At 43.7% G+C, this 69,738-nt stretch overlaps 6 protein-coding genes and 1 long non-coding RNA gene across 12 annotated transcripts; 3 read left to right on the forward strand and 4 right to left on the reverse strand.

Moving 5' to 3' along the window:
* Nucleotides 1–9,509: 9,509 nt before the first annotated feature.
* LOC116934221 (FAD-linked sulfhydryl oxidase ALR) lies at nt 9,510–10,532 on the forward strand. Its single transcript, XM_032941803.2, has 3 exons — nt 9,510–9,753; nt 9,987–10,231; nt 10,296–10,532. Exons 1-3 carry the CDS (start codon nt 9,655–9,657, stop codon nt 10,456–10,458), a joined length of 507 nt encoding a protein of 168 aa, XP_032797694.1. The 5' UTR covers nt 9,510–9,654; the 3' UTR covers nt 10,459–10,532.
* Nucleotides 10,533–15,962: 5,430 nt separating this feature from the next.
* On the reverse strand, nt 15,963–24,538 carry LOC116934228 (MICAL-like protein 1). Of its 6 annotated transcripts, none has more exons than XM_032941807.2 (10): nt 24,386–24,538; nt 23,270–23,436; nt 23,005–23,118; nt 22,810–22,895; nt 22,646–22,750; nt 21,036–21,160; nt 19,664–19,705; nt 17,139–18,839; nt 16,653–17,074; nt 15,963–16,575 (listed from the first exon to the last, which is right to left on the reverse strand). In XM_032941807.2, the coding sequence occupies exons 2-10, from the start codon at nt 23,305–23,307 to the stop codon at nt 16,176–16,178; spliced, it is 3,033 nt and encodes a 1,010-aa protein (XP_032797698.2). In that variant the 5' UTR covers nt 23,308–23,436; nt 24,386–24,538; the 3' UTR covers nt 15,963–16,175. The 6 variants fall into 6 exon arrangements, with proteins under 6 accessions (XP_032797698.2, XP_032797699.2, XP_032797701.2 ...); XM_032941808.2 differs by lacking the exon at nt 24,386–24,538 and adding an exon at nt 23,501–23,659; XM_032941810.2 differs by lacking the exon at nt 19,664–19,705.
* LOC123471589 lies at nt 21,302–22,513 on the forward strand. Its single transcript, XR_006646395.1, has 2 exons — nt 21,302–22,011; nt 22,108–22,513. It is a non-coding gene; the product is annotated as an uncharacterized LOC123471589 (long non-coding RNA).
* Nucleotides 24,539–25,882: 1,344 nt separating the features above from the next.
* On the reverse strand, nt 25,883–28,845 carry LOC116934229 (mediator of RNA polymerase II transcription subunit 12). Its single transcript, XM_032941814.2, has 3 exons — nt 28,676–28,845; nt 26,857–28,581; nt 25,883–26,588 (listed from the first exon to the last, which is right to left on the reverse strand). The coding sequence occupies exons 1-3, from the start codon at nt 28,713–28,715 to the stop codon at nt 26,083–26,085; spliced, it is 2,271 nt and encodes a 756-aa protein (XP_032797705.2). The 5' UTR covers nt 28,716–28,845; the 3' UTR covers nt 25,883–26,082.
* Nucleotides 28,846–33,233: 4,388 nt separating this feature from the next.
* Nucleotides 33,234–34,362, reverse strand: LOC123471098. Its single transcript, XM_045171997.1, has 4 exons — nt 34,291–34,362; nt 33,803–34,106; nt 33,401–33,718; nt 33,234–33,250 (listed from the first exon to the last, which is right to left on the reverse strand). The coding sequence occupies exons 1-4, from the start codon at nt 34,360–34,362 to the stop codon at nt 33,234–33,236; spliced, it is 711 nt and encodes a 236-aa protein (XP_045027932.1).
* A 2,598-nt stretch (nt 34,363–36,960) lies between these two features.
* LOC123471099 lies at nt 36,961–38,424 on the reverse strand. Its single transcript, XM_045171998.1, has 2 exons — nt 38,328–38,424; nt 36,961–37,628 (listed from the first exon to the last, which is right to left on the reverse strand). The coding sequence occupies exons 1-2, from the start codon at nt 38,422–38,424 to the stop codon at nt 36,961–36,963; spliced, it is 765 nt and encodes a 254-aa protein (XP_045027933.1).
* A 3,703-nt stretch (nt 38,425–42,127) lies between these two features.
* On the forward strand, nt 42,128–51,408 carry LOC116934223. The gene is made up of 4 exons (XM_032941804.2): nt 42,128–42,335; nt 42,398–42,655; nt 50,896–50,987; nt 51,046–51,408. The coding sequence occupies exons 1-4, from the start codon at nt 42,155–42,157 to the stop codon at nt 51,055–51,057; spliced, it is 543 nt and encodes a 180-aa protein (XP_032797695.2). The 5' UTR covers nt 42,128–42,154; the 3' UTR covers nt 51,058–51,408.
* Nucleotides 51,409–69,738: the final 18,330 nt, after the last annotated feature.

The raw sequence follows: 69,738 nt of genomic DNA on the forward strand, positions 1-69,738 counted from the left end.
TTGGTCGTAGAGCTGGATGGGCTTACGACGCCGTGGTGCGGTAAATACCACGTTTTACTCGACTCCTTCCACAACTCTTCGGTCGTGAGGAGTCTGGCGTGATCCAGGCCCATGTACTCCTTAACAACTGCATCATACTTCCGGGCAAAGTCTTCCTCTCGTTGAAATCGCCTCTCCAGAGAATAAAGTCTCTTCAATGCAGTTGCCCGATTGTCCGGAAGGTTTACGTTGTCGGTTTTCCACATAAGGCCGCCTTGATACCGGTTACCAACATTCTTTACTGTTGACTCGAGGATACGTTGCCCAAGTAGATCGTCTTCGTAGAGAACAGGCTGCTCCATGTCTACGTCTCTCGCCTCCAGCTGCCAGAATTTCTTGACTAACTCGTTGAGGTCTTCGGAACGTTCCTCTGCTACTATGTGCGCGATGAACGGACGCCCATCTTGTGGCGAGCCCGTTTGACCAACCAGGCACCAACCAATCGGTGTTTCGAAGGCGATAGGCCCAATTGTTCCAGCTGGCGGTTTGACGGAATCTACGTGATCGTGGGCTTCTGCTACGTAAATTCCAATTAATACTCCAACGTCTTCGGGTTGTATGTTCGGGACATCAAGACCACGTAGGTGTGTCCAGGACTCCATTTGGCGAGGGTTGATTGGAGGATTCGGCGTCACCTTCAAATTGTCGACGGCGCAGGCGTGTTTAACTTCAAACCGGCTTGTTCCGTCGACGGACGAGAGGGAGAAATCCATAACGGCAGCTTGGACGTTTGATGTGGCTCCATCATAAGAGACAACGTTGATGCGTTTAGGCTGACCAACGAGTCCCAACCTCTTTATTAAATCTCTCCTGATCAGTGTGGTGTCACTTCCAGTATCCAGGAATTCGAATGTGTCGACCCATCTTGTACCGAAACTAATACGAACGAGTACAATCTTGAAACGTACACGTCGCTTTACCGGGTCCTTCTGGGTTAGTGTCCCGAGGAATGCAGTCGATGTAGACGCTGATGGAGACGTTGGATCCGATAGTTTCCTCAGTGTGATGAACTCAGACCCGTGAAGCAAGGGACGGTGTCTTGATCCAGTGCATCGACCCATAGTACATTTGATGTCCCTGGGACACTCCTTGCGTTCATGTTTGCCGGTTAGGCATAGTAGACACCTCCCGGACTTAAATACGACTTTAGCCCTTTTCGTGGGCGTGAAAGACATAAACAGGCTACAGCTGGCAAAGTTGTGAGCCCTGCCGTTACAAGCTAGGCACCTCCATTGGTCAGTCTTTTCGGCCGCTTTCTTCTCCGTCTTCGGTTGTTTTCCCTTGGGAGCAGCCTCCGGAGGTGACGACGCCGTTGATTTAGAGCCCTCTTCTGTCGAAACGTGTCCAATGGTCGACGTGTGAGCAGCGTTCTGTTTCTTGACATGCTTCTTCTCATCAAACCGTACTTTGGACGTCGACGTAGGCAAGGACTCAAATACGTTTTTACCATGTTGCTTGCTCATGGATTTTACGGTTACCCAGTCGTTCAGGTCCAGAACGTTCAACTCTGCACCGGCCTTTTTTCTCTTTTCGTTCCATTTTTCCTTTAGGTAGGTAGTCAGTTTCACCTCTATGGCCATCAGGGTAGTACGGCTCTGCAGTTCATGCGCGTATCTTGATTGTGAAAGCGTAACCACTGCTCCGTGCAACCGGTTGGCAAAAGTCTTGAGGCTCACCGTATCTTGGCTCTTCAAAGGTGGAATCTGCAGCAGGTCGTCGAGATAGGTCTGGTCAATGACTTCGGTGCGGCCGTAAACTGCGTCGAGACGATCCCACACAACGGAGTACATGGTTCTATCAGCAAGGCCCTCGACGATCTCGTTCCGTACTTCTTTCGACAGCCGCTCTTCCAACATGAAGAGATCAACTGTACACATATAAAGTAATTTTTTTGCAATACAAAATTTTTAATGGGGTGTCAGGCCGTTGTTCTAGTGCCATTAATGCTTTTTTCCATTGTGGGACAGATTCTTGTCTCACGCGAATTCCCTCCAAGTCCCCGTTGAGTGTGACTAACAGCACAGGTAGCAGCGACTCGCTCTCCTCTTCTTCTTCTGCGGGGCCTACTGGGTGCTCAACGGCCTAGTCTTCCAGCCAGATTCTTTTTCGTAGTTTACCAACACAGAGCATGGTGGTCTGTCACTACCCTCACCGTCATCCCCCAAATGTAGCAGTGAAATTTTTTCATTGCCCAGACAAGCGCAAGGCACTTCTTCTCGGGGATTGAGTAGTTACTGTTCAGTAGCCGATAACAAACGACTTGCAAAGGCTACAGGTCTCTCTCCCTCTTCTGTTTTCTGTACTAGCACCGCGCCTATCCCGTATTCACAGGAATCTGGATGAATGTCAAACGGCTTCCCATAATCGGGGTATGCTAATTGTGTCCCCTCAATCAAACGCTCCTTTAGAGCATTGACACTTCCTTCTTGTTCTTCTCCCCCAAAAAAGGATTTCCCCTGTTTCATGAGGTCGTGTAATGGCTTTGCAATTTTTGCGAAATTTCTGATAAATTGTTTGTACTACGGACATAGCCCGATAAAGCTCCTCACATGTTTAATTTTCTGGGCATTAGTCGCGTTGGCCGGTGGTCTAGAGAATTCTCGAACCACACAAATCTTCTCAGGGTCCGGGGCGATTCCATCCTTATCCACGACGTGACCTAGAGCTTGCAATCTGGTTTGTGCAAATAAGCATAAACACACTTCGGAGTCTCTTCACATGTTCTTCCACCGTTTGGGAATAAACAATAATGTCGTCTAAATACACTAGGCACGCGGACCATCTCATTCCACTGAGAACTAGGGCTCAGCCCCGCGACGATCGGGTACGATTTTGGCCGAACCGCGCGGTTCCTTTTTTTAAAAAGGCCAAACCAGTGCGGTTCGGTTTATGAATTTTTGGGAACCGATCGTACCGCGGTTTGTTGGGTCACACCGCGGTTCCTACGGGTCACACCGCGGTTTTAGGAAAAACTGCGGTGTAACCCAACAAACCGCGGTTTGAATTGCTGACAGACAGCTGAGTTGTTTGAAATTCTGACAGACTTTCTACATCGTTTCCTTTACCAGCACTACCGAATGGGAAAATTGTATGTGTCTCTGTGCCTTTTGTAAATAGTTAATTTCAATTAGATACAAACAATTTAATTCAGATGATTGTATGAATACTTACGGACAGGAGTAGACATTCGTGAAATTGATTGTTCATCATCACTAATGTCTAACAAGATTTCAGTTTCACCATTGATGCTTGATAAAGCCGAACTTGTTCGTTTTTTCGCTCCTGAAGCTGAAGACTCCAAACTTTTACTGGATTTTGATCCTCGTTTACTTGCCATTGTGCAATTCAATTCTCAGTCAAACTCAAACAGTTTGTGGTGCGAATGTGACTATACATTTCAGTTGGTCGGCTTTAAACTCCAAAGTTTTTCTAGGACAGTAGGACGAAAACCCTGCTAGAGGTGTGCTAGCTTCGTGGCCTCAGCCATACGCGGGTCTACCCTACGGCACAGATCGAGCGCGTCGTAGCAGTATTCTACGGTCGATTCTTCAATTCCCTGCTTCCTCCCGCGCAGTTTAACCTCGTTATGTTGCACATAGTTTACGGGCGTAAAAAAATTGTCAACAGCACTGATTTTACTCCTGGGACCATTTTTTGGGGCCCTTGTGCGTCTGACCACGCAGCGGGAAGGTTTCCTGATGCCTCCATGCATGCATACCATTTTCCCGCAGCCCCTTCTAACGACAGTCGATGTGGTCCTTTAGCTCGTTTTCGCCCCACCGGTTGTATCTCCCCACTTTCTCGTAGCGATGGATCCAACTTACTACGTCTTCTCCATCCCGCCCGGTGAATGTGGGGGGAGTCTGGAATTTAATTTTGGCCACCATCCCTACGGGATTAAGGGGTGCGACTACCCCGGCTACAACAGAATTTCTTGCGACCCTGCTGCGTAGCAATTGAGCGCTTGCCACCGAGGATCTGCGCCGAAACGCCTCAAAATCCAACTCTAACCCCCCTTCGATGCTTTCCGAATCGGAGCTGCCCTCACCGTCAGCCCACGCTACAGTTTCTTCTTCGCTAATACTAGCCTGGTGTTGTCCCAAATTACTTTCCCTTTCTATAACTCTTGAACGGTCTCTTCTCTCGGATTATCCACCCGGCTCCCCTACAACGTCGTCCAAACAACTAAGGGTTCCGCTGGCACCGCCTACTATTGCCTGATCACTCCTTGGCGCAAATGGCCCAAATTCGTCTCGAGGGCGCTGCCTTCCCCTGCCTCTTCCAGCACCCCCACTCATCTACCTCCTTCTGCACGAGACTCCTACTCCCCCACCAACGATCGGCCGTCGTTACCTGATGGATAACACTCCGTCTACCCACGATCCCTAGATCGCCAACCACAACTACCTGCCACTTTCCGACGAACTCCTCTTCGTCACAACTCCCGATTTTTCAATCGTTACCGGCGGTTATCTACCGTTTTGCAGCGGACCACTGCCCGCCTCTACGCTCCTTTAATCACCACTAGGTCCCACCTACCTCCCCAGAAACTCTTATGGCCGTCCCCACGCTATCGCACCCTAATCGCCCGTCACACGGGCGATTAGCTGCGGTGCTGTGGCTTCGTACCCCAACAGTTTAAGGCACTCAGCCGGTTGGGTCGACGACTCTTGGAAGCCCCTAACAGCCCCCACCTCTGCACAACTAGAGCACAATAGAATGAAACAGCGCAAAGACTTACCACAAGTTCTGCATCTCCACCATGTAGCACGGAGGAATAATGCTGAGACTCAAGTAGCGATTAAGATAGATTTTATTCACTGTCGATGCGCTCACACACACACACAGTACTAACAAACAGTTACAACTAGACTGGGGGCAGTAAGGGACCAATTTAAGTATTTATGCACTTTTGTGGACAGCAGCTACCGGGGGAAATATCCGCTGACAAGACTGCCGGACATCTCGGGTAGAGTTGTGTTCAATAGCTGATACAGGAGCGCCGGACGTGACAACTAGTCCATGGGGCCTCAATAACCGCGACAATATGGCTATTGAGTCGAGTATATTCATAGAGCGCAAAAACTAAAGGATTTGATGATGACGCTGTAGGCTGCCATCGCTCGGAATCACCATGAAACCTCTCTGAGAGCCGTCGCGATGATCGATATCTAGTTGAACTTCTTGCAGGAAACGAAATTTTTCGGCTAGAAGAAACGAACCACTTCACCAAATAATAGAGCAAGGGCGAAGCGCGTACCCCCTACTGTTTTACGAACGCACCTTACTATTTTAAGAGAGAAATTGCGGCTGGCGGCCATGTTTGTATCCCGATACAAACATGGCTTCTAGCCGAAAACCTATCTTAAAACCATATGGTGCGTTCGTAAAACAAGGGGGGGGTACGCGCTTCGCTCTTGCTCTATTAAAAAAATATAAACTAGATAGAATTGGGGCTTGACAAAAATTTAGGAAATGATGAAATGAATAACGTACCCACTGCAACAAAGAAAAGGGAAGAAATCTAAATTATAGTTTAAACTTATTTTTTAACGTGAAGGAGTTGGTTCTCCATAAGACGCTGCAGCCACAGCTAGAGCTCGGCCTCAATCACATTCTAATCGGGGACACCGCTAAGCTTCTCCGATAAAAATGAATCGGGGAAGTTCGGTGCCTTGATTCCTTTTTTCGGTGCGGAACGGTGCTATTGTTGGTGCTGCACCGATAGCACCACTTCAGCCATAGGGGGTAAGTCTTACCAGTGACCTTGCGTTCTGATAGGCCAACGAGAATCACGTGACTAGGGTCATATTTTGTTCTTGTTGGTCGCAGGGCAACTGCCAATTTAGATTGCTATTCATTGATAATCGGGGAAGGCACCAATCACCGATATCACCGCACCGAGCACCGGAATCACTTCACAGATTAAGATTATCCCCGCACCAGATCGACTAAGAAACGCCCCGATTGGCGTGGGGCCGAGCGCTAGCCACAGCAGACCAACTTGGACTAGGGCTGTGGCCCGGGTCATGAAAACCCGGGTTAGATCCCGGATCAAGGAAAAAAAACGATAAAAGGCAATCCTTTAAGGAATTTTTTTTTTCGGGATGGGTTTCGGGACGGGTCAAGGGGTTCTCGGGTTAACCCGAGATGTGCCGCCATCTTGTAGTAAGACAAAGAAGCTTTTAACTCTTACGCTAAGTTACGGGTCAACAAAGCTTAAAAACATAGCCATCTACAATAACGGCCAGGAATCGGGGTATCTCTCTGCGTATTTGGGAACGTGGGTCCTCCCACTAAGTCACCAACCCACAGGCGCCTCGAGACGTTTGTCTCAATATAGTGCTGCGACTGGTGGCCAATTTTCAAAACAATTTTTTCACTTTCCACAATTTCTTCACAAGTTTTACACAATTCTATGCCAAACAAAATCACGTATAGTTTTGATCTGTTGGAGACTATGCTAAAATGCTATGCTTTTCTACTTCAAGTTTTAGCTCATTGAAAAAAATGTAAAGATATTGTGGATAGTGGAAAAAATCGTTTTGAAAATTGGCAACCAGTCACAGAAAATGTCCAAATGTACCTGTCAATCCTGTCAATCAGGCGATGCTACTGGCAAAAAAAGAAGCTTTCCAAATATAAACGTCGTAATGGTTGAGTCTGATGACGAGACTTAAAAGAAGAGAAGAAAAGTGCGTTTGACCCAATAATTACGTGGGACATGACCCGACCCGGGGTGTTTTTTTTAACCCACGGATCAAGCGGGACGGGTAATTTTTTTAAATCGTCGAACTAGTTTATTCTTTATGGAAAAAAACCCGTTAGTTTTAATCCTTTAAGAAAAAACCCGTCCCATTTGGTCCGGGTCACAGCTAGGGCTGTGGCCCGGGTCATGAAAACCCGGGTCAGATCCCGGGTCAAGGAAAAAAAACGATAAAAGGCAACCCTTCAAGGATTTTTTTTTTCGGGGCTTGTTTCGGGACGGTTCAAGGGTTTCTCGAGCTAACCCGATATGTGGCGTCATCTAGTAGTAAGACAAAGAAGCTTTCAACTCTTTACGCTAAATTACGAGTCAACAAAGCAGAATAGCTTAAAAACATAGCAATCTACAGTAACGGTCAGGAATCGGGGTATCTCTCTGCGTGCTTGGGAACTTAGGTCCTCCTACCAAGTCACCAACCCACAGGCATCTCGGGACGTTTGTCTCAATATAGTGCTGCGACTGGTGACTAATTTTCAAAAAAAATTTCCACTTTCAACAATTTCTTCACAAGTTTTACACAATTCTATGCCAAAAAAAATCACATATAGTTTTGAACTGCTGGAGACTATGCTTTCCTACTTCAAGTTCTAGCTCATTGTAAAAAAATGTAAAGATATTGTGGATAGTGGAAGAAATGGTTTTGAGAATTGGCCACCATACGCAGAAAACGTTCAAATGTACCTAAATCCAGTCAATCAGGCGATGCTGCTGGCAAAAAAATAAGTTTTCCAAATATAAACGTTGTAATGGTTGAGTCTGATGACGAGACTGAAAAGAAGAAAAGAAAAGTGCATTTGACCCGATAATTACGCGGGACATGACCCGAACCGGGTTGTTTTTTTTCTGACCCACGGGTCAAGCGAGACGGGACATTTTTTTTTATCGTCGACCCGGTTCAAAACCCTTTAAGGAAAAAAAACCCGTTAATTTTAACCCTTTAAGAAAAAACCCGTCCCATTTGGTCCGGGCCACAGCCATAGTCACAGCCCTTACACAAATGAGATTTTTTGCATTGGGGAAGAACGTGCAACCTTGGATGTTTTACTGCTCTATTAAAGTAAATGATCAAAATAAACACAAAAATTAACAAATGAAGGCAGTAGCTGATTTCAATAACACGCATAAAATATTTTTTAATTTCCGTGAACGGATATATGTCCGTTCAAAAGTTCCTCCAGTACAAAGCCATGTAGCTTAGATCGGACATAGATCCGATCTTCGCCGCTAGATCATCCGATCTTTTGATTGGTCGGTTCTCAGATGGAGTTTGTCAACTTGGTCTCCGCGAGACGGTCCCGAAGGGTCGAGACCGTCACCGATCCATCCCAGAGGGACTATCCCGGCCCTCTGATTGGCTCTCTCCCTCTCCTCACCCTATAGCCCCTCCACCCCTTCTGCTTGTGGTGTGTGGCCTGTGGGGCTATGGCGTGTGTGGAGTAGTCGGGCTACCGCCTTCATTTGTTTGTTTTTCATGTTTATTTATTTATGATTATTTATGTTTATATTTATTGTTTCTAACTTACCATTTTGTTAATAAACTATTTGTATCTTCATTATATCGTTTTAAATTTTATAGCACAGGAATAAATTAAATATTGGTGTTTTCATTATAACTATTGTGAATTGTCATCCACGGGCAATTGGGTTGGTGCGGGTCGGAGAAAAAAAGTTCAAAACCCGATTTTGGGAGAATCGGGAAAACTATATGTCCAAAAGTTTTTATACTTATAGGAATGGATAAATCTTGATAAGGTCTATCCAATTCTGCAAAAATTTTGCTTAGGGTGTACTAATTAGGAAAGTAAACCGCTTCGCCATTTTACGGGTAGGTCGGTGAGGTTTAGCGGGTCAAAGGAACCCCCGAGAAGAAAACTTTTGAAAAAATGTGGTAGCCGTCTGCTACCGTTGAAAAACCTAGAGAACAACCACATCGGGTGAGCCAAATAAAAAGCGGCTGTTCACGGCACCCCTTCACACTGCAACGCGCCGCTAGGGGGTTGGCTTGATCCATACTTAGAGATACTAATAAGGTCTATACTCGATCCTATACACTTAAGGAACAATTTTCATTGTTTTTAAAACTTTTTTTTGTATTAATATTTTTTAATAAATTATAAAGAAATGGATAGCCCTTGTCAAGAGCTATCCATTTCTGTAAAATGTATTAATTTTGGTCTTATAGTTTTCCCGCAATAAATTATTGAAATTTTACTTATTATTGGGGGGGGGGGTAACCGGATACCCGTAAACCGTACCGACCTACCTGAAAAACGGCAAATCGGGTAACTCATCCAATAAGTATTTTTAAAAGCATCATTTTTGCAAAAATGGACAGATCTTATAAAGATATATCCATTCCTATCATTTTTAAATTTTTTGAATTATTGTTTTCCCGATCATTACCTGATCGGGTTTTGGAACCGCCAGCCCAAGTGCCTATGGCCCAATTTACACTAATTTAAGAAAACACACCGGTACTTAATTCAGTCTATTATATAAAATGAAAAAAACAATTGATATAAGTAAAAATGTTGTATTTGTAAAACTTAACAAACAGCAAACAATAAATGTAAATAATATAAATACACAAAGAAACAAACAAATCAAAGCATGAACTCCACTCCCACGGAAAACCACGCTGTGTGTATCAGGAAAATGTGGGAGCGGAAAGCAGAAATACATGGAAGGGTATAAGGGTTGAGAGAGCCAATCAGAGGGCCGGGATAGTCCCACTGGGATGTAGCGGCAACGGTCTCGACCCTTCGAGACCGTCTCGCGGAGACCAAGTTGAAAAAGCTCATGTGAAATCGCATTAGCAAAGTTCATCTGATTGGTTGAATGAATGTGTAATGGCGAATCACAAACCATGTCGAGCATGTACAGATTTCCAAACATGGACTGCCAATTTGAAACAAAATGTAAAGGATACGGAACAAGTCATCGTCCAGGTAAAGCTATATCCTAAATAATATGTTCTTAAAACATTTAGTAAAGACCAGATATTTAAAAAGAAGCTGTCTGGATTAAGGCTGTGTTTTGCATACAGCATAGGCTCAAATTAGTCGACAACAAGAACTGAGAGTTGTGTATGAACCATGGATTTAGTTCTCTGCTTAATGTTAAGATATAGAAATTGCTTGGAACACCTACTGAGCCACACCGTTTCATATTTTCTTTGTAGACCCTAGAATCGCCTGCTGAAATAAAGGAAAATTTATCATCAACATTACCTTCATCTAATAAGCAACTAGAATGTCCCCTTGATCGCCAGCAGTTGGGTAGGAACTCATGGAGTGTCCTCCACACGATGGCAGCATACTACCCTGATAAACCTACTGTTGTTGAACAGAATGACATGGCTCAATTTGTGACATTATTCACAAAATTCTATCCCTGTGAAGACTGTGCAGAAGATTTCAAAGAACGGTTAGCTGACATAAATTCTATTAAATATTTTCAGGAAAATATTGCTTTCAATCTTGTCTCCTAGATTGGCTGCCAATCCACCAGCAACAGAAAGTAGTTCCAAACTATCAGAGTGGCTATGTGTTATGCATAACCAAGTGAATAAGAAACTAGGTAAACCAGAGTTTGACTGTAGTTTAGTTGAACAAAGATGGCGGAGTGGTTGGAAAGATGGGTCATGTGATTAGCTTAGCCAAATTTATTTTCTAGTTTTCATTCTATCCTCTTATCTTATCATACATCAATACACATTTGTTTAATATTTTGGGTTCTGATGAAATCTGAGGTACTTTTCTGCATCAGGATCGTCATCCCTTTTAACTGAATTTAAATACAAAAAAGGCTGAAATAGTGAAATAGAGTTTAATAAGCTAGATGTACAGAAATTTACCTATGTAATGGTCTTTAAAAGGTCTCTTCACTTCCCTATTTAAATGCCGATACAGACCAAAACCACCAAAACACAATCCTTTTGAATAGAAGCATTAAACACAATTATTAAATAATCAACAAACAGTGAGTAAAGAATTTAAAAATCACCAAAAGCCCCAATGCCTAATCCAACCATAATATCAGGAATTTCTATCCATCCTCGTCGAATAAGCTGAGAGACTGAAACATCAGATTTTTTTTTTTTTGTTAACCGCGATCGTATATTTTTAGGCAAAATCGAACTTACTTTTCGAGCTAGATTGCGCAGCGGCCATGTTGTGCTTTCGTAGTTGATGTTAATAATTGTTCCTGCACGAAACTAAGAATATTGTCATGAATTGCAGTCACTCGTCTAACATCCAACAAGGAATTTAATAAAATGCAGAATTTACCTAAATGGGTTGCTTGAGTAAAGTTCGGGAAAAGATGGGAATGTGGGTAAAGTGATGGTAGTTTGCGGGATAACTGCACTCTATCCGAACCGCTTGGGCTGGTTGGCCTCCTGCATAGTAGCGATCAGTCCCGATTGGCTATAATTGGGGCATGGAGCCATGGACTACTCTAACTTAAGGACGGGAATCTTCAACATTTCCTATGGAACCCATGTAATTTTTTTGATTTTTTAATAAATTTAATTTTTTAAAATAATTATTGACTTACGAAATGTCCCTATATTGAAAATTAACCCTTAAAAAGATATTAAATATTTTCTATCAGAAAACAGGGAAATTGGGCGTGCCGCCGGTGCCATCTGGGAGCCAAAAATCCAAACTAATTGCTTGTTTTCATAGGTTATTAATACATATTATACGTAGTATATAGGATATATAGGATGCAAATATATAGGGATATATATAATATATATGACGTAATATATAGGAATAATTCGTATTATATACTTTATAGCAATAATACGTAGTAAAGGTACGTTCACACGACTTAGAAGAAACGGCGGGTGTTCAGTAAAGGGTCCCAAGATTCCCCGCCAGGTTCGCTAGTATAGGAGGCCCCTCGCCTCTCGGGGGTATAGTCAAAATTGGGGTTTTTCGTTCGTTATCTATAAAATTACCAATCAATGTGTCCAGAAATTGATTTCATTTAAGCTTAATTTAATTCCCTATCCTTAAATACCAAATTCATCTAGATTAGGCAATTATTTATATGTTAAATTTGTGCTTGAAATTCAAAATTTTTTGAAATTTGCGCCTTTCTCAACATTGCCTATTTCATTATATTAAACACGTTTGTCTTCTCTGTTCTCTCTAGTGCAGCAACTTTTACACCTTTGTTAAAAATGGATATATTTATTAACAATATTGAATAACAAATATTGACGAATTCTATTTCTAATGAATTCTGCACTAGAAATTTTGTTTGTAATTGTAATTATTTTTGTTTGTAAGTTGCTCGTCCCTTTTAGCCGAAGAATTTCGTTTGCTGCCAGAAATTCGTCTGCTACAAGGGAATGAACAACAAAGAACAAACCATTCACAAACAATAGCTAAATAAAAATAAACCAGATAGAACTAGGACTAGAAAAAAAATTGGGAAAGGAAAAAATGAATAGGGTACCCTCTGCTAGGAAGAAAAGGGGGAAAATCTTAATTATATTTATGAAAACTTATTTTTTAACATGAAGAAGTTGGTTTCTCCATAAGACGCTGCAGCCGCAGCAGACCAACTTGGACACAAATGAGATTTTCGCATTTGTGGAGAACGTGCAACGTAGGATGTTTTACTGCTCTATACGCAGAAAAGAGCTGTCGTGTGAACGATACTTAACACGTAAACTGTTTACGGATTAAATGTGAAGTATGTGTTGGCTAGAAAATGAAGTATTGAATCGTTAAAAGACCGGAAAAGAATCGATTCTTTGGAAGGCCCTATCTTTTAGCATTGGCGTATTTATCGTCTGCACCGACTGCACGTTAAGACGCCGTCTCAGAGACCTTGTTGATTTTAGAATCGAAGTTTTATTGGTCGATTACAACTCGATTGGTTATATCCCCACATGAATCGATTGATTGAAATCGCAGTTGTATCACCGATTACAGACCAGATTGAAACCCGATTAAATTATGGGTGAAAAATTTAATACCCTTAAACCCCGAAGGGCCTCCCTCAATCCGTATATAAGTGACCCGACTGGTTCAGGGCTAATCCCTACTGTGTAGTAAGGACCAGAGTTGAAACTAGCTAAACTCAACTCACAAAAAGTTGGTAAGCTTGCTGTTTTTTCAGATTTGCTTTCATGAGAAAGCGGTCAATGCTCAATGGTCTAACATTGAATGACAATGACAAATGCTGCCAGAATCATGCGCATCGCTTCTAAAAAAATTATTCTCTAAATTTAAAAATTAAAAAAAAAAAAAAAAAAAAAAAAAAAAAAAAAAAAAAAAAATTTTGACTTTGTAAACTTGTAGAAGCTTTTTTTTTCGCCTTTTTGACGCCATTTCTCCTTAGTCTCTACCTTCTAAAGAGTTTAAGACTTTCATTTTTTTTTTTATTATTTTTTTTTTTAAAAAAAAATTTTTAAATTAAAAAAATAAATTAAAAAAAAAAAATTAAAAAAAAAAATTATAAATTTTTTTTTTTTTTTTTTTCAGTTCAATCACTAAGCTGTAACTGTAAGAAAAAAAAGGTAAAGACTACGATCTGCTATAAACCCCTTGAAGAACGCGTCCTATGCCGTATGGTGGCGCGTCGATCAGATGATTGAAAAAAATTTTTTTTCTTTTCCCCCCCCCCCTTTAATTTTTAAAAAAAAAAATTATAATAAAAAAAAAAATAAAAAAAAAAAAAATTTTTTTTAAAAAAAAAAAAAATTAAAAATTTAAAATTAATTATTTAATTTTTTTTTTTTTTTTTTAAAAAAAAAAAAAAAAAAAAAAATTAATCCCTCCTTCCCCCCCTTTTTTTTCTTTTTCCCCCCCCCCCTCCCCCCTTTTTTTCCCCCCCCCCCCTCTTTTTAAAAAAAAAAAAAAGTTAAAAAAAAAATTTAAAAAAAATATAAAAAAAAAAAAAAAAAAAAAAAAAAAAAAAAGATGATACTGAAATGAGGAATATCTAAGCTCTATTTACAAAAAAAAATTTTTAAAAAGTTAAGTAGTTTAATTACAAACTTACGGTGTGTGAAGACACAAGAGGGGAGGGGGGAGAGGAAAAATAATTTCTTTTCAGATAATCTGATCAACGCGCCACCATACGCATAGTTCGACTATGTCTTGCCATTCCTCTCAACCCTATCCCAGTTCCTATTCTTAACCCCTTAATTCCGAGGTAAAACCAAAAAAAAAAAAAAAAAAAAAAAAAACCCCCAAAAAAAAAAGTGGAGATTTGTCTCATTTCGGCAACCACTTTCAATTTTGGCCGCTAGATGGCGCCACAAGCGTGAGCTTCCGCTCATGAAGAAAGCTCAAGCTCAAGCTCTCGTAAGAAGCTTTTCAATAAAAGCCCAGCTCAACCCAAAAAAAAATAAAAAGGACGTATGCAATCATATTGAGAAACTACTAAGCATGGCCACGGACTTCTCTTTTGTGCCATTAATTGACGGTCCTTTACATGTATTGATTAGAAATCGGCCCCGACCCTAGTCGGGGCGCATTTTGCCAATCAGGTTTCGAAATTCGGGGCTCGAAGCGGTTTGGGGTGAAAATTTTTGAACCGCGATCTCAATCGGGGATGCGAACCCGATTGCGATCAATCGATCGACGAAAAAAACATAATCGATCGAGTCGAAATCGATTATTATTATGAAAATCGGTGAGTTTGCCCCGGCTTCCCCTTATAAAAACCCAACCCAGCTTTGTAGTTTGAATTCAGGCGCCATTTTTGCAAATGGCGTCGGGACAAGCGAGTTAACCTTGATTTTTTCCCCGCCCCGCCCCGGATGACGAAGTGGCACCCCGATTGCCCTTTTTGGGGGCGGGGCGGTTAACCTGATTTAGCCTAATCGGGGCTGATCGCTAGCATTTATGTAGTCTTTGTTCTGCCGGGTTCTGTCTATCCCTCACGTTTCCTAATACTATTGTTTGTGAAAAAACTTTGTGAACTTTTTTTTGGGGATATGTACCGTGCCAACCTAAAGTTGTCTATGTCTTCTCTGTGCACCTTTCCAATGCTAGCGCCCGGTAACAGCAAAAAACGAAAGCCCGTACCCTTCCCACGGGCGGGGCTACGGGCGCCAAGATCGGTTTCATCGATCTCGCGCCGGAGGCAAAGGAAGACAGCAAAAGTCCTCTTTTCATGTTGCAGAGGCAAGGAAATGATCATACGTTGTGATGAAGAGCGTGAACCATGAAAGTTTTAGACTGCAAAATGCCACGCTTAAAAAAAAACGAAGAAAACTTTCGTGGACTTCAAGAGTGCCTTGATATTTCGTATTAATAACAGGGAGTAAATTTTGTAATATTTTTCATTTCGTGTTTTAAGTTTTTCGTATAAAATAAAGTAAAAACAAAAAACACTGGCAGGCACGATCATTTACAGGAGGGATATAGCAAGGTTTGCACTTTTTACTATATTAACGAAGTGAACGACCAGTTAGGCAGTTAGCCCCTTAGATGCAGTAGGAGGTTTATCGACTTCGTCATATTTTTTTTACTTCCGTTAACCCTTGAAAAAACAAATAAAAAATCAGCCGAGAACACCCATGATATTTAAATATACCTATACACTAAGATTTTATTACGTTTAGGTCGTTGAGAATCCGAAACAAACTTTAAATTAAACATTAAAGAAGTTATAAAAAATAAATTTCATTATAATATAGCAAAGGCAAAAAGCCCGTTCTGTATTCCGTAACTTAACATATTAGGCCATCTTAGCTATAGAATATAAACTTTTTCTTCAAATTTATTAATAGCCAAATTATGAAACCCTTTTATGTTTCTTTTTTTGCCATCATGACTTCAAATTGAGAAAAAAAAGATAACCCAACTGTTTGAAAGCATATCCCAGCCTAACCAAGTTAACCGCTAGGCAATCGGAGGAGGACCCCATGGTAATTAGTTTCTATATTCCTGTTATGCACAATCGTACAATAATGTTCTATCCTTCCCTTGAATCTTAAATAGAAATGAATGTTTTTCGGCGGTGTTCGCGGCTACTGTTTGACTTGAAGAAACATGATCTGTAGCATGGTCCAATGACCACCCACGCCAACGCACCCGCACCATACGCTTCGATAGAGTACACTATCGTCTCCGGAAAACCGTTTCGGTGTCACGATCGAAATTTCCTCTTGTAATAATAAGCAATATCATTTCAAGTAAACTGTAATCCAAAATCTACAGCTTTATACAGACTTGATGTAACGCGTGAAGAAATAGCGGAATGAATAAACACAAAATTTGCTTACATAGAACGATAGAAAAAGCGATTGAATTAAAACGAAATTTTGTTTGTAAAATTAGCTCTTAAATGATGAACAGGACATAGACGAGGGAGATACAATGTGAAGGAAACGGCATTTCTACTTGGCAAACCACGATTTTGTTTTGTTTTTTTCTTTCTCCTTTCGAAGGGACGGCGACGAGGCTGATGTCTCATTTGCTACGCTTTGTGACGGCAACGGACCAGCAACTTCCGTATCATCGACTTCTTTATCGGCATCGGCCTTGTTCTTTTTCGACTTTTTAAGTTTATCTTTCTTCATCAGTTTGATGGGCGACTGAATCATTTTTAATGTTTTGGTTTTGGTTTTGGAAGGAGACGCTTGAACATTTCGAGTATCAACTGAGGCCGGCACAGACCCGCGGCTATTAAAGACGTCAAGATGTTGCTGTATACTTTGATCCTCTTCTACTTGGCGCTGCCTGTCCATTTCTAGACAGTCAACAATCTCGGCTCGTCGGTGAACCACCTGGACTAGCCTGTACATGGTAAAATATTGTTGAAAGTACTTCATTAGGTACAATGTACTATTATCGCAGTCAAATAGAATTAATACCGATTTATTAGTTCTTCCTCCTTCAAGCGGTCATCGGCAGATTTCTCGCCGTTTGGCTTCTCCAGCAAACAGCGAATTTGGAACTCCAATTCAGCGTGTTCCTCCTCCAGCCTCTGCTGACGTCGGAGGTACATTAGTTCTGTTTGTCTGCGGAGGAGCTCATTTTTCTCGTTGACCAGATCGAACAATTGCAAAATCATTTCCTCAATGTGGATGGATCCATCGCTGATGGGTTCACTTCCATCTTCCGGTTCCGTTAGATTGCGAATATTTTGTTCCAGGCTGACACCTTGCCTCTCTAGTTCCACCTGTTTGATTTCAATGTCGTCCAACTCCTGTTGGATACCCTTCAACGGCAATTTTCTGAGTTGGCGTTTTTGGGGCGAAGGCCGAGGAGGAGCAGGACCTTTCTTTCTCTTCCACTGAAATTCAAAATCAGAATATTAGACAATCTAAAGCTGTAGAGTCGAGCTAACATTTTATTACTTGGCCGTGAGAATCTTTATTGACAGAGCACTGCAAGTGCAAATTAGACAGGTCTTTGTGGGCTTTTTCGGAAGGCGTCGAGCATGACGATTGCGTCGGAGAAGAAATCGCCTGTGTTCGGTTTGGCTCCGGGCTTGGCACAGAACTAGTGACTCGCGACCCAGTTTGGGGAGAAGGTACCGGAGATTTCGATAAATCAATGGCTGGAGGCGGTGGAGCGGACTTCCGCTTTGAAACGGCGCTAACATCACCATCACCAGACATCAGACTCGGAGTCCTCTGTGGCTTGGGTGGAGGTGGAGCAGGTGCTGGCCGCTTCTTTGGTGACGGTGACGGGTTTGTAATTAACGAATGTGGAGGTGACTTAAGCACAGGTGGAGGAGGTCTACCCGGCCGGATTTTTTCACTCGATTTCCCAGGATCATTTCTAGCATTTTCTTCCTCGTCTTCATCGTCACTGCCGAATGGATTAAGGCTGATTTTGGGGGCGGACAGAACTTTTTTGGGCGTGCCCGTGCTCGGGTCTGAGCTGAACGAGCTAGTTTGGTCCCGAGGATTGGCCGGGGTTGGACTTCCGTCTTCCAGTGGCGGATCGTCATCAAATGGATTCAGCTCTTCAGGATACTCATCTATCGATTTGTTAACAATCCGATTTTGAGGTGTTGAGGATCTTTTACTCTTTCGTCGTCGCGGTTTGGGGACGACCACGGCCACATCCTGCAAATCCTCCGTTGCAGTCACTTGAATGGCGGGTGGTATGGGTGAAGAGGAAACCTCTTTCTTTCCATCAAACGAATCCACTGGCTCATCGTGCACCTCACCTTCTTTGCCAAGTTCAGTAGTTGCTACATCGATAGAAATGCTCACAATATTTTCCTTTTCTTCTACGGGCTCGGTCACGGTTGCATCTTGATTTACCTCTTCCGTGTTGACAACTTGTGGGTCAGCCTCTGGCACATTGCAAAGTGTGACAATTTCATGGGGTGTAAACTCTTTGTTAATACTTAACGACAAATCTATGTCCTGTGCAACTTCCGATTCCGCCCCAACAACATCTTGAGAATCTGCAACAGCAGAACCGCTTTCACTTACTGGTTCGGTGACCACTATTTTCCGATCGTCATCTCCAGGCTCTGTAACGCTTGCTGTTTTTTCTACACTATCGCACAAATCCACACTTACATCATTTCTCTTCTCATTTTCATCATCAATTTTACGTTGGACGTCCGCAACAGATCGCGAGTCCAGTGTCACTTCTATTGCAGCATCGGTAGCAGCTACCATGCTATCGAGGAAACTCCGTTGCTGATGAGACACTCGTTCGGGCTGCTCTTGTGGAACGGCCACATGTTGCGCACTTGAAATGGTCTCCTCGGGGGTGGTTGCTATGGCACTTGGACCGCTGTTTGCTGGAATGGGGTGATCGGACGGAATGCACTCTGTGGCTTTATGGACAGCGGCAACTTCATCCGGGCAAGTTTCGCAACAATATTGTTCCTGTTCAGTCTCATAGTAATTGGCAAGGCTAAGCTGGGATTGGCATCTGGCACAGCGGAAACACACACGATGGTGCAAACGACTGTTCACCATCAACCGTTCGGCAAGAAAAACGGGGTTTTTACACGACACACACAGATCGGACACGCGACGAGCTTGCGGTCTCGACGATCCTCCATCATTTTGTAACTGACGAGCAAATATCTGTGAAACAAAAGCCATCAAAATTAAACATTATCTCAATGTTACAGATTCAAAGCGGAATTAAGTATGGCTCATTTCGTCATCTTGTCGGATAAGAATCGAACAATTTGACACAACAGGAATGACATTTTTACTAAGGAAAGAGTGTACAGTAGTTTAAGTGTGATTCATCTGTATCACAGGATGGACATGCCAATAGGATTTTAGTTGGATCTTGTCCAATAGGAAGTATTCATTTGCTTTAAATCGTGACAGGACTTTGAGATGCTGGAAAAGTAATCAATTACCATCACAGCACAACATCGTCTGTTTAAAGAGACGTCAAAAGACGGAGGGGGGGGGGGAGGAAATTGAACTACTCATTTTCAAATTCAAACCATTCTTAAGCTAGTCGTCAACCACTTTTATCTTTTATCCCATTGTCGCCACCCACCTCGAGATGGACAAACCTTTGAGCCAGGGTTAACTGTCAATCAATGGCTCAGTGTTCCACAAACATAGCAGGTGGTACTCTTGACTTGCAACAGCTTAAAAACTAAACTTTCATGCATTCTTGTACAAAAGAAATGGCTAGCGCTTAAAATAAATCAACAATGCCCTCTTGGAAACCATTCGCCATAGCCGAATCAAGCGACAACTTGAGTACTGATATGTCAATAGCTCTGAGTTAGCAAAAAAAGATATTTTGTTTTTTTTTTGCAAACGTCATACATAGAAAGCCAGGTACTAAACAGGGAGAAAAATAATAAAACAAAAACACCCACCTCAAACAGTCCGTTATTTTGGGTCTATGTGTGGCGTGTCAAAGAGAATTAACATAGTACCTCAGCTTTGTACGGCTGGCCCCGCATGTCGAGGTTGGCGTCCTAAGCAACCAATCAGAGAGCGATGCCATCATGATAATTGTAAAAATAACATACGTGACATTCGTACAAATGACAAAACACAATTGGTGTGCCCAACACCACACTGCTACATCCACATAAACATGTGTAGCGCATTAAAGAGCAAGATATTTCCAAGCAACAAATGAAATCACAATGGAAAAAAAAAGAAAACAGGAAACGAAAAAAAAAGGGGGAGAAAGCCAAGCTTGTTAATAACCTAAGAAGAAAAAAACACCTCAAGTCTCCGGAACTTTTCAAGAGGGATCCATTTGTTTCCGTAACGAACGTGGCCTCGTTTGATTTTGTACGATCGACGAGTTCGCCGGCGAAGAATGGCGACTGGTGATCCCGTCGACCAAAGAGACATGAAAAACAAGATTCCTCGTACATTTTGAGCCACTCGAGTTCGTAGCGAGGATTTGTCGTGCAACTCTCTTCTGCGGGACAACGAAGACTCCGCCATGACAACTGGCCAGAATGACCTGCACCAGGCAACTGAGACGGACAGAGTTCGCAAAGCAACACATTCAACTACGCCATCGTTTTTTTTTTTTTTTTTTTAACCGAGCAGCTCCAATTCTCTGTCTCATCCCCATCCAAAAAGAAATTTACGTCTTCCCTTTCCTTCCTTTCTCACTGTTTCCCTCGTTTCATTTATCTTTTGCTTCTCACATGGCTTCATTAAATCACTGATCAATTCAGATCACGTTGTGTGTGGCGAGCAATGTGACGTCAACAGTCAAATTCGAATACGCATGTAGGTGATTTCCACAACTGGTACAGTCTCACCAATAGTTTCCTATCCCGAATGGCTGTCGCCAATTGACTTGCATTTGCCCACTACGTGGCACGCTATGCTTGTTGTTGCCTAGCCAGCTAAAAATAACAAATAAAATGCTGCCAAGGACTCGGCTGAGAATTGTTGCCATGACCGATTTCATTGAGCCACTCTTTTCCTGCTTGACTCATTTTAGCTGATAAGAGAAAAGATCTTCGGGTAATCCCTCTGTTAACCCATACTTGTACGTGGTCGAACGCGAAAGACATGTCGTATCTACCGTAACAATGGAGAGAAAAATCAAGGCAAGAATAGTGAAAGAAAGAGAAACAAATATAGTAGGACAAGGCTAACCTTGTAAACGTGTGGTTAGCTAATAAATGTGGGGTAAAATAATCTGATAGAAGAAGAAAGAACCCAGACATTGCCTTCCAAAGTGAAACAAGATGGTGGCCTGTCGTCTACACTACCTCGAAGATTTCACGAAAAATCATGCCTTTAAACTAATAGATAGATAGAGGATATATTTACTTTAACAGGGGTCGTCGCGCCAGTTTTAGGCAAAGATGAATTAGGGTCATCGTTGCGGCCTGCACTTGGTGCACCAATATCCCGTTCGGCCGGACGTTTCAGACCGATAGATAAGGAGGAGCCACCTAGGCGACACGGATAACATTAGTATCAATTGGCAATGGTACGTGATGGTTGCAATTCAAAAGATAAAGATAATCACATTATTTCAAATAATTTTTACAACTAAGATTTAAAACGTGAGAAATTTCCAACCGGATTTTTCGTTGGACGAGGAGAAAATCGGGAAAACAGACACAAAAAAAAACAAAACAAACAAACCAACGAAACAAAGTAATTAAGTCACGAATGTCAGATCTATCACCACCCAGATCAAACCGCTTTCGCTTTTCTATCGCATTTTGAAATCATCTAGGTAATTCGCAAGTTATCGTTTGTAGCGGGCTTTGTGTTGGCACAACGCTCGTTGGCACACTTCAGTTGTATCCAAACAAAAGCAAGAGATAGGATTTCACCGTTAACGCATAAGTTGGTCAAACCAAAGAAGGCACTGACACCGTTTAACGCAACCCGTATAATTGCGATGGTGTACGCGACGTACGCGGTTTCGACTTTCTCCACCACCCAAACGATAACGAATCATATTCAAACAGCGTCAGAGGTGCGGCAAGATATTTACTTTCTAAGGGTATGAAACTCAATAGGCCGTTTTTTTAATTGATGCCAAACACTAGGTTATTTTACACGTCTCGAACTTACCGAGACGCACAACTCCCTACTCTTCGATGGGTCTGCTGAATTCAAAAATAATTTCCAAACAGAAAAAAACGTGGACGCAGAAATCTCTAAACTGCTTTCTAGTATCAACACGATTTATCCGTTCTCCCGACAAAATGTCAAAACTGAAACTCCCTCAAAAAAATCTTAATTTTTTTTGTCCTCGTTTCTTTCAAGCAACGGCTACTTAAATTTCAAAGTGAGTTCCTTTTCTATGTTTCATTTTTTACTTTTTTATATTTATAAGACAAAAACGAGAAGTGGTCGGGTTCTCACTGGTTTTCATTTCCTTTAGTCCATTGCTCCCCCCCCCCCTTCGTGCACAAAGGTACCGTTAGAAACAAGTGCACCTCCATCGCCAAAGGTGTACGGGGGAAGGGGGATAATGGAAGGAACCGTGAAACTTTGTACGCTCCCCCCTTCTGGGCTACAGCTCCTCCTCTTGTTTTATATACCCTTAACATCCTACACCGACAACCCCCCGTCGGCTCTCTTTTTTCTTCTTCCATGCGAACCTTTTCGACGGATTTACTGTCTAAAATCCCCCCCCCCCTCTTTCCATCTCTTTCTGTCTCGCAGGTATTGTTGTTGTTAGCCAGACTTGAGTGCTATTGTCGTTGCCTGTTTTTGTTTTCGTTACTCGTTTCTGTGTATGTTTTTTTTTACATGCGTATATAATACACTTTTTTTTACTGTTAGAACTATTATTTCTACTGCTTTATTATTATTCGACTAGATCGTGAAAGAACAACGACCTGCCGCCCTTAAAAAGCCTGTTCCACTTAAAGCTGTAAGATGGCGAAATATATTCATAAATGAAATGGTTGCTGTACCTTTTGTTTTAGGGGCGACCAAAGCTTGGTAGAACTGCGAAAGATACGTCATGATAGATAGACGATCGGGGATATAATTCACCATATCTTCAGCATCGAGCAGAGCTGAAACGATGAAACGGTTATGATAATGAAATGATTGAATAAATATGATTTGATTTTACCAGGTATTCCCAGGACATTTTCTGCAACGCTGAATGCCAGCTGGTTGTTATAATATACGTTCTCTGCTGACAAGCTGGCGAAATCACTGTTGAGGAACGAAAACAAAACACACACAAAGAAAAGGGGGCAATAGCCATAAATGAAAATGTTACAAGGTTTTATGGTGAGAGGATTTCCTGGTAGTCTTTATTTACATGAGATCCGGTCTAAAATGATGCACAAGGGCGCAAAAGGCCAGTCCGTCCTTCCACGAAGAGGTCATGTTCGTAACTTTGACGCCATTATATCCTGCCGTAACTTGGCGGCACCTAATGCAATTCATAGCATGAAATTGAATTAATCCGCCTTTCCATAAACTTGTCATAGAAAAACAATACACAATCAATCAAAATCTCTTTTATTAATTGTACATATATTTATGTTTTACTAACGCAATAGGATAGCTCGTATTTAGTTTACCAAATTTCCAGGGCTTGCATTCCTCGTTTCTCTCCCATCTTGACGTTCCTGTCGAATTCGGAAACAGGTGGTGTGTGTCTTCAGCTCAAAGCGGTCAAAGACCTTCTTGGCGATATAATAAGAGATATTACGGTCGTTTTATGTCGGGAGCTGTGTCGCTTTTGCCTCTACGAAAGGAAAAAGAAAGCATGAATCTTTCAACTGAACTGTGTTTTGAAAACTAGTTCACACATTGTTCTTTTGTGGTAATCCTTATTTGGCTTTCCTACTTCTTCCGCCTTCACAAAAACGTCAGGCAAAACAAGACTTCCAATCATATGCAACTAAATTTATGCAAATCACAGCTGTAGTGACCCTTTGTCTTTATTTTCGTCAAGGAATATGAATTGCCACGAGCAGACAATTCCCTTACAAGTTGAAGACTTCAGAGAAGGACTAATCTCGATTAAAGGTAACCTGTTCTGGCAGGCAAGGCATACGAGTGAAGCACTACTCAGAGAAGTTCTCGTCTAACCACTTTCTTCTCTTCTCGTTTTCTTAGTTTCAAGTCTCTAAACAATCATTGTCAATGGAGACGAAAGAGGCACTGTACGCAAACGTTGAGTTATTACAAAAAGACGAAGAGACAGCAATTATATAGCCTGCATTGCCTACATGGCCTAAATCGACAACTGAGAGTCCTACCACAAAAATAAAAACGAAAAAAAGAAAACGACCACCACCACTAGCCACCCAACTCCAAAACTCCCCCCCCCCCTCTTCCCAACCTCTGCTGCTCTTTGGGGTGGTAGAAACAAAAAAGTAGGCCTACGTTGGAAATGGCCTTCCCACGTTATTCGACAAAAAAGAGTTTGGGCTCCTTCTTTTTGCTTTTCCATCATGACATCAGCACGTCTGAGTTAGATACAACGGTAGAAAAAAAATTACATTCTTACAATTTTACAATAGAAGTTTTAAAAAATGTCACGGTCAACCAGAGACTTTCACAACTAGAGCAACATAACGTCTCTATTGTGATGTTATGACGGATGGAAAAGCATGTGACGAAAACTAGCAGCAATGTTTACGTTCTTAGGTTGACAACTTTTACAACTTTAACCTATTCCTTTTTCTTACCTTGTGACACAGAACAGATGTGATGTTGGTTGATTGTGTTTAACTCGGTGTAGTATTTACAACACTCCTACACGTCTACTGTGCTCAGAGATACCACGTTCACTGACGTGGAATTGTTGGAAATAAGGCCAGCAGACAATTGCCGTTTGGCTCCAAACCCCCCCAAGGACAAAGCCAAACCACATAAGGAAATAAAAGCAAATACAGTGAACCATCTAGCGGTAGATCTTCTAACTTGAATAGATTTAAGAATTAAGAAAGTGTGAATACTATATATTAATAATAATTAACTATTACTATAATATTAATAATAATTATTAATTAAGAAGTGTGAATATTTCACTAAACGTCACATACTAAAATCAGCATCGTCTTATATCCATGCTTTTAAACGACCTACATCCTAAATTCCTGATAATCAAATGAATAACGTCACTGAAGTAAAGCATTCTTTATTTACACATTCAAAATGGTCCGATTTTGAAAATTTATCTACATCACGAACCATTTGTTATTAACGTAGAGATAAAATCGGCCATCGGAAATCTTTTAAACCTGTAAGTCGTTAAACGTAGCGCAAAAAGTAATGTAATCGCAAACTACAAGAAAATCACGGCCGTGCATCAACCGCTCGTTAAATCCACTTTGGAAAAAGAACAAAACAACATAATTGAATAGAAACCCGCAGTTTTAGGAGAAGAACTCGCACGTTACGTTGGACGAAACCCTTGATTTAGTCTAGTGTTAACATTCGATTTTTCTGATTTTTTGTGTCAAGCGGTCAAAATTTTGTTACAAGGGTTGTGAAGCCGTCATAAAAGCGATAAATCATTCCACTAGTTTAACACAGAACCACGTATCTCCGCAGATAAACAACGCGGCGGCTTATCACTCCGAACTTTCAGCTGAGAGAATTTATTGGTTAATACGACAATCCGACTAATAATGTAAGGACCGTGCCGTGATGAGCGATCTCATTTTTGCATTCAAAAATAACAGTCTGGAATATTATCCATATTACCGTTTAGATTTCACTGCGGAAGTCCTTACGGGTAGCTTTGTCGAGCTTCATAATTATGAATTCGTTTGCTTTTCCAGTAATCTATTAGTGAATTCACGAAATGCTTTATTTTGAGTCTAAATTGAATTTCCGGGTACACACCGCTATGATTATGGGAATGATTGTGTTGAATTGTTACGAGTAGCCTACTCTTTTGCAACAATCTTGACATATTTCCCGTCTGTCATAGCACGACCCCAAAACTGCATGCTATTTGGGAGGAAAGACTTTTGGTCAGTTTATTCCTTTAGTACGGGCATTAGTATCACTTTATAATGATTTCAAATTTTGTTGTGTTGTGAGATATAAGCTCGAATGTAGATTTTTTCCCGTGTCAAGAACTAGTTTGTGTTGCAAGAGCGTTGACCCGGAAACTATACGATAGACTGTGTGAACAGGAAAAATTGTCGACAAAGTAAATTGTAGCTAATGACAAGTTAAAAACAAAAAAGCGCCAATTTGTTTCAATTATAATAATAATACAACAATGGTATGATATATCAGCTTCATCGGGCATTGGAAAAACCTTTGGTAATGTTATCGAAGGCGATAAGCTACCATGCACAAAATTTTAGTGTGATGTACATTAACCACTTAGTTAAAATACTGTCTAGGAATTACACTGATACCCGTCACCTTAAGCGGCTTTTCGGGGGTCATCTATCCGCTCGGATGGGCGAAAAAGAGGCGGCCGAATTTGTGGCGGAGCATACAAAGTGCTTCTGGTTCGAATCCCACCGTTGTCAGCATTTCTTCTCGTGTCCTCAAGACTACGTCCTGCGTCAAGCGAGCCCATTGCTGGACTCGGTTGTCCAACGCCTAAAAACATAAAATTGGTGGGTGGTGTGCTGTTAAGAAAACCGCCAATGGGTGAAGGGATCTGAGAATTTAAAGGGCTCGATGTTGGGCGGATTTCGCTGTTGGATGCTGTCGTCGCTGATTCTGTGCTGCTTGCAGCACGTCGAGGGTAAAACAGGTGACTCTTGGAGCAATCCATACTTTCTTTCCATTGGCAAACGCTATTCACTTGATCGAATAGTGTGCCATTGGGGCAAGCGAACGATCTCTTCAGTCCTGAAGCAGAGCCATCATCAATGCAGATGTGGAATGTTCGGCATTCGTTCTTAACATCAGCATAATAACCTGAAAACAAATACGAAAAACACGTACGTGAGTATAGCGCCTTCCGTAAATGTGTTCAAAGAGGAATTTTTTTATATCCAGCACGCCAAAACTATTAAAAACAATGAAGGAGATGTTACCGGGCCAGAGGCCCACACACATATTGAATTATAGCGGTAGCTATGCAAATAAAACAATGCTCAAAATTATTTTCTACGTCAGCCAAAAGTGAATTTGAATTCGTTGAAGCACAAGTGCTTTAAAATGAGCTCCTTTCGCTTTTAATTACCAGGTGGGCGACCATCGCACGAAAAGTCAGTCATGGCAATGGGTAGTGGTAATGACTGCTGTTGTGGTTTCTGCGGCTGAGCAGCTTGATGATTAAACAAAGGTTTTGTATCGTCGTCGTCATCGTTGCTGAAAGGAACGGTTTGAAGCTGAAGAACTGGACGATTATTGAACGTCGCGAATTCTTTCTGTGGTACCATCTGTTGTTGGCCTTGTTGTTGTTTCTGTTGTTGATCTAGCGTCAATAAGGGAAACGCGTTAAACTGTGTACGTAGTGGCTGTTGATTCTGCGGCAATAGTTGGGAGTTGCCAGCGAATGGTTGGTTATTGAACGATGACAAATGTTGTTGAAAGAGGAAAGGATTATTTATTGGCTGATGTTGCTGCTGGAGTTCTTGCGGCTGAAACTGACTAGTAAGATCGAAGGAATCGTTGAAGGAAAGGGCTCGCTCATTTGGTGAGAATTCACGGACCTGTTTGCTTTGCTGCCCGTTGCCGACCGAAAACTGGAACTGAGGTCGTTGGCTCAGGAATGGATCGCTATTTAATTGGCTAGCAAACTGACTGCCAAACTGAGACTCACCCCGACCGACGCCATTGGCAGAGAAACGGTTGTTCGTCACGGACGATGTTCCGAAGGGGAAGCGATTTGTGCTTCCGAATTGTAAACCCGACAAAGAAGGAGATTCCTGAAACTGACCTCCTTGCAAAAGGACCTGGTTGGAGCCTATGGGACGAGCGGAAGAAGATCCTGATTCAGAGCCTGTGGTTGCGAACAACGTTCCGCTGTTACTCTGTGGAAAACCGAGTCCGAAGTTGGATTGCCCAAACCCTAAGTTGGATGAAGTAAGCTGAGGATTACTCAGGCCGAGTTGTGATACAAGTAGCTCGTTATTAAAACCAGATGGCCCTAGTTGCTGGGAAAAACTGAGTGGACTCTGTTGTTGTCCTCGTAGCTGGTTCTGGAACCCCAATTGATTCTGAAGTTGAAATGGATTCTGAATACCCAACTGATTCTGAACACCTAACTGATTTTTCAAAGCAAACTGGTTTTGGAGAGTCATTTGGTTTTGTTGCAATAATCCTAATTCGAGAGGATTTTGCGAAAAACCTAACTGATTTTGAAGACCCAATTGATTTTGAAAACCGTTCCCGCCTAATTGATTTTGAAAGCTGTTCCCGCTTAATTGATTTTGAAGACCCAAATTTCCTCCCAATTGACTTTGCAGTCCTAACGAGCTGAATTGATTTCCTTGACCAAATCCTCCGTTCTGCTGTTGGAGAAGGCTTTGTTGGAAGCCGTTTTGTGGTAAAGTGTTTTGGCGAAAATTATTCGGCGAAAAGCCAGGTTGTTGGAAACCATTTTGAGGAAAACCGCCCTGCAGGAATCCATTTTGTGGAGAATTGTTCTGCTGGAATCCATTCTGCTGCGGAAGGCTAGTTTGCTGGAAACTGTTTAACTGCGGAAATCCGTTTTGCTGAAATGCCGCACTGTTGAATGGGAAGCCCATTCCCGCTTGGAAAGGTAAACCAAACTGGGAGGACTGAGAAAATCGAAATAATGGCGAAACATCGTTGTTGCCATTCGGGAAGCGACCGACTTGATTCGCCGTGAAGCCCGACGACTGTGTGTTATTGCTACGGTGAGTAGGTGGACCGTCTTGATCATCGTCCCCCAAGGCATGACTGAGGGAACCGAACAACAACAGCGCCACGATCACCCATACTGAAAAGAAATATTAAACATTTAATATCATGCAAAATTTAAAACAAAATCAGGATCTGTGTTCCATTTTGTAAATAAGGTGTAAGTATTTTACCTGAAATGGACAAGGCAGAAAATAGCGAATGACGAATCATCACTTCAGGAACAGAGTGTACTTGGTATAAAATGACGCAACGACGAACCGAATAGTTTTTTTTTTAAAGTTGATGATGTCTGTGAGAAGAAACTGGAACTGACGGCTGACTGAATGACCCTGATAAAGAAATTTACTGCCTCTTTATATAGGCATCATATCTAGCAAGAAAACAAGGAAGTTTCCGCCTTTAGCTTCATTTTGAGCTGTCCCCATGTTTCTAAGCTCCGGTCAACACTGATTTTCACTTCAGTATGGTGGGTTACATTCATTGTTCCGATTTTGTATCTTTTTTTTTCTTTTACTAGGTTACTTTATGAGTCAACCATTCGTGAATACGTTACCGGTTGCCAAAGATCTCCCTTTCACTTTGGCCGAGGCAATCATATTCTTTTTCCTGCTTCCTCCTGCACCAATATGCAACTGAATTATAAATGGTATCTAACAGCTTTTCTTTCTGTGTTGTTTTGACGGCTTGTAACTAATGCACAGCTGGTCACGTCTATAGGTTGAAGGCTCAGAACTCGGATCTGTGTCATAATTCCGGAACTAGAATATTGTATTGCTTCAACCGAAAATCATAAGCATAAGCATAATAAAGGAAAGCATAAGCAATTCAACTTTCCATTTATTTCACGTTGCTTTTTCTGTGTTGTACAGAAATCTTCAGCCTTCAACAATTCAATGGTTTGGCTCTCGGAATGCACATCATCAGTGGAGAAGATCAGATATAAAACAGCTTATTATGCGTACAAGTCGGCATCTTTTGTAAACCCGTTTCGTTTTGTAGCCAGCCTAGAGGAAAAATAAGCCAATCAAAAATAAAAATAAAAATATAATTTCGCAAAAATGTGTCATTAACGTCCCCGATACAGTAAACTGTGAGATCAGAAACAACAAATAATCATCCATATCAAAGTAACATAAGGTTGGTGGCTTTTTACCACAAAGAAAGGGTCGATTTTCGTTTGAAATAATGTTAATACATAACGTTGTCGAACGAAAGTAGACGACACTTTTACTAGCCATCATTATTAAAATGATTGAAAAGATGGGAGAAATTATTCGCTTTTCTCCCTTCTTTCTCCCATCTTTGCCACCTCCCCCCATATCCTAAGGCTTTATGCCACGGGCAGAGTTGCCCTATTCTGGCTCAATTTTTGAGCGAGAACACAATTTTGATAAAGTATTTGATCTGGGCTCAAATCTTTGCAAAATGATTTTGATCTGTTCCCGGATCAAAAACTTTTGATCTTCGAACACCGAACGCGGTCAATTTTTGGAATCCAAAGTGACATCTCTGAACATTTTCTGGAATCCGCATGACACGGTAAACACATGAAATTGTCGACATTCTGTTATTTTTGTCACCGTCGTCTGCACAGTTTTTGATTGCTGAATGAAAAGTGAATAGGCCGAGAAATACAATTCTTACCGTTAGATGATAAAAATAATCGGGGGGTTGGCAACTCCCAACCAAAGTGTACGGGAGGCCAAATTTTGGCTTGAAATCCCCAATTTTGGCTTCAAATAGCCAATTTTGGCTTCAAATAGCCAATTTTGGCTTCAAATCCAACGATTTGGCTTAAGATTCAAGCTTTTGGCTTGAATTTGGCTTCAATTTCAATTTTTCGCCGAAGTTTGGCTTACTTTTCACGGCTTTGGTCTAAGATTTCCCATTTGAGCTTGAGATCCACAGGTTTGAATGGATTTGGTTTAAGAGTTATACATTTTGCTGTGATATCAGAAGTGCTTTCCCTAGCTTGATAATAAAAATAAGAATTTTATTGTCTTCTTTGTGCAGTTTATATTTATTGAACCATGAATGCAGATATTACAAAATGTTTCCCAAAAATATTCCCAGCTCGTAGGCGGTTGCCTTGTTGTACATAAGGACTTCTCCGTCGAATGCGGGTGGTGGGACGCTGCATACATAATGGTAAAATCTATTGCCCCCTAGAATTCTTGGGGCCTCTAGCGCCCAAGAATGCTATTGCCCCCCAGAATCCATGGGACACTAGTGTTTGCTGTTAATTTTCTTGTTTTTTTGTGTTTTTTTTTTTTTTTACATTTTATTTCAATTTTCATTATATTTTATATTCAACTTTCTGATGCCTTAGTGTGGTTTTTAAAATAAAATAGTTTCGAGAGGTTGAGAAAACAAGGCAGATTGCAAAGATAGAAAAGATTGGGTAACTTGAAAACATTGCATTGTCGATACCTTGTACCTGCCAATCTTTTACGAGTCAACATTCCGTACTTTGCTAATTGAACTGCTGAAATGCTTCTCTCAATTATGCAGGTAAAACATGTTTAGCTCTTTACCTGTAAATGTTTAATATTAAATGTTAGCCGTTCAACAATGAACGTGCTATTTTGTTCGCTCAGTACACACGAAGCGTACTGTCAGGATTGTTTATTTTTTAAAAAATTACTTAAGTTGTTTCTGTTTTTAGTTAGGTATTTAAAATTGCGCAAACTAAGATTAACTATATACCATTAACTATATATAGGTACAGAGGTTACGGCTGCGCTGAATTCTAGGGGGCAATAGCATTAGCAACCCTGGAGACCCCCAGAATTCTGGGGGGTAATAGCATTTTAGGTCGCTAGAGGCCCCCAGAATTCTGGGGGGTAATAGGTGTGACCGAGGATAAAATACACTGGATCAGTTTCAGGTAAAAGAAGGTGCCCTCCGACCCACTAACATGCTTCGTAAGCAAAGCTTGTACCTCGGGGCGGCAAATACGCAAAACAGCGTCGTTATTCATCTTGTCCTCCAAGAAGATGTCCCCTTCTCTCAGTCCATGTTGATCTTTGGTGACAAAATCCATCAAAGAGATTATATACGATGGCGTGGCGGTTTTGTCCCCAAAAGGCATAATCAATTTACTTTGTGGGAGGCTCTTCAAAACCCTTGTTCGTAACTTTGCTCCTTCGTGAATAATGTCTTGCACAGGGATGCAAGATGACACCAATTCGGCCACAAACCATGTGGAGCTTTTTCCAAAACAAGCTAAACGGAACTTAGAAATGGGGCAGTATCCTAGTATCCCGAACTTTTAGTTAGAAACTTAAAATTAGCATAGAAAGATTTGTCTTAATTAGACAAATTTAACCATACCAAGTTTATGGGGGTGCAAATGATGTCTTGAGGTAGTAAATCCACTTTGAAAATATTCATTTACCGTAGCTTCCCCACGCGTCTGGCGGGGAAATACCCGCGTACCCCACGCCAATTTTCCCCTTTTTCCCCTGAGGCGTAGGGGAAATTTTACCCGAAAATATATAATATTCCGAAGTCTAGCTGTGAATCTACCTGGAATTAAACACGGATCGTCCGCATCGTACACTGCACGCTCTACCGTAAAGCTACAAGTCCATAAAAAACATTTAAAATTTTTGTCGTGTAAAGGCAACATATTATTTTCGTGCCAAATTTTGGGATATAGACATATTTGACGTTGTGGTTATAGCTCCCGCCCTTGACACAACGACGCGTAATGCATGGTTCAAATCGCATGAATAAATATTGTAGCATTTACCGATAAAAATGTGAAAATGGTGGTTGATTGGCGACGCCTAAACCAAAACTTAAAGATACCTAACTGACATCAAGACGCAGACAGACATCCAGTTGCTGCCACATCGTTAAGCCAACCAACTCGTTCGTCCCGAAAAAGACGATAATCATAAAAAAATCGATAACGCTATCGCGTAGGCTCATCAGCACCTCGCTAGTTTCCAAGCTCAAGAAGAAGAACATTTTGTTTTGCAAATTGAACCGGATCCTTCAGATTTACTAGACGCTCAACAATTAAAAGAATTTGAATTCAATTAAGCTCAGGCTGGATGTATTTTCGTCTCAAAGATTCTTTATTATAATTTCATTCCAAATAGTCCTAAAGAGTACAGCCCTAGACCGTAAAGTTGGTTGGCGTACACTTGGTTGGTCTTTTGTTTACTGCACGTGGCAATTATCAACAAAATTCTAGAGAAGGCGTACTCCTAATGAGCATAGTCCTAGGCCTTTAAAAAGCATTAGCTCTACCCTTAAAAAGGGTTGGTCTGGCTTTTGGTTGATCTCTCACCTAAATTTATTGTTGTATGCTAGTCATTCATTGCCTTCGTATCGTTACCGCAAAGATGGCCGAAGCATGACCCCAGAGTCAAAATGCCGACATTCAAACGGATCACATGGAAGAGTATCCGAAATTGTTTCAGGATCCTGCCAATAAGCAAGTCAGAATAAATGAAAAAAAACCACCACACGCGGTGTATAAAAAGATAGAAAAACACATGGCCGAGCTAAACAGTCGGACCGAACTGACTTACATGAGAAGAGATCTAACTAACCAACTCGAAGAATGCATTAAAGATCACAACATCTTTCAATCTTCACCAACGTGAAGAGAAAAAGCTGACAATGATTGGGTCGGTAATTTAGAGCGAATAACCACAAATTGGTACGGTCAAACTGATAACTAGGGGAAACCGGGGCTACTTGGCTCACTTTTTTTTAGAAGCGTCCCACACCTAAACTTTTCATATAATTGAGACAAATTTATATTGAGAATATTAATAAACATCTCATCTATAAAATTGCTTTGGACAAGAAATACGGAAAATAACGCGATCGTGATTGAAAAAATGTTTTATTGGGACACCCCTAAATGGGCGACTTACCCCATCCCGGGGGCAGGTTGCCTATGCCAACGGGGCAAGTTGCTCCAATTGCTTTTTTCGGCATCCGCTTCTTTTTGGAGGAACCAGCTTGATCCGGAAACATCTTTCTAGCAGCTTTGCTCTTTACAGCCATCTTCTCTGCTTCGATGACTGCTTTAACCGGAGTGTTGGTCAAAATAGCGGTTGTTCTTTTACGACGGCCGTTGTTTTTGGTTTGCTTTCTTGGTCCAGCTTTGGGTAGTGGCAGCAATTCTTGCAGAGGAGATTTTTGTCGCGGAACTGGGGGAGATGGCACTGCTTCTGAGACAATTTGGGCTTCTACACGTAAACATGAAAAAATGAATTATTTTTGAAATATTAGTCACCATCAAAAATAATTCTTGAAACTATAGTTAGGCCTACCATCAATGTCAATGTTGTCAAAATTTGCTAGATCCACATTATGTTGGTTAAAAGCAGATGTCCGTGCCAGGGAAGTTGCTTCAGGTTTCCTAATGGAGAGAATTGGGTATCGCTTGAGGAACCCACTGAACCAATCCACTCCAGCCTCTTTATTGGTATTCAACGTTTCAGGAAAATTTAGCTTCCGCATGGTGGCATAAAGCCAGGCCATCTTTCTGACTTCCTTCGGAGAGAGCCCAAAGTAGATATCAGCTGATTGGTGAAGGTATTCTTCCAAGTCATTCTCATGCGCAGATGAAAAGACCTAGACAAAATATGAAATGTATTTAAAGGTTATATAAACATAAAATATGAATGAAAACTCACCTTGCATGACTTGCTGTAGCCAATGGCTTTTCTTCTCCAGTTTTTATGTAACGAGTCAAAGATCTTCTTGGAATACTCAGTTTCTTAGATACGTCGGAGATTTTTCTGTTTTCTTCTTTTACCAAATTAATGGCCCTTCGAATAAGGTCAGGAGATGCTGAAGCATGGCTTGTTTTTCGAATATAAGTCCCCATTTCCTATGTTAAAGAAGGAAAAAACAAAAGGTCTAGTTTCATCACACTGACACAACTTGAGCCAACTAACCCCTTCAAAAAAGTGCCAATTTACCCCTATATGGGGTTGCTCTACTATTTATTATTTATAAAATGTTTGCGAACAGTCAATAAAAATTTTAATGTAAACCAATTAAAGCTGAATGAATGATGAATTCATCCATTTAAAGCTTATAAGTTTAAATCACTTACCTACGCCAAGAAAAAGAAAAGCACGGAGGAAAAAAAAGTTGGCCAGCAGCTGTCGAAAACGTTTTTCGTATGCTGTTCGTTTTTTTTGCACAATAGAAAAACTGAAACAACGTGAGACCATCTAACTGTCGATTTTGAAACTATTGGCTATTTTGAAAACAGCAGACGGAAATTAAGTGATTTTAAAATTAGAAATGAGCAACCTACCCCGTGAGCCAACTAGCCCCGGTCTCCCCTATATCAGAACGGCCCTAAAACCTCCCTCCGCCGCATCGTCAGTTCAAGGCTCTCCGACCAGGGGTGGCATCCACTGTTCTTTTAGTTCGTCGTCTCATTTATTCATGCACCCTGATAGTGAAACAACTGGGAAAGTTTGTCTCCCCCCATGAACGTCGGCCATTTTGGGAGGGGAGCGATTCCCCCCTTCATATCGTAAATGGTCGACGTTCATGGGGGGAGAATGCTCAGGGCTAAAAAAACGTCTTGAAATGCAAAAAGAGCCGTTTATAGATTGAATTAATTATCAACTATAAAGAAAAAAGTTCATGTGGTTTTTTTATATAATGATAAATGATAGTTCTACTTTCATGTGGTAAAAATTAAAATTTCGCAATCGACAAGCAATCTGTGATACAGAATTTTGAAGGTGGCAGAATTTTTTTTTATTCTTTTAACTATACATTAAATTTTTTATTAAAAAGAAAATTAATTTATGAGCTATATAAAGAAAGTAATAAGAAATCGATTGACATTTTTAAAATCGCAATCGAGTAAAAAATAGAGGCAAGAGTAAGAGAAAAGAAAAATAAACATTTTTTCTGCCTTCTCGGCAAAATGAAAAAATGCGATTTTTACACCGCTATAACTCTTAAACTAATTAAATGAAAAATTCAAAAATTCGACAATAAATTGTTGGTGTATTTTCCAATACACACTTCAATTTTTATAAAAATCTAAATTTTGACGCGCCATCGATTGGTTTTTTTGGCGTGGAATGTCCCTTGGGTTATGTGAAACATCGTTGTCATCAATATCAAAATCCCAATCAATGGGATACTCTTCTGACTCACTGGAATCCAATACAAGTTGTTGTATTTCATCATCATCATCAGTACCATAGATTACACCACACTGATTGTGTAATGGTGAAACTAATAGAATGCCCTCAAGACAATTATTTGTTTCTGTCGGTAAGTTTTCATCATCACGAATTTTGCAACTGAAATATTGATCCTTCTTCTACACTGCCGTTTTCCTACTAATGTTTTTTTTCGACGAACGTCGGATGAAGATGGAGAATAATGCTCTTGTCGTCCACGGAATTTAAAAGGTAAGTTATACATGATTTAATTTTAAAAAGCTCATCCAGAACTGTTGATCTTCAAGATGTGAACGCAGTATTGTATTGTATTGTATTAGGGGATGGGTGCTGTGCTGCTAGTTGCAGCACTGGGCTTCTACGCAGAGAAGCCCTTCCGCACCGGCGTACGCAGACGGATCATATTTAATTAAGATTTTCGCAATTAAGTGGGGGATAGGTGGCCTCCCGGAGGCCTGAAGAGGAGTGGTTTTAATTTTGGTACAGCGATGGTTGCCTCTCGGTCATCTGGCGGTCATGTTTTGTACCGGGGGCTGAAGCTGATGGCTGTTCGTTGAAACTAGCAGGTGCGCTGGCGGTAGCGTTGGTGTACTGGTGTGACAGTCTCTTGCTTTGTTGAAGGTGACCGAGTGGTGTTATTTGTGTTACGGGAGGATCACATGGATTAAGGTAGGAGAATGGTAATCAGGTAAATATTTAGTTTCCCTCGTTGCAGACGATCCTGATTGGGTTGTTTGTTGTGATGATGGCGTTGTTTTCTGTTGTGTCGGTATTTTCTTTTTAATTGGTGATCTAGGCTCCAGTTTTGATTTTTGCTCCAGATGCGAACCACGTACCAGTGACGATTTATCTTGGAGATTGATTCAGATTGGCCCTGTTCTTGATTTGTTGGTTTTCAGCCTGATACTTCATGGAATCCGGGCTCGTTGTGGATGTTATTGCTGCATACTGATGGGGTGGCCATGTGAGACTACCTGGCCTGGCTAGTGAATACAGCTCTGGCCCTATGCGAAGCTGTTGCTGAGAGTCCATTTGAGGCTGGTGGTATAAAGTTATAGATTTTGGCTTGACTGTATGCTAACTTTTTCTTTTCTTTGTGTAGTCCATGCTTGCGCTGCCAGTGATTAAGCCTTTCTGGGATAGATGAAGACGTGCTGCCCTTCTGACACTGTTAGTGTGGCCAGTTGTTGTCGTCACAGCTAGATGGTGAGTTTTTGAGTCTTGTTTTTAAGTTGTTTGTACGTTGGAAGCTAGGTCTGTGCATGGGCCTAGATTAAGCTGATGACTCCTGATTGCACCAGGAACTTAGCGAGTAGGTTGCGGATTTTGAACTGTGTCCTGGGGTCTAATGCGAGGTTCAGACCGAGGATCGTGTCCTGGTCGAACGTGAAGTGGTTACCCGATAGGAAAAGGCGTAGATTTGATCTGTGGGTTTCGTGTTTTGGGCACACAAGCAGAGCGTGTTGGCTGTCTTCTATTTCTTTGCAACCGTATCGGCAACCGGGGTCGGCTTCTTGATCGATCCTGTGCCTGAACGAGTTTAGGGAGTGGTGGCCGCTTCTCAGTCTATGCAGGCATGTTGCTATTTTCCTATTGTTGTGTTGGTGCCATTTGATGACGCCTAGCCTTTTTCTTACTTGGATACATTTTTTCTGGCACTCACGTAGAGTGGAGAGACAGTTGTCTCTCCAGTTGGCTTTACTAAGGGATATTATTTCCTCAACCGAAAGATTATTCGCGAGCTTGTTTCCATTTTGGTTGGTGCACTCTATTGCGGCCAGTCTGTCCGCCTTTTCATTCCCCTCTATCCCTGTATGGCTCGGGATCCATACAATGGTGGTTGCTGTTCCGCTCGATTTGAGGCTCGCTATCGTCTCCCGTGCGTCGCTCACCGCCTCATTGTTGGTCTGGGTGGCTGACATTATGGTTTTAATTGCTGAGCTTCAATCGCTGAAGATCATCACTTCGGGGGGGGGGGTGATCGTCTAGGTTGTTGATATGTTTTAGCGCTTGGGCGATTGCGATTAGCTCTGCTGAGAAGACACTGGTGCCTGCGGTTAGCGTCCAAGCGTTTTCGAGATTCAAAGACGGGAAGTAGGCGGCGCAGGCCTTTGTCATCGGGTCCGTGTCCATCGATTTGGAGCCATCCGTGTAGACCCTTATTGTGGATTCCGGTATTTGCTGGTTTAGGGCGGCGAAAGTAGCTATTGTTTTGGCTCTGCATGTTGACGCTATCTTTTTACTCAATGGGAACCAAGCGGTTCTGCCAGGTGGAGGCCTACTGGTGGCGGGTGTTTATACTCGAATGGTACCTCTGGTTGGGGTGGGAATATAGTGATCCCTATGTTTTTCAGATGCCTGGCTTCGCTGATTATGCCCGGGGTGCTTCTGGGTTTCCACTCGTAGGTTGCTGATAGGAGTTGTTTCGCTGGGCCATGCATCGGGTTGCGGGGTTTGTAGCTCAAGCGCGCCAGGTATTTCCGGGTGAGACAGCTGGTTCTCGATTGTAAAGGTTCCGTATTAGTCTCCGCATACAAAATCTCAACAGGCGTGGATTGTCTTGATCCCAGGATGGTTCTTAGTATCGTTCTGCCAATGACGTCTATTTTTCTGAGATTAGATTTGCTTGCGCTACCGTATGCTATTGATCCGTAGTCCGTTATACTGCGGACCAAACTTTTATATAGCATGACTAGTGTCTTGGCTGTCGGGCCTGGGTTTGTTTTGGCCATTATAGCGAACAGGTTTTTCAATCGTATGCAGCGGTTAGCCACGTAGTTGATGTGAGTCTTCCAGATCAGCATGGAGTCGAACCATACTCCTAGGAATTTGAAGGTGGCTTGGGACTGGATGCGGTAGCCGTTTAGGAATAGTAGTGGATCGTTGCCCGGATTATAGGCTCTTGTGAACACCACCATCGCGCATTTTTCGGGAGCGAAAGTGAACTTCCACTTCCGGCCCCACCGGTAAACGCGCTCGAGCACCGGTTGGATTGTTAATTCTGCATCCTCTGGGCGTCTCACTTGGGTGTATAGTGTGACGTCGTCCGCCTAGAGTAGGATTTTTGTCTCGGAGGTAGGGGAAGGAAAATCGATCAGCATGAAGTTGAATAGGATTGGGCTGAGGGCTGCCCCTTGAGGTACTTTTCCAATGGCCTGGTTTGGGACGTATTGTTTCCTATTCTGACGCACATTCTCCTCCCAGATAGGAATTCCTGAATCCAGCCTAGGAAGGGTCCTGAGACCCCAATCTTCGCCATCTTGTAGATTAATCCCTGAACCCAAACTGTGTCGTAGGCTTTTTTAATGTACAAGAACGTTGCTACAGTGCATTGTTTCATGTTGAAGCTGAGCTTGATGTCGCTGTCTAGTTGGGCGATGTGGTCAGTCGTGCTACACCCTTTCCTGAATCCTGCCTGGGAGACGTTGATGAGGCCCTTGGCCTCCAGGTACCAGTGAAGTCGGTTGGATAGGATTCTTTCTAGGGTCTTGCCCAGGCATGAAGTAAGCGACACTGGTCTGTAGGAGTTCGGGTCTTCAGTTGGTTTTCCTTGTTTTACGAGGGGTATCACTACTGCTGTTTTCCAAAGCGCTGGGACAAACTTGTTTGACAATAAAGTATTGAAGAGGTATAGGAGGTGGGCTTTGTTAGCACTGCTAAGGTTCTGCAGCATCTTATTTTGAATGAGGTCCAGTCCTGTTGCGTTGCTTTTGGATTTCGGGATGGCTCTCTCGACTTCCTCTGGTGTTATCTGGTCGTTGAGGATGCTGGGGCTTTGTAAGTTGACCGTGTCACTGATCGTGGTCTCGAAGATCCTGTTAATGGGGATATCCTTGGGGTGGATATTGTTGAAGTTCTCTAGGAACAGCTCGGATTTCTCCTGGTGAGTGTTGTATAAGGTATCATTTAGGATGATGGCGCGGCCATCTGCGAATAGATCAGAACCCTTGCCTGCCATGTTTTTGACGAAAGACCACATTTTCGGCTTGTCGTTGGGGCCCAGGCTGGAGACAAAGGTGTTCCACGCTTCTTTTTTTGCTTTTATTATTGATCTTCTTTTCTCTGCTTCTGCCTTTTTTCTTTTTTCGTATAAGTTGAGGGATAGGGGGGATTCCCTCCATTATTTGAAGGCCTTTCGGGCATTTTTTACGAGCCTCTTGCATCTTTCGTTCCACCATGGTCGCGCTGGATCCTTGCATGTCTCCCGTCGCCTTGTTGGGTCGGTTTTCTTGAAATATTTTGCGTTGCTTTCTTCTACGCTTCCCATGAACGTTTTAAAGGCCATATCCGGGTCAGTAATTGTAGTGAACTTGTGTTTGACGAGGATGTTATGATTCCACGAGGGCCACTTGTCCTCGTCTATTATCCATGTTACGGGGCAACTTGAGCTTCTGCTGGGTGAGGCGTTAAGGGTGGTGATAATCGGTATGTGGTCGCTGCCCATGTAAGGTCCCGAAGCGGTTGATGCGAACGTGGCTAGCGCTGGTGATGTGAACGTCAGATCGATCGTTGACGCTTTACCAGTGGCCGGGTCTATGCGGGTGTTGAGGTTAATCGGGGTAATGAGGCAAGCGTTGTCGATGTTCGCTAGAGCATCGTTGATGGATCTTCCTGCTTTGTTTTCGTTGGCGTCAGTTTCCCACAGGGAGTGATGGCCGTTGAAGTCCCCACCGACCACGAAATCATTGGCTCTATCCAGTAGGAATGCTATATCTTCGGTCTCGCAGATTGTGGCTGGCACAATTAACGCACCTGGTGACGCAGTCCTGCTCTAGAGGGTGTTGTCTCCCGCATTTTTTACAGCAACTTTGAGTGGCGTTGCATCTTGCTGCTGTGTGGCCTAGTCGCCAGCACCTAAGGGATCTATATGGGTTGGGAACTGATATCTGGACTTGGAAGCTTAGTGATGCTATCTTTACACTAGGAGGTAGGGGCGTTGAGAATGTAAGAAGTACGGTTTCCGATGGCGTTTCTGGGCTTCCCCGCATTGGCAGTCTTTTAACGTGGGTGACATTTTGGTCAGATAGAGCCTGTTGTAGATCTTCGATTGTGTCGCTCGTTGGCACACCAAAAATAACACCTAATCTGTTGGTTGTTGAGCTGAGGGGAAGCGAGCAGATTACTGGTCTATTCATCAGTTCCTTGAGAATGAGTAGGCTGGATTGTTGGTCTTCGTTGTGAGCAAAAACTGCTAAGTCGCCACCAGTAAGGACTGTAGAGTCCTTAGGTTCTCCGGCATGTTGGATGATGTAGTCCTGTAGCCCTTTTCGTTCTGCTATAGAGATGTTTTTAAAGCTCGATTTACCGTCCGCTAGTTTGATGATCACTGGTGGGAGGTTGGTTTCGACGTTTCACGGTTTTTTACGGGGTGGGCTGCGGTAGTTCATGAGATTTGAGCGATACATAGTGGCTTCAACACGTGGTTTGGTCCTGATGTCATAGGCACTTGAGGGGGAAGGGGCAGAGGGCTGTGACGCAAGAAAGGTAGACAGGCTGTGGCCGAGAGGTTGATGATTTGCCTGGGGCCTGCTGTAGGTAATGGGTGTCACTATGAGACGGTGTGGCACGACCTATCGCTAAGGCTACAAAGGCTCAGCGCGAACTTCGATGTGAACGCAGTGTCACGGTTAAAACTGTAAACACTAAACTGATGTCAGAATGACGAATGGCGGCATAAGCACGACGTTGCCATTGCTAAGTTAAATAAGTGAATGATACATTTTTATTCCTAATTTGTTTTTAATTCTCATTATTTTTTAAACAAACAGTCTTCCAGTAAAACATATCAATGTAATTTTAATCTAAATGTAATTTTAGAAATAAAATTCAAAAATTTAGAAATTTAGAATCATCAATACAATGTTGTAAGGTATCCTGTTTCCGTAGGGGCTCCACAGCCCTACATGGAAAACGTTTTTGTCGTGCTTGTGAAGTCTTCTGTTGGTCATTGCCACAAGTCATCTGGAATCTTTGAAATCCGTCTTCTGCTCTCCTTTTTCACAAGTGTACTCCATTTTTGACGTAAGAATTCAATGTTTTTGTTTTACTTTATAATTTGAGTGGCTAAATAGTACAGTATATGCAAATTAGAAATAAAGTCCTACTTCTCATAGTTCTAGCAATGTTGAATTGCAATTATTTACTTTCTTATTATTAGAAATTGATTTACTTTGCTACAGGAACTGAAGTTCACATTTACAGTCAACAGTTTAATTGCAATGTAGCCTTTTGTATTCTACTATAGGTTTGGTTGTCCAATCATCTGGTGTATATACTTATATGCATGTTTCAGCAAGTGTTCGGATCTTATCATTGATCACACTGTGAGCGATACTTCCTGGAGTATTTGTTTGCTACTGCGTGGCTGGATTCTTTTATAATGGCATCGCAGGCAAATAATCTAATACCATATTCAATGTTACATCGTTCCTTTATTTAAAATTTTTTGTGAAACAGGTCGAAATGTTTCTGATTGTGGACTTGCTTACAGCAAGTGTTCCGTATGTAGCAATTGTACCTGATTTCTGGGTCAAAGAAGGAAGATGTTCATATCCAAAGAAAAGAGGTGACGTAGCTGCAATTAGACGGGAGAAACCAAAAGAGAATTGGCTTGTTTATGATTGTATTGTTCGAAAGCAATTTGGTAAGTATTTTATCATCACACTTATTTCTTTAAAAAAATAGTAATTACAATTTTTCCTATAGATTCGTTTCAAGCAGCGAAAGATAAAGAAAATCGTGCCTGTGAACAAAATGAACTAACAACGGCATCGGAAGCAGAGAATGCAGGTGGCATTATAGGTGGAAAGGGATGCCGTAAAAAAACGCCAACTAGAAGATATTCGCCGACTACCGATTTAGACGATTCAGGGGAAAGTAGCGACGGAATGTATGGTCCTACTCAAGACATTTTACCTTCGATTCCGATTCCATCCGGACTTCAGAAGAGAAACACAAATCTAGGTAAACTTTATCTTCTTAAAATGCTATAAAATGCTATTATGATTATCATTTAGAATAATTTGTAATTGTCACCTACGGTGCTGCCCTCACGGGCAGGATTGTAGGTGGCAAGGGCCCTTTAAATTTATGTTAACGTTAAGAAGCCCTTGCCCCCTTTTTTAGTTCAGTTGTTTTTCAGTACTACCGTAACGGTCGTAAAACGAGCATCTCTCGTTTACCTCCCCCGTAATCCAGTATAAACTTTAAGTTCCCAGTCTCTCTCTCTCTCTCTTTGTTCTCCCCCCTTTTTTCACAGAAATACAGTGTGCTTAAATTCCCCCCAAGTAAACTCTCTTATCTTTTCTCTGCAACGCGCCTGCAAGCACGTCAGGTGCGTAACAAATGGTGCCGAAACCCGGGATTTAACGAACACGTGCATTTCTCTTGTTATCCCTAGTAAAACTTGTTAGATTCAGTAAAATTGTCGGGTATTCCCTTTGTAAGACTTTGACACACGTCCACGCCATCCTGAAGGCCAAACCCGGTCTACCACGCCTTTACGTATCTGACTGTATTGTCGCTGTATCTACGTGAATCATCGACATCCGTTTACGTGTGACTACTTCCTTGTCTTTGAACGTTTCTACGTCATGAGTGAAGCCGTAGCAAAAGCCGAGAGTATTGAGTCGGGCGGCAATATCTCTATAGAAGACGAAATGAAACCAGAAGCAATGAAGAATGAAGGCCCCCTCCTCCCAGAAAACGATCTCAAGCAGAAACGTGGGAGAAGAAAGGCGGCCCACACGAAGTTAACGAATCAGCTCAGAAAAGCAGTGGTAGATCACAAGTTGGGAGCCATCAGACTCAAGAAGTTGCAAGTTGCAGCATGGCGAGACGAATTAATTCGTATCTACGAAGACGTCAAAGATCTCCACCACACGTATATGGGGAGCTTGCCCGATATTACGGATCCACAACGTCAAGCATGTGAAAAATGGGAGGTACAATTCGACACCGACCACGTGGAAATCCTCAACTTCGCCATTAGGTATGCCACGTCGTCACGTCACTCAGCCAGCTCTATTGGTACGACAGCTTCAGACGTCACAGTTAGTACCACGCTATCACAGAAGAGGTCTACCCGTTCGACGTCAAATGTTTCTCTTGGTCAACCCAGCCAGCGTGATCTGTGCATCCAGAAACAGATATTGGAATTGGAAGTCAAGATGGAACGTGCAAGAATCCAGATGGAAGCGAGCACTACGTCGGCTACGGAAACGTTAAGCAAGGCGCTGAAAGGCATGGGTGAGCACCTGAGCAAACTCATAGACAGCGCGGAAAAGACGTCATCAGAAATCGCCGCTAATACCAACTTGGTGAAAGATTCACGTCAGAGTCTACGTGAAATGGATCAGAAGATCAAAGAGGTTAACTTGGACCTAAATGCTCAGATTGAAGGTCTAAAAACAACGATGGAAGTCAACAAGATCCATCTAAGAACGATACAAGAGCAAGTTCTGGACCAAGAGACACGCCTTCCAAAACGATCACAGTCACTCGCTGCTACACAAGACATCCCTGCTCGGGCGTCCTTAAAGTCAATTGAGGCCACAGTAATGCACCGTAGAGACTTGTCCAATCGTTACGTTCCAGCCGGTACCTCTGCACAGGATCCTACCCGAAGACCCTTGCCCATCATGCCTTCAACCTGCAATCCATGCCCACCCCTGGGGACGATACGTCTTCGGAGAGTTCGCACACGACCCTGAACCTCCACCTGCCGCTAGCCCTTCCAATCATCCTCATGGCGGCTGCTGTAGTCGTCCACGTACTCCGACCTTCACGATCCAGCCGTTTGATGGAAATCCGAAGAACTACGCCCGGTTTAAGGCTAAATTTCGAGCCTTATACGAACAAGAATACAACGGTTCTCCTGCCCTACTGTTCATGTTGGAAGAGCTGCTGTCGAAGGAGGTCCGGAATGAGATCGGCGAGTGCCTCGCCGATGAGTCTATGTACTCCGTGGTGTGGGAACGACTCGATGCAGTTTACGGCCGCACCGAAGTCATGGATCAAACGTACCTCGACGACCTGCTGCAGATTCCACCTTTGAAGAGCCAAGATGCGGCGAGCCTCAAGACTTTTGCAAACCGGTTGCATGGAGCAGTGGTCACGCTGTCACAATCAAGATATGCCCACGAGCTTCATAGCCGTACTACTCTGATGGCCATGGAAGCAAAGCTGACGACATACCTTAAAGAGAAGTGGAATGAAAAACGAAAGAGAACGGGTGCAGAGCTGAACGTTCTGGACCTGGACGACTGGGTAACAGTAAAATCCATGAGTAAGCAACATGGTAAAAACGTATTTGAGTCCTTGCCTACGTCGACGTCCAAAGTACGGTTTGATGAGAAGAAGCCTGTCAAGAAACAGAACGCTGCTCACACGTCGACCATTGGACACGTTTCGACAGAAGAAGGCTCTAAATCAACGGCGTCGTCACCTCCGGAGGCTGCTCCCAAGGGAAAACAACCGAAAACGGAGGAGAAAGCGGCCGAAAAGACTGACCAATGGAGGTGCCTAGCTTGTAACGGCAGGGCTCACAACTTGGCCAGCTGTAACCTGTTTATGTCTTTCACGCCCACGAAAAGGGCTGAAGTCGTATTTAAGTCCGGGAGGTGTCTACTATGCCTAACCGGCAAACATGAACGCAAGGAGTGTCCCAGGGACATCAAATGTACCATGGGTCGATGCACTGGATCAAGACACCATCCCTTGCTTCATGGGTCCGAGTTCATCCCACGGAGTAAACTATCGGATCAAATGTCTCCATCAGCGTCTACATCGACTGCATTCCTCGGGACACTAACCCAGAAGGAACCGGTAAAGCGACGTGTACGTTTCAAGATTGTACCCGTTCGTATTAGCGTCGGCACAAGATGGGTCGACACTTTCGGATTCCTGGATACCGGAAGTGACACCACACTGATCAGGAGAGATTTAGTAAAAAGGTTGGGACTCGTTGGTCAGCATAAACGTATCAACGTTGTCTCTTATGATGGAGCCACATCAAACGTCCAAGCTGCGGTTGTGGATTTCTCCCTCTCATCCGTCGATGGAACAAGCCGATTTGAAGTTAAACACGCCTACGCCGTCGACAATTTGAAGGTGACGCCGAACCCTCCAATCAACCCTCGTCAAATGGAGTCCTGGACACACCTACGCGGTCTTGATGTACCGAACATACAACCAGAAGACGTTGGAGTATTAATTGGAATTGACGTAGCAGAAGCCCACGATCACGTAGATTCCGTCAAGCCGCCGGCTGGAACAATTGGGCCTATCGCCTTCAAAACACCGTTTGGTTGGTGCCTGGGTGGTCAAACGGGCCCGCCACAAGATGGGCGTCCGTTCATCGCCCACATAGTAGCAGAGGAACGTCCCGAAGACCTCAACGAGTTAGTCAAGAAATTTTGGCAGATGGAGGCGAAAGACGTAGACATGGAGCAGCCTGTTCTCTCCGAAGACGATCTACGTGGGCAACGTATCCTCGAGTCAACAGTAAAGAATGTTGGTAACCGGTATCAAGTCGGCCTTATGTGGAAAACCGACAACGTAAACCTTCCGGACAATCGGGCAACTGCATTGAAGAGACTTTATTCTCTGGAGAGGCGATTTCAACGAGATGTAGACTTCGCCGAGAAGTATGATGCAGTTGTTAAGGAGTACATCGGCCTGGATCACGCCAGACTCCTCACGACCGAAGAGTTGCGGAAGGGGTCAAGTAGAACGTGGTATTTACCGCACCACGGCGTCGTAAGCCCATCAGCTCTACGACCAAAGTTCGAGTTGTATTCGACGGAGCTGCCGAGTATGGAGGAACGTCGATCAACCAGAACCTGTTACGTGGACCCAATCTTCTCGTTAGCCTACTCGGTGTCCTACTACGCTTCCGAAGGAACCTGGTACCAGTTGGCGCAGATATCGGAAGATGTTTCACCAAGTGAAGGTCCCAGTAGAAGACCAGGTGGCCTACCGGTTTGTCTATCGTACGCCTGGCAGTAATCAAGCACCGTTAACGTACCAAATGACAGTCCACGTCTTTGGATCGGTATCTTCCCCAACGACCTGTATTTTCGCCTAAATCGGACTGCAGACGATCATCGCGACCAGTATCCGGAGGCAGCAGAGAGCGTTCGAAGAAACTTTTACGTTGACAACTACCTCGATTCCTTTGATTCCGAAGACGGGGCAGTAAAACGGGCCCGCCAGATGAAGAAACTCTTACAACTAGGCGGTTTCAATCTAACGAAGTGGACGTCCTCATCAAGGAAGGTTATATCGGCTCTACGTGAGTTCGGTTTGGCTTCACCAACACTGGACCTTGATTTGGAGAAGTTGCCCATCGAGCGAACACTTGGAGTGATGTGGAACGGAGAAACGGATATGCTGACGTTCAAGATACGGAAGCAGCCTAGCCATGACGTTCTCACCAAAGGAATTTCCTCAGTATAATCTCCAGTGTCTACGACCCGTTGGGACTCGTCGCTCCCGTTGTTTTCTTAATGAAGTCACTTCTGCAAGATATATGGACGTACGAGAAAAGGATCGGCTGGGATGACCCTATCCCCGAAGAATTAGGCCAACGCTTTCACTACTGGTACGAGCATCTGGATAACCTGGAGTTGTTAACAGTACCAAGATGTTTCCGGCATCAACGTGGTCGTTGGACGCAGCAGCACCTGCATGTCTTTACGGATGCAAGCACAAAAGGATTTGGAGCTGTGGCGTACTTCCGTTTCATCTTCGAAGACCAGTCGATCAACGTATCCTTTGTCATGGCTAAAACACACGTAACACCAGTAAAAGGACTCACGATCCCAAGATTAGAGTTGCAGGCTGCTGTAGAAGGCTTAAATATGCCCTAGTAATCTGTCGGGGCTCGAAATCGATTTACGTGAAGTTACCTTCCCACCGACTCTCAAACCGTTTTACGTTGGATCCATTCTGCACTTGCCGATTTGAAACCTTCGTGAACAATCGGATTGGCAGAATCCTCCGGAACACGAATCGAAGACAATGGCGTCACGTTTCCGGAATTAACAATCCAGCGGACCTGTGTAGTCGTGGCATTGACCCGAAGAACGTCGACGAGTTGGTGAAATTTCACAGGGTCCATCGTTCCTGAAACTCGATCCGTCGGAGTGGGATATTTGGGAAGAGATCCGAGCCGGAAGAAAGGGACGTTAACGTAATTCGAATCTTCGCAGTCAAAACGGAAGACGAAAATCACCCGATTGATGACTGTGTAAAAGGTATTCCAGCTTACTCAAGATCAAGAGTTATCGCTTGGTGCAGAAGGTTCGCGACCAACGCCAGAGCTAAGATGGGAATTTACAAGCCCACCGTGGGGGAGTTGACGGCCGAAGAAATGATGACGGCCCTCACGCTTTGTGTTAAACGCACCCAAGGACTGGCATTTACGGAAGAAATCTACGCCTTGAAAAAGAGCTTGGAGTTGCCTCTGAAATCGAAACTACGCACGTTTAGGCCTTTTCTGGATGAAACAGGTCAGCTACGTGTAGGCGGACGTATACTTCGGGCTCCAGTTGATTATTCCCAAGCATCCCATCCTGCTTCCAGCCGATCAACTCCTGACGCAGCGGATTGTATGGGATCATCACACGGAATCTCCACATTAAATCTGAAGATTGTTGGCGGTTTACGTTCACGTTACTGGATAATCTCTGGACGTAACGTCATCAAATCGGTTGTCAACACCTGCTGGCCTTGCAAGCGGAGATCATCGAAACCCATTCCGCCACTCATGGCATCGTTACCAGTTCCAGGCTTACTCCTATCTTCACCTTTCGCTATACGGGAATCGATTACTTCGGCCTCTAACGGTACGAGTCGGTGGAAGAGGATGTGACACGGAAACGTTGGGTATGCCTGTTTACGTGCCTAACAACTAGAGCCGTTCACCTAGAAGTCTCCGACGGCCTCAGTCTCGAAGAATTCATGCTATGTTTCACTCGGTTCGTGAGTTTACGTGGAAAGCCGAACGTTGTTTACAGTGACAACGGAACAAATCTCGTAGCTGGGGAACAAGAACTCCGACAAGCTCTAACGGAGTTAGTCAAACAACACCAGGAGTTGCAGTCGAAGATGGCATGCCAACAAATGAGTGGCATTTCTCTCCTCCTCACGGACCCCATTTCGGTGGAGTTTGGGAAAGGCTCGTGCAATCGTGCAAGCGAGCCATGAAGGTCAGCGTTGGGAATCGTTTAGTCACCGATCGGGTCCTAAGAACGGTGATCGCAGAAGTAGCAGCCCTTTGAACGCTCGGCCACTAACCCACCTCAGCATGGATCCAGAAGATCCCGATCCGTTAACGCCGAATCACTTTCTTCATGGAGGAGCCCGTCCTACGTGCCGCTAAAGTTGGGAGATGCTGAGAACATGGACGTCACAGCAAAACAATTTCTCCAAAGCCAGGCCATCTACAACATTTTTGGAACAGATGGCTTCGTGAATACGTTCCACACCTGACGGAACGGGAAAATGGTCGGAAAATCGGCCAAACGTTACCGTCGGAGACTAGTACTCGTCATTGAGCCGAATACTCTACGTGGACAATGGCCGTTGGGAAAAGTGATAGAGGTTCTCCCCAGTGACTCTGATAACGTTGTACGAGTGGTAAAAGTGCAAATCAGCAACCACAAAACCCTTGTATTCGTCAGTGACTAAGCTCTGTGTTATGGCTACGGCCAAAGAGCAGGACGTTTACGTAGAAAGTGAAAAATTGGGTCAACTGAGTAAAAATCGAGATCGTTAGGTCAAATGTAATGTAAATAGTAAATTCTTGTATAAAAGTAAAAAATGGGTATAAATTGTAAAATGGTAAAATTGTAAAATTGTGAAATGTCTAATGTCAAAATGTAAAATGTAAAACTGGTTTATATAGTTATATGTAACACTGTAAAAGTGGGAACTCCAAAACCGCATTGTAAAATTCCGACGGCAACGCCACCTATACTTAGTTCAAGGGCAAAGGCAAAATTAGGTCGCCTACTGTTTAACCCTTGACCGCTTAGGGAAACTGTTTGTCCCTTACGAACAGCAGGCGACAGTTTACCCTTGACTTGGTGTGTGCTACTTCATCATTGTGTGTGCTAATCATCTCTCGCCGTCAACGTTCACTATGGCCCAAAATCCAGCCGAATCCGCCGCATCCATCAAAACAAGTTGAAGGAGTCCCGTGAAAGGGGGAGTGCGTGCGGAATCTAAATGAAAATCAACTTCATTTGGTTCAAGCCCGAAAGGAAGCCGTGGACGTCATTTACGCCCATCAGCGCGTGGTCCTTCGCCTGAACGAAGAAATCGCTCAGGGCTGAAGATCTCGTCAACGTCCAGGTCACTACCGAGCTGAGAGGGAGAAAATGTTGAGTGGGTTTGTTGGAGACCTGCTGCGCAACATTCGGGAAAAGGAGGTAACCGAAAACGTCAACGTAACGGTTCCAATTCCCGACGCCCCGAAGTACGTTGTGCCCCGTCCCCGACCATCCGCTGTTTCTTGCCCGAGCATTTGGAGAAGCCGGGATCTTACCGCTGCGTTGAAGATTGCGGAATGTGAGGGTTTATGACTCTCACCAATCAAGATCGCCTGGAGCTTCTTTTCCGCATCGTTGCTTCGGGTTTTTGCACCTCTGTTGCGGCCCACCACCTGGTCGATTGCCCGCATCCTCGGTGCTGCAATCTCTGCAAGGTGGGAGACCATCCCAGATCCTCTGTGGCCCTCGGGCTCCTACAAGAGGCTCCTGCCGAAAGAAAATTGAACGTCGACGTGCCTTTTTTGGGGTGGTAATTTTGTTTCCTAAAAACTGTTTTGTTCTTTTTTGTTTTGTTCCTTTTGTTTGTACCTGTGGACAGGTGGGCCCGCTGTCACCTACGGTGCTGCCCTCACGGGCAGGATTGTAGGTGGCAAGGGCCCTTTAAATTATGTTAACATTAAGAAGCCCTTGCCCCTTTTTAGTTCAGTTGTTTTTCAGTACTACCGTACGGTCGTAAAACGAGCATCTCTCGTTTACCTCCCCGTAATCCAGTATAAACTTTAAGTTCCCAGTTCTCTCTCTCTCTTTTGTTCTCCCCTTTTTCCGAAATACAGTGTGCTTAAATTCCCCAAGTAAACTCTCTTTCTTTTTGCAACGCCGCAAGCCTAGGTCGTAACAGTAATGGTTGTGTTTCCTTTATTTTTCTAGTAGTTTCGAAAGAGCATCAATCGAACGTTCCACTACCACGGCATTTTGAATTTTCTTCTAATGAATTGATCAACCGCCAAATTGAAAATTCGGTAAGCATCTTAAAATATATCTTTTTTAAGCCTTTATAATGTATGATTCACTTTTTAGAATGTTCAGTGAACGGAAAAGAATTGGTTTCCGTTCACCTCTACAAAATTTGGTCATCAGCAACGAAGCTGATTGACCCATACTTCACTGTAACTCAGATGGATAGTGGTAAGTGGATCACCACGTGACTCCGCACAACAGTGCTGGCCTGTTGTCATGCGGATTTGATCGATTGATGCTGCTGGAATTTATTTCCATAGAGTAAGATAGCAGCGCGTATAATCATAGTTTACGAACGCACCTTGGTGTCTTAAGATACAGAAAGGTGCGTTCGTAAGACATGATTGTACGCGCTGCTATCTTCCTCTATTGCGTGTATTTCTACAATGTAATACCCGCCAGTGTATAATAAACAAGTTTTTCAAGGCATTTATTCATTTTTAATTTAATCAAATTGAACCGAAATGGTATTCCGGTTTAAGTCCTGGATAAGTCCGTACGGTACCGGTTCATATCCTGATTGAACGTGATGTGGACGTCACAGGGATATCCATAAATTTACATCCCGATGAGATTCAGGTAGGGACAGACGAGAGATATCCGAAAAATGATATCCATTTGATATCATTATTCAGACGTCCCCAATAGGGGACATTAGGAAGTCCCTGTGAACTCTTTCCGACGGCAAAACGCTTCTCCAGCCCGGACGTGCTGGAAATCTCACGGATGTCCCTGTGACGGCGGAGTGCTAGTAGGGATGGATGTACAAAATTTACATTCGACGCACCTCCTGCCAACAGCCAAGAAGATTTTCAATTGTTTCATTTAAGGTTCGGTCCCGAGCCAATTGGGGTGCTTTTTTGACAATCGGGTTTCTCATTTCGGGCCATCGAGTAGCTTGCCGTTTAGCTTACAAGAACCAAGCCATTGGAAATTAACTTAAGCTATAAAATAATGGAGTTAAGAAAACATATTATTTGGCATTTAATAATATTCGAAGCAAGCATACTTATGATAGGGTTTTAATTTCAAATAATGAAAACTTTAAACTTAATACATAAACTTAAAACATCCAAATTGAATGTCGGGTTATCCGGCGAACATCATAAAGATGTTCTCAACATCCGACCTCGACATCTATCAGACATCCGATAGACTTCCTTGTGTTATGTAGGGTTATTACCGTTTTTTGGGATATTCCATTACAGAATTCAAGTTACTTCCCTGCACCTCCATTTTAGAAAAGAGATATTTATTTTTCACATGAGTTGTATTTGAACAAGCACAAATATATACAACAAGTGATAACTTTAATCTAAACAATGGTTTAATTTAAACAAAATGGGAATAACCGTTACCAAAAGTTGGAGAAGCGTCTGAAGACCTCTAGGGAAACCAGGGAACTCGCCTTTAACTGAATTTTACACTCGTATTTATAGTACTATGCTAATTATGCCCCTTCCGGAGCACATGTCTCCATATCTACTTCTAGCACTGATTATTTGCGATGATTCATTCCCACGGTCGCAGCGTAGTTCAATGAGTGGTTGAATCATCTCTGTGAAGAGATAAGCATTTCTCTTTTTTCACCATGTTTTCACTATGCAGTCACTCATAAAGTTTAACGATGTAGATGAGGTATATAGTAGTGAAAAAAGAAGTGTTTCTCAATCTGAAATCGATTATGATGAGCTCTCTGGAAGTTCCTCAGAATCAAAAGCCAGCCAAAAAATGCTAAGTTAGCAGAGTCTTGGTCTGGAAAAACTAAGAAGCCGAAGAAGGTATATATACTAAGGTTTTATACTACCAGTTTTGTCCCTTTATTGAAATATTGAATATTTTAGTTATTCAAACCCCTGCCAGGCAATTTTAAGATCATTGAATGAAGATGGATTCTTTTAAAAAGTGTAAAAAGTGAGTCGTCAAGAAAAAAAAGACTGGGAAAGTAGGGAAACCCAATATTGTCGCAGGGGACAACAGTAGATTTGATTATCTCTTCCAAGAGATGCTATAGTCGACGTTGTCATTAGAACACTAAAACTTTTCGTGAAAAATCGTTTATTACTCCTAAATAAGTAGGAAATTCTTAAATAGCCTCATAAACACAATTAAATTTGTATAACCTTAGGAAAAGGGCGTAAATTCAAAAGTAGTATAAAAAGAAGAAAAAAAAACTGCTTTCATTTTGCTCTAGGTCTGTCCTGCTAGACTCCTGGGAGTGGAGTAACGTTTAATCTTTTCTCTTTTATTTCTTGTGTTACTTTGTCTTGCTTTTCTTTGTCGGAATAAATACAGTGGTTAGTTTAAGTACAGTGTGACAAATGGTGGAGACGCAGCTCGTTACCTGTTAATAACGAACTTTGCGCTGCTCTAGTTATAATCGATGCAGAAAAAGACTAATGCACGCTTACCTAGTTGGCTTCAGGATCCAAGTAGGCGATTGCATAGGCATCTGAGTTGCCAGGTGCCAAAAGTACAGCGACGAGACAGACACTAGATTCAGAAATCTCAACCTCTACAGAAAATTTAGCTGCGTCAAGTGAAGAAACAGTCAGACAGAGCAGTTTCAACAGCCCTGAAAATCAGTCAGATTCGGGAACTGACTCCGAAGCAGATTCAAGTCAGCCTACGCATCCTGTTGTTCCTGTGATAGGACAACACCTCTTTGGCCCTCCAAGACATCAGCAGCAATTTCAAGGCACAGCTATGACATCTGTCAGAAAATTTATAAGCCCACCTACAGTACCAACCAAACGATTAGGTACTCCCCCGTTTTTTATAGTGCATTCTTATGGCGCTACGGGTCTTAGGAAAACTTGAATATCTTTTTACTGATAAGGACTTTTTTTTTTCTTTTTCCCTCTATCAGAATAGAAAGTGCTCTTCTTATTTTTCTCTGTAAAACATTTCAGTGTAACAACTTTGGGGTATAGGGAAGCATTTTTTAGTTCAAATAATTCAAAAAACATGCACTATATTCTAATAGAGTAAAGAAAATCGCGTCGTTCGGCATACAAAAATTAATTTAAGGATGTTTTGAAAAATTTTATTTAGATTTTTGGAAACGCCGGTATTAACATGGCGTTTATGGGGAGAAAAGTGGTGTACCTAATCATGTGAACGATACTTTAGCGCCCTAGGTGTAGCTCCTACAATTTTTTCATGTTAAGATAACTTTTAGATCACTTTCTCTTCTGATAGAGTAAAAAAGAAAAAAAAATTTGTCCTTACCAGTAAAAAGATATTTAAGTTTTCCTGAGACCCGTGCGCTAGAATGCACTAAAACGGGTGTGTACCTAATCGTTTGGTGGGTACTGTATTTTTAGGGGTATTCCAACAGAAGACGGTCGTAAATGGTTAGGGCGCGATAAACGAAATAATTTCAGTATGTACTTGGATGTTACTGCAAGAAAATGGTTCCTGTGAGCGAGACTCAGACACAGCAGCAATAGTGGCTGCTGGAGGAAATCTGGGTACACCTTCAGTACCCGTTCTACCCCGTACGTGACGGTTAGCTAGATAGAAGCTGGACGCAAGCTTCGTACGGCAGGCTCCCATAGTAGTGTAAGCTTCCACGAGACAAGCTAGATTTGCTCCGATCCAATGTAAGATTTTTCAGCTAGCATCAGACTTGGGTTATTCAAGCTAAGTCAGCCAGCGCAGCGTGAGCTTGTGTATCTGTAAACTTGAAAAAAAGGAAATTCCTGGAACTGGATTCGAACCCGAGTCTCCCGCGTCGCATACGCGGTTTCTTCCAATCACCAATTTAGCTTTTTCAACATATAAGAATTTTAAACTAGTAATCAGCAGTAGTCTATCCTATACAAAACTTATCTCAACTTCACAATAAACATCCCGCATAAATATCTTACTTTTTACTTTTTATTGTTATAAATTACAAGCTATGGGAATATCAAAGAGCTATCTTCTGTTATTTTAAAAAATTGCAAAAACTTGTTTTATTTAAATAAATAATTTTTTTTCTTATTGCGGATCGTTAAGACAAGTAATATTTTGGATCAACATGATCAAATCAACAGATGATTGATTTCCTAAAAAACTAGCTTAAGAAATATAACCAAACTGTTACTCACGTCCACGTGCAGTGGAACGTCTTAACATAAAAGATGTGGGATGGAGGATGAAAATAATGAAGATGAAAAATATGACTTGAGGGAAAAACGCACGGCTTTATTCTTCGTTGAAAAAAGGGGGGAACAAAGAGAGAGAGAGAAAATTGTGAACTTAATTGAGATTGGATTACGGGGGAGGTAAACGAGAGATTCTCGTTCACGACTGTTACACAATACACTATACTGAACAACTAAAAAAAAGGGGGGCAAGGGCCACTTCCAACTTAAACTCAAAACGAAGGCCCTTGCCACCTACAATCCTGCCCGTGAGGGCAGCACTGTAAGTGACACTAACTTTTCATAATAAATAATTCTAACTGAAATTCGCCAATTATTTAATAATATTATTATACTATAATAGCAGCCCACAAAATCCAAGCTAACCCTTTCATGCGCCAAGCTTGACACCTAGCTGTAAGCTATATTGTAGCAAATGGTTTCTTGCTAGTTCAAGAAATACGAGAGTGGCGTGAGAGAGAGAGCTTTGACGCCCGTTCTCACCCTCCGTTATGGATGTAACGGAGAGACTCGCCATCCGTCAGCAATGGTCATGTTACTTCCTCCAATCGCTTAGCCTTGAATGGACGGAAGAGCCGAACGATGAAAAAGCCGGGGGGGACTTGAGTAGGCGCGCAGTCTTGTGTTAGTCGTGAGTTATTTTCATTCTCTTTGCTAAGTGTAGTTAGTTTTTCTGTCTTGGTGTTACCCTCTTCTATTGCATCTTGTGTACTTGTGAGTGTTGATCGAAAACCCCTAATAAATAGTGTTACCCCGTGATCGCTCGTGACATGGTGGAGATGCAGGGTACACCTGCCTGCTAGAGTAAGGTAAGACTAAACAGGGTTTTCTTTTGTGAAGGTAATAGTGGAGTAAGGAACTAGGAGGCGGGTACTGTTGAGAGGTCCTTGGGAAGTGCGACCAGCGGGTACGGTTACCTTAAATTGCTTGGGCATAGGACCACAGTCCCGGCCGAACTTCTTACCCCTCTGTTTTCCCTCACTACCTGTGAAGACCTTGCTCTGTGGGTAAAATAGGTGTACGGGGGAACCTTGAGACCGGAGAGTCGTACGATTTCCGTTTAAGGGGGTAGATGAATTTTGGTCAACCTAGGCAAAGTAAAAGGATAAGAGGGATCGCAGCATCACCTGAAAGGGAAGCTAGCGAGCGAGGAAGGCAAGGGAGTGAGTTGGAGGTTAAGCCGGAGGTCCTGGCGGGAGCTTGCGTGGACGCAGGGACTCAGACTTCACCCTCGATCGGCCATTTAGCTTCAAATCTTGGAGCTGAATCCCAGAATCCGATCGGAGGTGTAGGTGGTCAGACCCAGGTTGTTTGTAATTATCAGAGGTTGCGAGCGCAACAGAGGCCCCGGGATAGTGGGATTGGGGAGCAAACGGTGGTAGAACCTGCGAGTACCTCTGAGGAGGTAGTGGGAAGAGTGCGGGCATCGACGTATCCACTCGCTCCAGGTAGTGAGTCCGCTAGTAGACGCGAGCTTGTCGAGAGCGGGGTAGAAGGTACATTCAACGCTGAATCCCTTCAGTGGGACTCGGGGGATTTGCGTGAGATTTGGTTAGAGCCGAGACACTCAGAGGGGGAAGACTCTAGCGAAGACCCAGGTAGATTAAGTTCCCAGGGTGGGAGAGGCCTGAGTGTCTTATCGGGAGATTCGCCGGGAGAGACTTCGAGTGACGACGAGAGAGAGTCAAGTAGCGAATTTTCTAGCGCTTCGAGTGTCCCTTCCTCTGTACCCCCTTTAGCAATGGCCCAACGAGCACCCGCACCGCGGCTGAAATACCGTGCTCCCCCAATTTTCTTCGGGAAAAAGGACGAGGATGCCGCCGATTGGCTGGAGCGCTACGAAAGTACCGCTCACTACAACCGTTGGGGAAACAATGAAAAAGCGGAAAATTTTGGGATGCATTTAGACGGGGCAGCCCGTAAATGGTTCCTTTGTTCGGGCGCTCCTGCCCAATGGGAGGATATCCCGGCGGTGGCAGCGGCGCCAGGGGTAGCGGCTGTGCCGGCAGTGCCCGGGCTACGAACAAGGTTCCTAACGGAATTTCAGTCGCAGCATTATAGTCGTTACCAAGAAGCTCGGTTACGCCAGCGCAAGCAGGGCATTGAGGAGTCGGGAATCGAGTACTTTTATGACGTAATCGATTTATGTCGTAAGGTAGACCTGGGGATGACCGAAGAGGCGAAAGTTGATTATCTTTTTAGGGGGCTGAAACCCACCTTGTTGGAGAAGATTTGGATTGTTAGCCCTAAAACGTCCGCAGAGTTTTTGGGAGCTCTGAAATTGCACTCGGAAGCCTCAGAATTGGCTAATCGACCTGACTGGGCCATTAGCGTCCTAGGCGCTGCGAAGGGAGGGGCGCCGCCTCAGAAGGATGCGAGGGATGAGTTACGCGATTTAGTGCTTGAGCTAAAGGCTGAACTCGCTGAGTTGAAGCGAGCGGATAAATCCACGGGGTCTACCACTAAGCGGGAGGGGGTGAGGTCCCCTCAGAGCTCGGTTTCGTTTGCGTCTCGTACAGCAGACGGGAAACCAATTTGCCATAGGTGTGGGAAGGCAGGCCACATAGCTCGTTTTTGTATGGCGGAAAAGGTGAATGACAAAAAGAAGGAACCAGCGCGGCAACGGACGGAGGGAGGACGAGACGACTCACCGGATGACCGGAAGGGGAACCGGATGGAAGACAGAAGGGACGCGTCGCGGACCGGTGGGGCAACTCGCGAGAAGAAAGTCGAGAGTCGCGAGGCCCGAGACAGTGACGGGGTTAGTGTCGGAATGGTCTCAACCGATGAAGATGAAGCTGAGGAACCCACGGTTCTACTCATAGATTCCTCACGTTTAATTACCGAAACTGTAACCTGTCAAGGGGTGGATATCCGGGCCGTAATCGACACTGGCGCCGTAGTGTCAGTCGCGTCCCCCGAGTTGCAGCGTAAGCTACAGAGGGAACGGGTGGAGTGGGACGGGCCGTCAGTGGTAATGGTGAATGGGCAAAAGGCCCCCCCACTAGGTGCCATGGAGTTAGAAATCCAGCACCAGGGGAAAAGAGCCAGCGGACGAGTACTAGTACTCGAGATGAGGGGCATCGAGTTGCTGCTGGGAAATGATTTCCTTAGTCAGTTTAAAAGGCTGCAAATAAACTACGATGCAGAGCGCCCGGAGTTGTTGCTAGGAAGTATAGTGGAGGAGTTGGCTGACGAAGAAGAACACAAATCAAGCCCGAAGATAGTGACAAAAAAGGCTAGAATGCTCCCTCCCCGGGCCATAGTTCCGGTTGAGATTGAACCGGCAAACTTGGGCAAAGCAACCTGGATGATTGAGCCCTCCGAGCACCTCTCACGAGTTAAGGGAATCACCACTGGAAAGGTGCTAGTGTCGGCTGACCCTCTACTTGATCGCATGCTTATCGTAAACTGGGCAAATAGTAAGACGTATTTACGGGAGGGCACGGTGTTGGGTCAGATAGAAATCGTTGATTCATCAGTAGTTCCCATTGAAGAAGCGGCACCGCAAAGAGAGGGTGCGGCTGTCATGCACATGTCAGAGGAAGCCCGCCTTGGGCCGTCGCAACCGGGTGTCATCCCCCGCGAAGCTTTTAGAAAGCAAGTCTCGACTGACCTCCCCGCCGCACACGCTGAGAAGCTAATAGACGTGCTCGAAGAGTTTGGCGCCTGTTTCGCCCTTAAAGATGGTGAGCTAGGGATGTGCCGGAAAGCAGTGCATCGAATCAACACCAGAGCTGCCGCACCAGTGCACCAACCACCGTATAAAAGCGCATGGAAGGAGAGGGCGATAGTGCAGGAGCAGGTGGACGAGATGTTGCAAAAGGGAGTAATCGAGCGCTCCAGTAGCCCCTGGGCTTCCCCGGTCGTTTTGGTGAAAAAAAAAGATGGGAGCTGGAGGTTTTGCGTGGATTATCGGTGGTTGAACGCCATCTCGGTGAAGGACGTATATCCCTTACCGAGAATAGAGGAAACGTTATCTCGTCTGGGGAATGCTTGTGTTTTTAGTACAATCGACCTCGAGAGCGGGTACTGGCAAGTACCCCTCCACGAGGCCGATAAAGAAAAGACGGCCTTTGTGACGCCGGACGGTCTTTACCAGTTCTTAGTGATGCCGTTTGGTTTGGCCACGGCCCCAGGGACTTTCCAACGGATGATGGATTTAGTGCTTACAGGTCTCAGGTGGACAGTCTGCCTCGTCTACCTGGACGACATTATTATTTACGCGGCTGGGGTTGACGAGCATTTGAGCCGAGTCCGTCAAGTCTTGTCTACCCTACAAGGAGCGGGGTTGAAGATCAAGTTAGTTAAGTGCCAGTTCGGGGCGGGCGAGATCAAGGCTCTAGGTCATGTAATCAGTGGGTTAGGTATTCGCCCAGACCCCGAAAAGATAAATGCCGTCGTCAATTTCCCTACCCCCACCTCGTTCAGAAGGCCCAGTGAAAGACTGAAATGCGTGCGTAGCTTTGTGGGGCTGTGTTCGTATTACCGCAGATTTATCCCTCGGTTCGCGCATTATGCTAAACCCCTGACGGACATGTTTAAGAAAGGGGGGTGTTTTGTATGGGAAGCGCCACAAGAGACGAGTTTTTCGCCTTGAAGCAAGCCCTGGCCCGAACGGCCACTCTAGCCTATCCCGACTTTAATAAGCCATTTGAAATTCACCCCGACGCGTGTGATTACGGCCTAGGGGCCGTACTATTGCAACGCGTCGACAATGTTGAGAGACCACTAGCGTATGCGAGTCGACTCCTGTCCAAGAGTGAGTGTAACTACTCCATAACAGAAAAGGAGTGCTTGGCTCTAGTGTGGGCTGTGAAGAAGTTCCGCAGTTACATCTGGGGAATGGAGACTCTGGTGGTGACCGACCACCACGCCCTTTGCTGGCTGCTGACGAAGAAAGATCTAGCGGGACGCCTAGCCCGTTGGAGTCTCCAACTCCAGGAGTTTTTACTGCGTATCGCGTACCGAAACGGGCGATTACACTCGGACGCCGATGCACTGTCTCGTTACCCTGCTGACGCAACTCTGGAGCTTCCTGAGGAATTACAGTGCATGTTTGCCGCTCTGAGTATCGACCTAGAGACCAAAGGTGCAATCCTGAGTGCCCAAAAAGCCGAGTGGTGTCGCGCATTTTCTGAACTGGAAGAGGGGAAGCGATATTCCCAATTCCGTCTCAGAGATGGAATGCTATGTCGAGCGCAAGAAAGAGAGGACGGCCTCCTTTTACGATTGTGTATCCCTCAGTCCTTCCGAGAGGAAGTGATGCGTGCCTGCCACCATGACTTTACTGCGGGACATTTGGGGTTAACACGGACCCTCCACAAGGTGCAAGCTCGGTATTACTGGCCGGGTATGGGAAATGACATTCGTGAATTCGTGCGGAAGTGCCACGAGTGTCAGTCGCGCAAACCGATATACCAGCGTCCGGCTGGATACATGGAGATCCAGCAGAGTGAGCATCCCTTCGAGAGACTGGGCATGGACATTCTAGGCCCTTTCCCTCAGTCCAAAACTGGTAACACCAACATCGTTGTTGCCGTGGACTACGTTACAAAGTGGGCGGAGACTAAGGCTCTGCCGAGAGCGGACGCCGCGGAGGTGGCTGACTTTTTAGTGAAAAGTGTGTTGTTGCGTCACGGAGCCTCTCGTCAGTTGACAACCGATCAAGGACGCTGTTTTATGGCCGAGGTGACACGAAAGGTACTACAGGCGATGGAAACCAACCATACGCCCACCACGGCATACCGGCCTCAGGCGAATGGTTTGGTCGAACGGCTGAATCATACTCTGGCTGATATGTTATCTATGTATGTAAGTGCGGATCACCGGGATTGGGATGAATCCTTACCATACGTTACCTTTGCCTACAATACCAGTCGTCAGGAGAGCACGGGAAGAACCCCTTTCTACCTCGTGTATGGGAGGGAGCCCATTCTTCCTGTCGACGGAGCCTTAAATTCCGACCCGAATCTTGTTCCTCCTCGCGACCAAGACCCCACGGAATGGGCCCTAGGAAGGTTACACCGAGCGCGTCAAGATGTACAGAGGCTCAGTGCTGCTGTACACAGAAAACAAAAGACTCGGTACGATGGGGGACGCCGAGAACCCCCGACTTACCTGCCGGGAGAGGAGGTGTTAATTTACAAACCAGTCCGGAAGATCGGGAAGTCGGAAAAGCTTCTACATCGCTGGTTTGGTCCCTACACGATCATACGCCAAACCACCCCCAGCAACTACGAGATCAGACTTGGCAGGTCCCCCAAGTCCGAAATTGTGCATGTGGAGCGCATGAAGCCCTTCATCGATTGTGTGAGCCCTAGGCCCCAGGTGCAAACTACAAGTGCCTTGAGCTCCGGCGATGAAGAGGCCTCTCAGCAGGACTCGCCCCAGGCCCCCACTGGAAATCGGGCGCCGGTCCGACCACCGGAGCGGCCTCCGTCGTTGGAATCAACCATCCCGCAGCAAGCTACACCAGCCGCCGAAGAGGTAGGCGGAGGCCTCCGTCGTTCCGCGAGGATCCGGGCGGCCAGAAAAACATTCCTGTTGACCTTCCCGCTTCTATTGTTTCTCACGGTGATGGGAGAGTTTAAGCCCACCTCAACCAAGGAAGTAGTGGCTTACCAAGGGGTGATTTTTAAGTCAGAGGGCGAGGTATCGTTCTCTGATTCCGAATGGGTCGTGGCTACCGACCTTACGTTTGATCACCTGACGACCATGATGAAGACCCTGCAAGAGTGGCTCGACGTGAGGATGGATACTATGGCTAATCGTTATGACGGCCCTAGAGACAAATTCCCTAGAACAGCATGTGAAGGGGAGAGCAACCGTCGAGCTAGGGAAGCTGCGACGCTGTAACCAACGTTTCAGTGATCTAAAGGCGGCCGTCAACCTGCAAGCTGCGAGGCGTAAGCGAGGACTAATCGACGGAGGTGGCAAAGTCCTAAATTGGCTCTTCGGAGTGTCCACGCAGGAGGATCTCGAGCATGTACACGGTCGCCTTGACAGGTTATCCACGGAGACTACGTCCATTGTGCATGCTTTGGAGGTTCACGCAACTCTCATCAATGAGACCTTGTGGGAGACTAAAGCAGTTGCTGACGCTGTGGCCGAATTACAGACCGCTTTCGCACAAATCGAGAAGGAAACCTGGAAACTGGACCAAAAAATTGATGGTGTTGTACGGGAAATGGAAACGCATTGGATAGCTATTACGAAAGTGGAAGATGCGTTTCGGCAGGTGGAGTCCGCCATCGCCTGGCTTGATGAGGCGCTGAATAATTTTTCGGTTGGCATCGCCACTATGTCCATGGGGCGGCTTCCTGTTACTCTTTTCCCTCAATTGCAAGTGCAAGCGGTGCTGAAGGAAATCAAGGCGGTTTTACCGCCCGGTTGGTCGCTGAGTCCCTCCATTCAGAACGGGGATATCTGGAAGGTTTACACAGAAGCGAAGGTTGTCGTAGCGACCGTAGGTAACTACCTCCGCATCTTTATACATTTACCCGTGTTCGAGTTCCCCTTTAGGTTTACGCTATATGAGGTCGTCAGCTTACCGCGCCCCATTGGCAATGCCACACTAGGTGCTCAGTTTGAGCCCCTTCCTCCATTTCTTGCCGTGGCTAGAGATAGCCAGGCCTTCGTGGAACTGACGGCCTCCGATTCTTCCCGCTGCGTGGCTTCTCCTACGTCCATATGCCCGCTCAGCCGAGCCGTAAGTAGGAAGCACCGGGAGTCGAGCTGTGCTATGGCACTGTTTTTGAAGGACGAGGTGCGGAGCCGCATCTACTGCAGAACTAAGCTTTCGCCCTGGAGAGGCCAACAGACGGTTTATTTAGGTCACCGTAGATGGGGTTATTCCACCACACAAGGAACCACTATCACGTTCACCTGTCCACACGAACGCGGGAGGCCCAACACCGTCATCGAGAAGGAAGTGTTTGATGTCTTCGAGGTTCCCATGTCGTGTTCCGCCCACACCGACGACTGGATTTTTCAAGCAAGCCTCAGGAAGAGTGTCATACATCCACTCAGTAACCATACTTTACCAACTCTGACGCAGCTGGAGAACCTAGATCAGCTCCTACCCGAGGACGCTGAAAGAGAAAATCCCCCTCTCGGCGAGAAAAACAGTGCGCCTACCAAGCCCTTACTATCGCGCCACGCTAGGTTTGGGAGCCGTCTTTCACTCATGGGTGAGCACTTGCGCGCCATTGAAGAACAAGAGAAAGCGAGAGTGGATATGGAGGTCAACCGCACCGTCGGCCCCCGATACCCCTATGAACTAGCCGTAGCCATAGTTGGCCTACTGCTGGGCGCCGTGACTGTGCTATTTTTCGGCTGGCACCAATATCAGTTGTCGCTCGCCAGCGTTACCCAACGCTTAGTTGAACTGGAAGGCAGATTAGCTTTGCATGAAGCTGAAGTGGAGGGACGGTTGTAATCCGACCCCCCCAAACACAGAACAACTTATTTCAGTTTTGGTTTGTGTCATTATTCTTATTCCTAACTTTTTTTTCTCTTTTTTCCTCCCTTATATGTAGTCGGTCCGGTATTTTATGTGTGGTTTTTCTGCTGTTAAAGTTAGTGTGTTGAATTAATTTCATGTATGTTAATTAGAACGAGACATTAGGCCCGTCTAGTTTCTGCTCGAGGGAAAGTGCGATCGGGTCGAGTCGCCGGCTGAGGAGGGGGATGTAGCGAATGGTTTCTTGCTAGTTCAAGAAATACGAGAGTGGCGTGAGAGAGAGAGCTTTGACGCCCGTTCTCACCCTCCGTTATGGATGTAACGGAGAGACTCGCCATCCGTCAGCAATGGTCATGTTACTTCCTCCAATCGCTTAGCCTTGAATGGACGGAAGAGCCGAACGATGAAAAAGCCGGGGGGGACTTGAGTAGGCGCGCAGTCTTGTGTTAGTCGTGAGTTATTTTCATTCTCTTTGCTAAGTGTAGTTAGTTTTTCTGTCTTGGTGTTACCCTCTTCTATTGCATCTTGTGTACTTGTGAGTGTTGATCGAAAACCCCTAATAAATAGTGTTACCCCGTGATCGCTCGTGACAATATTATAGCGCAAAGGAAGCTTGAATAAAGTAACAGTTTTATTAGCTAACCAAACTCAAGTTACCCTGTAAACGATAAGCTTGACAACTGCAAGCAAGTGCGGGTGCAGCTTGAAGAGGCAAGAGCTTTGTTAGGTTTCCTAATTCAAGCATACCGTTACATACGGCAAGCTTGATATCGGTAGGCTAGCGCGGGGGAAGCTTTGGTGAAGCTAACGCCAAAACCCCAAGCTTGACGTTTCGTACGGGACGTTCGGTGTTTTTAAAAAAATTTCAGCCAGATAATTACGGTCTTTTCCAAGAGACCAGACTCAGAAGTAGAACCCATGGAGTGGATTAGCAACTATTCGGTACTACTACAAAATTCTCAACCTTTGCAGACTGCTCGACCCGAACATGTCAGAAACGCACCGATTAAAACACCTTTTTAAAGGCCTTCAACCAACGCTTTTCAGAAAAATTTATCCATTGAAGCCCAAAAAATGGAAGAATTTTTATCGTTAGCAAAATCTTATACAGAGGCGTCACTCATGTCAGACAAACGAGGATGGAAGGATACGACAGCGGAGCCGCAGAAGCCTCACGAGCAGTTGCCAAATGTTTCTGTGTTCTATCCAGACCAGCAAACAGATTTTATAAAGACTATGTGTGATTTGATTCAAGACACTTGTGTGAAGTTAATTTTAAAAGAGAGAAACGAGCAAATGAAAACAAAAGACCATTTTTAACCAAAAGGTTGCACCGTAAACGGGAAACCACAATGTTTTTTATTGTAGGAAATCGGGACAAATTGCTCGAAACAGCTTCAAAATTCCGAAGTCAGAGCAGTACAAGTGTCCGCCTTATGATGGAGCCGTAGGAGTGACTTCAAAAGGAAATCTTCCGATCAACTTAGCAGTTCCAGATACATCGGAAGAAAAATCAGACCGTCAAGAAATTTACGTGTTGATTCTGGAACCCGTTAGATTCATTAGGGAAGCGGTGAAATGTGGCAAAGTAACTGAAACAGCGCTGATCGATACAGGAACTGCAGTCACAGTAATCTGGTCTGTATTACTAGAGAAAACGGAATTTGTCAAGAAACTTTTAAATGGACCAAAGAATTGTCTCGTAAACGGCCATACCCTGTCACCACAGAGTACCGCAGATATAGTAGTAACCCACAGAGGCAAAACTATAAAAGGGAACGCAATAGTTGTGCCAATGTCAGGTTTTGAACTACTGTTAGGAAATGATCTCCTACAACAATTTCAAGCTATTCACATTGACTACGAATCAAAAGTCATAATTTGCAACGGGAAAATCACAACAGTAATTATTTCAAACAAGATGAAAGGTTCGTGCATCGGGAAACCGTCAGGTTCCCTGTTGGTAACAACAAGCCTGCTAGCGGTCACGCACTCGTACAAATAGAGTTGAAAAACATTCCAGTGGCCAAACTCTCTACAAAAACGGTATGGCTAGAAAAGGATTGACACTGGGTGTTATGTTTAGTTATAACACGATAAGGCCTACACATAACACATAACAAAAATCTTTGTATTATCGAGTTAAAACAATATATGATTCTTAGTCACACTGAAGTCGACATCGAACTGATCAACACCGTGCCACCTCCTGGGCCCGCTACCGTAGCCTTCTTGCGGTCGGTGTGACGTCTCACATTCGGGATACAATACTGATAACCCTAGAAAAAACACCCCGAAACCCAAGAGACAGACGACCCTCGAAAAATTCGAACAATGGATGCTTCGGTGGATGAGCAAAAGCTGACGCGGAAAATAAAGAATTGTTGAAACATCTGGAAGGTAGAATTGGAAAAAAATTAACAGAAGAAGAAAGAGAAGAGACAGTAAACATCCTGAAGCAATTTATCCATTGTTTCGCACTAAACGAGGATTGATGTTAAAAATGAAATCCATTGCACAACAAGAAAAAAAGAGAAGTGGAAAGTGATTTGATAATCTGTAAAAAGATTGGCAGTGTCACTGAAGGTGGGATTCCTTTTCCCTTTGGCAGTTTTCACACACTGCTCTTTTGCTGGTGCTGGATATGGCTGTGATTGGGATGATTTTTCTTCTTAATATTCTTTGATACACTTTTAACGTTTTGAGCATGGTCATCACAGCTGATGTAGACTATGTCAGTACTGGTTTCACTATAGAATCGTAACCAACATATTTTTCTTCAAAGGCATCTGCCAAATAAATTACATAAACAAAATTATATTGAAATCGTAAACTCATTTTCAGAAAATACATACCTTGAAGTATAAATACCTATAAATAAAAATAGATATAAATAAAAAGGTAACAATTCAGAGGTTAGCCTTTCCCCGACTTTTTCCTCAAATTCTCCGTTTTCCATATTTTGCTCGCAGCAAAAAATACTGAAATCATGGAAACCGTCTCGCTTTTTCAGTCAAAAAAAAAAAAAATTGCATGCTTTTTTGTTTGTATTTTTCAATTGAAAACAATGCCATCTAGCGCTCATAAGGAATTTTTATTTTTTTGGCTACCGGGGGGTGCCTCTTTTTTGTGGAGGATACTGTACGTACCTTTTGTAGCAGCATGGAAAGAAATTTGTATCTGGTTTTTGAAAGAACATTGAATTATAGATCCATACTTTTCTGGAAAATACTAACTCATGACAATCCATACACCTTCTTTCTGCAGTTCCGTTCACGGAAATTTGTATTCAACCCTACCGCCATCCCTTTTTGCACAGTTTCTTTCTCGGAAAGCTAGGGATTCTATCAAAGTTGTCTTATGAGTTACCGTTACCCGAAGTATTTCTAAACCGGTTTTTTATTTGCGTGTATTAGGGTTTTGGGTGTCGTTGCCTTACTAGATGGCCACTATTGGGTTTTAAGTTATCACAAATTTATTTATTTATTCGCATATCGCATATTTTGCTCCACAAGATACTTTTGAAAAGTTTCGTGTTTTAGCACTGTCTGTGTAGGCCTTGATTTTCTCTTGTGGGATTTGCTGATTGATGGACGAGAGGAGAGAAGTAATTCATGCGCTTCACGCCAGTGCCTGTTTTTTGTTTAGGAGGTAACCCAGCGTTTTTACATAATGGAGGTCTGCCGGGTGGCGGGTATTTGTACCTAGACGGTAGCGTTGCTCGTGGCCGAAACAGCTGTATTCCTAGTCCTTTTATTGATCCATATTCTTTCACCAGACCGAGGGTGCTTCTGGATTCCAATAAGATTCAGTGGTAAGGAGTTGCTTAGCTGGTACGTACATCGGATTATGCGGCTTGTGGCTCATCTTTACTAAATATTTGCTGGTGAGCCATCTGGTTCTCCATAGGAAAGGTTCGATGCCTAATTAAGCGTACAGTATTTCCACCGGCGTGGATTTTATTTAGAATAAGGATAGTCATAAGGATAGAGCGGCCGATGATGTCCATCTTCGTCAAATTGGAACCGTAGTCCAAAAGGCAATGAAACCGTAGTCCATAAGGCTACGGACAAGACTTTTTTATTGGGTGATCAACGTTTGGATTGCTTGGCCTGCTTTCGCCTTAGACATTATTGCGAAGAGGTTTTTTAATCTGAGGACCGGTTGGCTACATGGTTGATGTGAGTATTCTTGAGGAGTTTTGAGTCAAACCATACGCCTAGAAATTTAAACCCAGCTTGTGGCTGTATATGATGGTCGTCAAGGAAGAATAGAGGATCATTTCCAGGTTTGTAAGCTCATGTGAAAACCACCATCGCGCATTTTTCGGCAGCAAATTTAAACTTCTACTTTTTTCCCTATCGTTGGACCTGATCCTGGAATGGTTGTAGCGTACCTTCTATATCCTCATGTTGGTATGTTTTGGTGCAGATGGTAATGGTGTCGGCGTAGAGTAGGGTTTTGACATCTGAAGTAGAGGGGGAAAGTCACTGAGCATGATCTTAAACAGCATAGGGTTAAGGACTGCTCCTTGGGGAACTCCATTTTCTACTGTTGTACTTCAGTAGATATTGCTCCCGACTCTCACACACATATATCGCCCAGATAGGAACTCTTGGATCCAGCCTAGGAAAGATCTCTAAGTTTGCAACGGAGCCTTCGGTCCCTAAGTTTGTCATTTTGAAATCAAGCCTTGAATCCACACAGTTTCGTAGGCTTTGCTAATGTCAAGGACGGTCGCCACGTTACATTGTTTATCGTTGAACCCGGCTTTTATATAGCTGTCTGGTTGGGCGATGTGTTCCTTCGTGCTACATCTTCCTGTGAAGCCTTCCTGGGCTATGCGGGCCCGTCTTCATACTTTTGTGCCCCCCTGGCACTTCTGCCCGTTGGCCCCCGTCTACCCACAGTTTATTGAAATTTTCGTAAATTTAATGATTGTTCTTCTTTTTTATTTTCTGGTACATCTAAACTATTTTATTATTTTAATTATAACTTTCGACGACATTTCAATTCCGCAAACTTTTCAATCATAGCTTCCATACCCAAATTTTTCATTGGTTCACTTTCAATTTGAATTATGGATAAGAACGTATACGGCTTTGTCACATTGCAGAACGATATACGTTCTTAACGCGTTTCAAAACAGAATAAGGTCTTTCACCAGAACAATTTGTTACGGCAGTTGAGAGAAATACACGAAGAATAATTTGCAAGTTTGCAAATATAGATGATAAATTGCGGGCCTTAATGAATTTAAAAAGCAATAAGGCAGTTATCTTAGGTTTCTTGCTTTGACGTTGATGATTGTTTGCATCAAAACCACGGAACTGCTTGGCCTCAACGTTTTCAGCCTCACCGGGTATTACAGAAGTAAAGCAGGATTTCAAATGAACGCACTCACTCCTAGGTTTCTTTCCACGTCGTCTGGATAATGTTTTACTAACGCAACTGCACTTTTCAAAAAAATTTCTGCTGGTAGTTTTTCCAAGCAGGTCAAGAAAGAGAATCTTCATAAAATGGATTTGGATTAGAAAATTCATTCAAAACAGTCTGCAATGAACAGTGGCACAGTATCTGAATATATAATCTTCCACTTCCCTTCGTTAAAAATCAAACTTTAAATTTACTTGGATTGCATCGAGGTACCCCATATAGCACATTTCTGCCGTCGGATGTCCGAATCATGGCCGAACATCCGTTAGATATCTATGTACTCAATGGGTAGTTCCAGGGATGTCCGTCGGCTAGTCACCTTGGAAGTGCAATGGATGTGCGAAAATTATATTCTACGGACCTCCTTCCAACAGCCAAAAAGATTTTCAATTGTTTCATTTAAGGATCGGCCTCGAGCCAATCGGGGCGCTTTTTTGCAAATCGGGTTTCTCATTTCGGGCCAAGGAGGCGTGGCTCAGGGTGGAAAATTCTTCTCCCCGAATTCAATTGGGGTTTCCAATCAATTGGATTGCAATCAATCGATTCATCAATGCAAAAAACATTATCGATTGACCCGATCTATCCGATAACAACCCCGATAATAGCTCGTTCTACCCGCTTGCCCCGATTTTTACTCTGAAACCGAAAGAACGGCATTTTTTTTTATTGCTTCGGGGCAACGGGTTAACCTCAAATTTTTCC

The sequence above is a fragment of the Daphnia magna genome, linkage group LG4 (genome assembly GCF_020631705.1).
Source record: "Daphnia magna isolate NIES linkage group LG4, ASM2063170v1.1, whole genome shotgun sequence".
NCBI classification, from domain to species: Eukaryota; Metazoa; Arthropoda; class Branchiopoda; order Diplostraca; family Daphniidae; genus Daphnia; species Daphnia magna.

Coding starts and splice junctions, on each gene's coding strand:
- LOC116934229 (XM_032941814.2), bottom strand. CDS start 28,715: ATGATTCGTCATTCGCTATTTTCTGCCTTGTCCATTTCAG. Junction 28,582..28,675: donor TTCTGCCTTGTCCATTTCAG/GTAAAATACTTA, acceptor ATTTCTTTTCAG/TATGGGTGATCGTGGCGCTG. Junction 26,589..26,856: donor GTGCGATGGTCGCCCACCTG/GTAATTAAAAGC, acceptor ATTTGTTTTCAG/GTTATTATGCTGATGTTAAG.
- LOC116934223 (XM_032941804.2), top strand. CDS start 42,155: ATGTTTCTGATTGTGGACTTGCTTACAGCAAGTGTTCCGTATGTAGCA. Junction 42,336..42,397: donor TATTGTTCGAAAGCAATTTG/GTAAGTATTTTA, acceptor TTTTTCCTATAG/ATTCGTTTCAAGCAGCGAAA. Junction 42,656..50,895: donor GAAGAGAAACACAAATCTAG/GTAAACTTTATC, acceptor TTATTTTTCTAG/TAGTTTCGAAAGAGCATCAA.
- LOC123471098 (XM_045171997.1), bottom strand. CDS start 34,362: ATGGGGACTTATATTCGAAAAACAAGCCATGCTTCAGCATCTCCTGAC. Junction 34,107..34,290: donor TTCGAAGGGCCATTAATTTG/GTAAAAGAAGAA, acceptor TATTTTGTCTAG/GTCTTTTCATCTGCGCATGA. Junction 33,719..33,802: donor TGACAACATTGACATTGATG/GTAGGCCTAACT, acceptor GTTTACGTGTAG/AAGCCCAAATTGTCTCAGAA.
- LOC116934228 (XM_032941807.2), bottom strand. CDS start 23,307: ATGGGAGAGAAACGAGGAATGCAAGCCCTGGAAATTTG. Junction 18,840..19,663: donor GCCAGCCGTACAAAGCTGAG/GTACTATGTTAA, acceptor TTTGTTTCACAG/ATATTTGCTCGTCAGTTACA. Junction 16,576..16,652: donor GAGGAAGAACTAATAAATCG/GTATTAATTCTA, acceptor TACCATGTACAG/GCTAGTCCAGGTGGTTCACC.
- LOC123471099 (XM_045171998.1), bottom strand. CDS start 38,424: ATGGCCAAAACAAACCCAGGCCCGACAGCCAAGACACTAGTCATGCTA. Junction 37,629..38,327: donor CTACGGATCAATAGCATACG/GTAGCGCAAGCA, acceptor ATTGAAGCTCAG/CAATTAAAACCATAATGTCA.
- LOC116934221 (XM_032941803.2), top strand. CDS start 9,655: ATGGCGAATCACAAACCATGTCGAGCATGTACAGATTTCCAAACATGG. Junction 9,754..9,986: donor CGGAACAAGTCATCGTCCAG/GTAAAGCTATAT, acceptor TTTTCTTTGTAG/ACCCTAGAATCGCCTGCTGA. Junction 10,232..10,295: donor GCAGAAGATTTCAAAGAACG/GTTAGCTGACAT, acceptor CTTGTCTCCTAG/ATTGGCTGCCAATCCACCAG.